Source organism: Perognathus longimembris, chromosome 7, assembly GCF_023159225.1.
Source record: "Perognathus longimembris pacificus isolate PPM17 chromosome 7, ASM2315922v1, whole genome shotgun sequence".
Lineage (NCBI taxonomy): Eukaryota > Metazoa > Chordata > Mammalia > Rodentia > Heteromyidae > Perognathus > Perognathus longimembris.
In genome coordinates this window covers 73,906,574-73,978,662 of record NC_063167.1, presented here as the reverse complement: position 1 = coordinate 73,978,662, position 72,089 = coordinate 73,906,574, and the positions used below count along the sequence as shown (strand labels likewise).

At 40.1% G+C, this 72,089-nt stretch overlaps 2 protein-coding genes and 1 non-coding gene across 4 annotated transcripts; 1 reads left to right on the top strand and 2 right to left on the bottom strand.

Moving 5' to 3' along the window:
* Positions 1-18,353: 18,353 nt before the first annotated feature.
* On the bottom strand, positions 18,354-44,611 carry LOC125355530 (DBIRD complex subunit ZNF326-like). 2 transcript variants are annotated; one of them, XM_048351943.1, is made up of 8 exons: positions 44,498-44,611; positions 39,284-39,482; positions 34,115-34,226; positions 30,233-30,380; positions 29,098-29,197; positions 26,091-26,221; positions 24,824-24,919; positions 18,354-19,519 (listed from the first exon to the last, which is right to left on the bottom strand). In XM_048351943.1, the coding sequence occupies exons 2-8, from the start codon at positions 39,477-39,479 to the stop codon at positions 19,172-19,174; spliced, it is 1,131 nt and encodes a 376-aa protein (XP_048207900.1). In that variant the 5' UTR covers positions 39,480-39,482; positions 44,498-44,611; the 3' UTR covers positions 18,354-19,171. The 2 variants fall into 2 exon arrangements, with proteins under 2 accessions (XP_048207900.1, XP_048207899.1); XM_048351942.1 differs by lacking the exon at positions 44,498-44,611 and adding an exon at positions 41,708-43,750.
* Positions 20,031-20,137, top strand: LOC125355858. Its single transcript, XR_007211779.1, has one exon. It is a non-coding gene; the product is annotated as a U6 spliceosomal RNA (small nuclear RNA).
* LOC125355531 (DBIRD complex subunit ZNF326-like) lies at positions 44,171-52,931 on the bottom strand. Its single transcript, XM_048351944.1, has 4 exons — positions 52,794-52,931; positions 49,290-49,334; positions 44,704-44,739; positions 44,171-44,609 (listed from the first exon to the last, which is right to left on the bottom strand). Exons 1-4 carry the CDS (start codon positions 52,807-52,809, stop codon positions 44,494-44,496), a joined length of 213 nt encoding a protein of 70 aa, XP_048207901.1. The 5' UTR covers positions 52,810-52,931; the 3' UTR covers positions 44,171-44,493.
* Between the last annotated feature and the right edge of the window lie 19,158 nt (positions 52,932-72,089).

Sequence of the window (72,089 nt, the reverse complement as noted above, 5' to 3'; positions counted from 1 at the left end):
GGTCCAGTGAGCTCACAACATCGAGTGAATGAATCCCCCATGCCACACCATGTCATATACCTCTTTCTTTTATCCCTGGAATATTACACTGTTGTCAACACACAAATTAAGAGCAGTATGTGTTTTATCTTGCTTATACATCGTTGTCTTTCAAAAATAAAACTCTTTTCCTATGTTTTTTCCCTTGTTTCTAAAGAAATTATTTTCTAAAGTTTTCAATATGGAACCGTGATCATTGTCCCCCTATACCCCAGGCAGAATTTATCACTTTCCCTCACACATGATCCACACCAAGAATTGGGCTACTCCAGAAATTAAATCGTCAGATAGATCCTTCCTGATATAGAATCATTATTTCATCCCAGGAATGATTTATTAGCCACTGTCCATGTGCCAAGGCGGTCTTGTAATGAGGCCCTGGGGTTAGAACAATGAACAAGGAGGGCACTGGTGGCTCACGCCTATCATCCTAGCTACTCAGGAGGCTGAGACCTGAAGATCACGGTTCAAAGCCAGCCAGGGCAGGAAAATCTGTGAGACTCTTTTCTCCAATCAACCATCAGAAAACCAGAAGTGGGGCTGTTGCTCAAAGTGGTAGAGTGTTAGCCTTAGATAAAAGAGCTCAGAGACAGTGCCTAGGCGCTGAGTAGCTAGGATTACAAGCATGAGCCACCAGTTTTTTTGAAGAAATAATATTTAATCTGAGACCCAAACCATGAATAAAAAATAAAATAGAGTGAGAGTCCAGGTAGGAAGTGAGAACAAATCATATGAAGCCAGCATGAGTTTACCCCAGCCTGGTCCTGCTAGCACTGTGACTGAAGTTTCACGTGGTAAAGAAATACCCATAAATATGGTCCATAATTGTTCATAGATGAAACATACAATAAACTACAGAAACTAAATAAATGGTGAAATAAAGAATCAGAGTCATAGAGTATGGCTCCTGCCTGTAATCCTAGCTATTTGAGATGTGGAGATGAGGGAATCAGGGTTCAAGACCAACCCCAAGCATACAAGCAGGCTCTCAACACTCCATCTCAACCCATGGCTGGGCACAGTGGCATGTGCCTGTCCATCTCAGGACACAGGAAAGCACAAGGAGAAGGATCACAGCCCAGGCTGGCCCAGGCATAAAGCAAGGTCCTACCGCACACACACAAAAAATCAGCACGAAAAGGGAGTGGGGGCATGGTTTAAGTGGTACAGTGAGTGCCTAGCAAGGTAAACACTCTAAGTACAGTCATTGAGACCACTAAAGAAGGAGGAGGAGGAGGAGGGAAGGAGGAAGAGGAGAAGGGGAAGGGAAGAAGAGGAGAATGAAGGAGGGGAAGAAGGGGAGAAGGGAGAGGGAATCAGAGATTGAGGAATTCACAATAAGCTTATCTATACAGGAACATGCAAACATATGGGTATGGGTGCTATATGTGTGATTATATGGGTGTGTGTATGTACTTGTGTGTGTACATGTGCATGTGTGTGTATGTGATTATGTAATTATGGAGAGCTGGTGATGTGGCTCATTGATAGAAACTTGCCTAGCAAGCTCAATGTCCTAGGTTCAGTCCCCAACACCATCCAAACTTCATAACTTCAAACTTCCTCAATCAGTAAGAACTATCATCCCCTATTTAACTGATGAGAAAACTGGGAATGGTAATATAATATTCCCCAAAGATGCACAGCAAGTCATCATGAGAAGAGCTTTAAAACCAGGACTATCTCAGTTTAAACCCCTCCTGCCAAGTTCATTGAGAATGAGGAGGATACTAAATTCAACTGGAATTTTCATCAGCCAAGTACATACACACCTTAAGCAAGTACAATCCACAAGCAAACTTAAGGCCCAATCAACACAAGCTGCAGTGGGGCCTTTTGGCATAGGCCTCAAAGAGGTGCAGCTTAAGTCTTCCAGTTTAATTTTAAAGTTTCTCTCTTGTATTTTTATGAGCCCTTCTGAATTTGTTTAAGGTTGGCTGGAAGCAACCTGGTTCTCAGAATATCAAATCTCTCTCACTCATCCTGAACACACTTGTTAGTGCAAATTAGAACTTGTTAAAGATTAATTCTTAAAGCATCCTCAAGCTACCCTCTTTCCAACAAAGGAAACATCAATTATAGACTCACATATAAACTTTGCCCCTCTCTGCCCTTTATAAACCTTAGATTTCTTCCCCTTGAGTATTTGTTCAAAGGAGAGATTTTATTGCCCCCAGGGGCTGTTAAACTGATTGCAATACTGCCTATTTAGAGCAGTTCAGTGGGAATTAAGCTGGTTCAATGCTGTCAGACCTAGAATATAGCTGTCAAATAGAATTACAAGTAAGACACTCTTGATAAGAAATAATGACCAAATGTCAATCTGTTTTTTCTCTATCCTTACAACAGAATTCTGCCCCACACAAAAAGCAGTGTTTTATACTTTAAAGCAATAGAACATTTCTGATATTTCTCTCAAATTTCTAAGTGTTTTTAGTGATTTTATATACACATACATATACACAAACAGCTTTGTTGAATAGCAAGTCATTTGTACAACTACTTAAAGATAATAAGAATGCATAAATTCTATATGTAACCTGAGCTAAAATAATTAATGGAAATATTTCTTCCTTTTAATGAAGTATTTGTCAATCCATTTCAAAACTAAGAAGCCTTATTACTACAAGTAAATTCAGGATTGTGTGAAAACCATTTTAAGTTGTATCACTCATTCATTCAAGAAAACTCTGCTGAACCGTCTAGGAGTTTGGCATTATGCTAGACATAGGGGGTCTAGATTGAATCTTCCAGGCAATGAGGAGTAAATGAATTTTTTTTTTTTTTTTTTTGGCCAGTCCTGGGGCTTGGACTCAGGGCCTGAGCACTGCCCCTGGCTTCTTTTTGCTCAAGGCTAGCATTCTGCCACTTGAGCCACAGCGCCACTTCTGGCCGTTTTCTATATATGTGGTGCTGGGGAATCGAACCCAGGGCTTCATATATACAAGGCAGGCTCTCTTGCCACTAGGCCATATTCCCAGCCCGAAAGATTTTTAAGCATGGTCAGATTTGATCTTTAGAAGGATGCATTTGGAGCCAATGATAGTAATAATTGCAACACTCAGGAGGATGTGTAGAAGGATCATAAGTTCAATGACAGGTTAGGCTACAGAGTAAGACTTCTTCTCAAATAATAATAGTAATAATAACTGGCTACCATGTGGCCTCCTATCCTCCTATCATTCTATCTGTTCTTTTTCTTCATAACAGGATTATAATCACAGTCATTTATAAATAGATTCCTGACAGCAGGAATCTGGTTTACTTTACCTTCATTGTGTACCCAGAATGAATTCAGTACAGTGTGTAATATGAAGCCATTGGGTAATTATTTGTGTGGCTATGTAAATAATTACTAAAAGGGGTTGAGATTCATGAGGAGTTTATAAAGTGTTCATGGTAACCTAAAAGCAGACAGTTAGATTGTGACAAAATAGGACTTGATTATTGGTGGCATGCACTGGAACTCAGGAGGCTAAGGCAGGGGGATCAAGAGTTCTAGACCAGGGGCTGGGGATATAGCCTAGTGGCAAGAGTGCCTGCCTCAGATACACGAGGCCCTAGGTTCCATTCCCCAGCACCACATATACAGAAAAAACGGCCAGAAGCGGCGCTGTGGCTCACGTGACAGAGTGCTAGCCTTGAGCGGGAAGAAGCCAGGGACAGTGCTCAGGCCCTGAGTCCAAGGCCCAGGACTGGCCAAAAAAAAAAAAAGAGTTCTAGACCAGCCTCTATATTGATACAAGATCAACTTACAAAAATTACCAATATCTCGGTATCAAATGGTGGAAACAGTATTATCCAGATCAGTAGAAAAGGCTAGAAACTAAACAGTTTGTCAATTGTCTTTTTAAACTATATCTTCTTGATTTATTATTCTTTTGACCAGTATACAATGTCCCTTTGTTATCTGAATGATATTTTTCACCTTAAATCCGTCTTTTCTGGTGGTGAACTCAGGATTTTGCACATGCTAGGCAAGTACTCTACCACTTGAACCACATCCTCATCTCTTTTTGCTTTTTCAGTTGTTGGGTTTTGTTGTTTTTTGTTTGTCTCAGATTTGTACCCAGGCTGGCCTAGACCACTTTACATACTTTATATGCTTTTCTTATAGCTGGGATGACAGACTTATGTCACAACAACTAGCTTTGAATGGTTAAGATGGGAGGTCTCAGAAACTTTTTATTTGGATTTGCTTCAAACTTTGATCCTCCTAATCTCTACCTCTTAAGAAGCTAAGATTACAGACGTAGCTGATGCTGGTGGCTCACTCCTGTAATCCTAACTACCCAGGAGGCTGAGATCTGAGGGTCACGGTTCAAAGCCAGCCAGGGTAGGAAAGTCCATGAGATCCTTAGCTCCAAATAACTACCAGAAAACCAGAAGTGGTGCCATAGCTCAAAGTGATAGAATGCTAGCCTTGTGCAAACGAGCTCAGGGAAGCACCCAGGCCCTGAGTTCAAGCCCCACGACTGACCAGAAAAGAAAAAAAAATGATTATAGGCATGAACCACTGTGCCTGGACCAATTTTTAAGGTGCTTTTGGGTTTGGGGGGTTTTTTTGCCAGTCCTGAGGCTTGAGACTCAGGGCCTGGGCACTGACCCTGAGCTTCTTTTTGCTCAAAGCTAGCAAGCACTCTACTAGGCTGGGAATATGGCCTAGTGGCAAGAATGCTTGCCTCGTATACATGCAGCCCTAGGTTCAATTCCTCAGCACCACATATATAGAAAAAAGCCAGAAGTGGAGCTGTGGCTCAAGTGGCAGAGTGCTAGCCTTGAGCAAAAAGAAGCCAGGAGAGTGTCAGGCCCTGAGTCCAAGCCCCAGGACTGGAAAAAAAAAAAAATCAAAGCTAGCACTCTACCTCATGAACCACAGCGCCACTTCCGGCTTTTTCTGTTTATGTGGTACTGAGAAATCGAACCCAGGCCTGATTCATGCATGGTAGGCAAGCACTCTACCACTAAGCCACATTCTCAGTCCCTTAGGGTGCTTTTATAAAGGTCTCTTTAATGCTCCAGTTTAGTGTATCCAGTCTCCTGCAAGGATGTTAAGATGGGGATATAGAAATTTCAATTGCCATCCTCCTCATCTCCTAACATGTCTTCTGTACTTCTCTGTCCTTCTTAATGCCTTCCTAAAGACTTCCAGTTCCTCATCTTAAACTTCACTAGCTTCTCTTTTATTCTGTTCGATGTATTATGTTCTTCTTTTTACAATTATAACTTTACACCCAGTATTTACACCAGGCTTCTCCAAGAGCCTCCCGGCTCCAATATACTACATCTATTTGAGGTTGGTTATTCTTTGTATTTTAACTTCTTATTCTGTTGACTTCATTCTTCTGCTCTGTCTGGTATACACTGTTTTCTTCCTCTTACAGTGTAATCCTTCTGATCTGTTATTTTCTTCTGGGAGCTCCTGTTCCCCTAGCTTGGTAGAACGAACGCCCTGCAGAACACTGGTCAGTTTTGTGTGCCTGAAAGGAAGGAACAAAAAAGCCCAGGCAGTCCCTAACTTTTTCCCCTTCTTGAGAGCTTGGAGACCATAAGAGGGAGCTATCACCCCCTAGTGGACAGTGTCCAGCATTAAAATCTAGATTTGGCCAATTTCTACTGCATTTCATGCTCAGAGGAAACCCCCACCCTGGCTTTTCTTGCTCCTTGGCCTTGTGGTATGGATAGCTGTGGACACTAAGAAGACTGCCCTCACCCCCATCCCTACCTTTCTCAGATACAACCTGGGCTGGTGCTACCCTTGTTCTTTTCTTTTTTCTGACAGTACTGGGACTCAAACTCAGGGCCTTGAGCTCTCACTTTTTTTTTTTTTTTTTTAACTCAGGCTGGCACTCCCCTTTCATCTTCTCGCTGGTTAATTGGAGATAAGAGTTTCTCAGATTTGTCTTCCCAGGCTGGCCTTGAACCAAGATCCTCAGATCTCAGCCTTCTGAGGCACTAGGATAATAGGCGTGAGGCATCAGCATCTGGATTACAGCATGTTGGGTTGTGTTTTTTTTTGTTTTGTTTTTTGATGGCACAGACAGTGCATATCAAGACCTATTGAGGACAATGGGAAGGAGGCAAAAAAGGCACAACTAAAGCTTCTGGCTTCAAATTCAGGGTTCTTTTCATTCCACCACTCCAGTGCTCATGAGGAAGCATTAGGACAACAGAAGAACTCATGACAATTCACAGCATGCAAAGTTTCTGAAGAGCTCAAGAGAGAGCCACCATTGTGGCAGTACATGAATGTATGGACAGTACATCAGAGAAACCATGCCATAGCTAACCAAAGAGATTTTCTGTGCAGAAGGCGAAGAGTGGCCAGTAGGAGGTAAGCTCTTGCTCCATCTTATAGCCTTGTTTGCTGCTTTGTATGGATGATTGGCTACTCTCCCAACATCCTATGAGCAATGCATCAAAACTCAGATGGAAGCAGAATAGAACTAAGGCAGTTCCATCCTTGGAGCAGGGACCTCAAAGTTGGCCTTTGAGCTTGGTGACACTGAAACTGTTATTGTCCTTTTCTGAGAGCGGACTGAACTGGCACACTGGAAACACAGAAGAAAGCTGAGATGTGGAAATGTAAGAAGAAAGTGAGGGGTAAAATCGATGTCAGAGAAATCAATAGACACCATCTTTTCAACGGTCATATAGCCATAGTAAAGAACTTGACATTTATCCTAAGTACAACAAGAATCCAATAAAGGGTTTTGACAGGAGAGTATGATTTATGTTTTTAAAAATATCACTCTGGCTGGGTGCTGGTGGCTCCTGCCTATAAGCTACTCAGGAGGCTGAGATCTAAGGATTCAAAGCCAGCCCAGGCAGGAAAGTTCATGAGACTCATATCTCAATAAACTACTCAGAAAAAGGCAGAAATGGTGCTGTGGCTCAAGTGGTAGAGCAAAAAAGCTCAGGGACAGCGCTCAGGCCCTGAGTTCAAGCCCCAGGACTAGCAAGAGAAAAAAGAAAGAAGGAAGAAAGAGAGAGAGAGAGAGAGAGAGAGAAGAAAGGAAGGAAGGAAGGAAGGAAGGAAGGAAGGAAGGAAGGAAGGAAGGAAGGAAGGAAGGAAGGAAGGAAGGAAGGAAGGAAGGAAGGAAGGAAGGAAGGAAGGAAATGATAAAGGGGTTCAGAAAGTTCCTATTTTGATTGCTAGCTTTTGCTTGATGAATGTTTAAAGGTGACTAATAATTTTAAAGGTTTCTTCACCCCCACCATCCAAATTAGAACTACTTCAGTGATCTACATTTACTCTGGCGAGACACGTCCTGCCTCTGTGGTCTCCTGTCTTCCCTCCCTGCACAAATGTTGGGAAAGATTTTAAATGACTCTAGACTGTGTCATTCTCCCGGATGACCCACATCCGCTCCAAGAAAACAGTCCTCAGTAATCTGGGAATGTCTCCTCGGCTTCTGCCATTAGAGCTCTGACCAGGCGGCCTCTTCCTCTTCGCCTTTTGCAATTGCCTCTCTCCTACCACTTCCACCTCTCCACCCCCTACTCACACCAGCTGCCAGGATCCCTGGCTTGACAGCAGTCTCCATGCGCCCCCTAGTGGGCACAGCCCACGTGGCCCACACAGCCCAGCATTCTAAATTCTCAGTTTCCACCCTTCTGTGAAGAATCCACAATGCGTGGACCCTTAAAATCCAGTGTGGTTGATTTTTGTTTTGTCTTTAAAGTCAAGAAACTCAAGAGAATCTCTGACTTTGGATGCTATCTCACTTTAAAATTTAATACTGATTGCAACACAGTGCCTCAGGCAAAACTTCTAATTTACTTGTATTATTATCACATTAGTTAAAATGTGAGGCCATTCTCATGTAAGAAACTAGTACCAGAATGCAAGTATAAACAAAGTGATATGCTAATATAGAAAAAAATTAATTGTATGTAGGACTGAGTGAAGTCAGACCCAGAAGACTTCACAGAGGAGGTGTCATTTGAGCTGAGCCTGCACGGAACCATTTGCTCATCTAAACATTTATGAAGCACCTATTGAAAGACTGACCTTTGCCTTATTTCCCCAGGTCAAGCAAAATAACAGGTGCACACAAACATGCTTGACCACAGGCAGGTCATTCCAACCTAGGCCTGGCTGGAAGTCCCTGTCACCCCAGGCGGGACATTCCATTGTGGACCTAACTGAAAATATCTGCCCCAGCCCCTGAGTCACTACAGCCTGATTTTTATTCCTTGACCCATACAAACCAGACCCCAAATCCATCTCCTCACATGACCTCCTTTCCCATGGGAAGGTTATGTCCCTCGTTGTTCTTCAATAAACAGCCCTCAACTGTGGAAGATCGAGTTGGCCTATTTCTTTTTTCCTTCCTCCTCCATTTTCCTAACACCTATTAGGTTCTAAGCCATGTGCTAGGGACTTGAGAGAGCTCAGTGAACAAAGCAAATGTCCCTTCTCACATGGGGTTTCATTCTGGGAGGAAGATGAAAGAAGAGACAACAAGCATAACAAATGGTAACTTCCTAGGAAGGGAGGGAGGAAGGGAGTTTAAGCTTTAGAGCCGTAAGTTGTGATCAAAGTCAGCCACTCAAGAAATCATTTTTTCCAACTTTAAAAACAGATAACAAAACAGTGTGCATGGGATTATTTCTTCTAAAGTGATAGGTGGGAGATGATGAAACAGGTGACTGAGATGCATGTCCACTTTAGAGGACATGTTAATTTGAAATTCCCTTGTATACATAGCTATGGTTAAAAATAAAAACAAAAATTGTCACCAGGCACCAGTGGCTCACACCTATAATCGTAGCTATTCAGAAAGCTGAGATCCGGGCTGGGGATATAGCCTAGTGGCAAGAGTGCCTGCCTCGGATACACGAGGCCCTAGGTTCGATTCCCCAGCACCACATATACAGAAAACGGCCAGAAGTGGCGCTGTGGCTCAAGTGGCAGAGTGCTAGCCTTGAGCGGGAAGAAGCCAGGGACAGTGCTCAGGCCCTGAGTCCAAGGCCCACGACTGGCCAAAAAAAAAACAAAAAAACAGAAAGCTGAGATCTAAGGATGGGGGGTTCAAAACCAGCCCAGGCAGAAAAATCCATGAGACTCTTATTGCCAGTTAACCAAGTCTCCACTCCCCTGCAGAAGAAGACAGAAGTAGCGCTGTGGCTCCAGTGATAGAGCCCTACCTTTGGGTGGAAAAAAAAGATCAGGAATAGAATCCAGGCCCTGAGTTTAAGCCCGTGGACCAGCACTTTTTTTTTTTTTAACAGAATTGTGGACTGGAGTCTCCTGTCCTTGGAAAATATATTTCTCTGCCCACTGCTGACCATTATAAAACTGCATAGGGAAAAACTGAAAATCACATACATAATTGCAAAAACAAATCTCTCCCTCTACTGTCTCTTTTATACACATACATATATGCATATACATACACTACTGATATTACTCAAGCTTAAGAATTCCAAAAATATCCTCTCCCATCTGAGCCCCTCTGTTGCCTGTGTCACCTAGACTCAGTGCTAAACACCACAGGCCAGCATGGCCTCGGCACCTTGAGGCCATGGATCTGTCTTTAGACTGCTCAAATTGTACTTTCCCTTCCAAACAGAAAATGTCACAAATGCAGGGTGAAACTTTGCATTCATATTTCATTCCATCTTCCCCTTAAACACGTCATCTCTATTGTGGGTTACTAATGAGTAATTAATGAATGTATTCAGTATAACTTCCTAGCTGAATTTCCATTACTCACTTCCCAAACTGAAATCACTGCTAAGCTTTTGAGGCATTAGCAAATTCTATGCACTCATTGCACAGCATTCTGGATCAAATTACTGGTCCTAAAGTCCATCAGTCCATTTTGGAATTAGAACTATGTCCCAGTACTGAGGACTGAACTGCAGTATGAGAGGTCTGCGGGAGTCACTTAGCCTCCCAGTCATGGCCTTACTGAGCCTAAAATGCCAGAACAAATGCAAGGCAACCAACAAAACTCCTGGTGTGTCACTATCACTGCCATTGCATATCAGTTCTACTCCCGAGCTTGCTGCTATGCAGTGCTATAACTGGGAGTCCAATGTAAGTCACTCACCACCTTCTTTTTGCCCATCTCTAATGTCACCGTGTCAGCCAGCTAGAGATGGCTGTGTGATGTTTTGGTACTACTGGGTGTGAACACACAGTCTCCCACTTGCTAGGCAGGAGCTCTACTACTTGCGTCATGCCTCTGGTCCCTTTTGCCATATATATATTTATTTATTTATTTATTTATTTATTTATATATATTTGGTCCTGGGCTTGAGTCCAGGGCTCTGGGCACTGTCCCTGAGCCTTTTTGCTCACAGTTAGTACTCTACCACTTTGAGCCACAGCTCTGCTTCCAGTTTTCTGATGGTTAATTGGAGACAAGTCTCATAAACTCCAATTATCTGCCCCAGCTTGCTTCAAACCATGATCCTCGAACCTCAGCCTCCTGAGTAGCTAGGATTACAGGTGTGAGCCACTGGCACTCGACTTGCCATGGTTACTTTTGAAGAAATCTCCATTTATGCTCAGGCCAGCCTGAGCCACAATCTTCCCACTTGTTTCCCTGTGTCGCCTAGCCAGTGAGTGAAATGGAGTCTTGCTATCTTTCATGCCCGGGCTGGCCTCAAACCCCACAATCCCTATCACCATCTCCCAAATAACTAGGATTACAGATTGGAGCCATTGGGCTTGGCATGATGCAATTCTGAACAGTGAAATAAAAGCAGAAGTCTGCTAGAGAATTCCCAGGAAAATACTTGTTTTTCCAATAGCAGAGGGAAAAAATGTCTCACTTGCCCCTGCCCCAACTTTAATGTAGATACATTAAATGGATAGGCAATGGCATCGTGAAATGGATGAGTGGAAAGGTCAAAGAACTGCAATGCTCACTCAGCTCAACAGCAGCAGAACAGCTACTTCTGACTAAGTAAGAAGTAGCCACCCTACCTCCAAGTCCCATCGGTGCTTATAATCAATATCCTATCAAAACCATACAAAGAACTACAAGCCTGAGGGGTTTGGACTACATTAAGAACCTGAGGAGACATTAGAAAGGTCCACTAAAAACAGTCCAGTCATGTACTTCTCATCCCAGATACAATGGGAAGCATAAACCAGAGTATCTCAGTCCACATCTTTGTACAACCTCTGATAAAGAAAGCAAGGATGAAGGATCAGGGAGTTGATGAACAGAAAGTGAAGGAAACACTACACTACCCACAGCACCTGAAACTGAGATTTGGTTTGCTAGCTTGCTTCTTTTGATGATGGGGTAAAGCCTAATATTATGAAAAGATTCAAAATTCAAATTTCACACCTGATTTATCTCATCTCCTAAGGAACATCTCTGAAGTCTGGAAATATTTGATATTCCTAATTGGCTATCTGCTACTGGACTTTATTACATAGAGGTCCAAGATGTGGCCAAACATCCTACAATGAACAAGAGACTCCAACAACAACAACAACAAAAACCACTCATCTAAAATAGCAATAGTGCCAATACTGAGAATCTGGTGAAGAATTTGGAAGCACCATACAACTAAAAACACAAATACATTAACTGCATCTAGTACAATTAATTTAAGCACTGAAATCACTTAATCAAGCTGTCTCAACAATACTGTATGTAACTGTAATCCCTCTGTACATCACCTGCACAATAAAATAAAAATTAAAAAGATGAATCATATACAAATAAAACCAAATTCTTGTGATGATTACCAATGAAGTTTCATGGTATTACTATATTAATATATTCATATACATTAATCAGTCATATTCCTAACATTACATGGCAAACTCAAGGTCTCAGGAAAACACTGTGTGGTTAAAATTCCAAATCGAAGAATAATTAATTCTAACTTGTAAGTTTTTTTTTTAATACCTTTCAGCTTAGTCCATTCCTTTTGAGCTATGTCATTACGTCGTCATATGTTCAGCATCCTTTAGCTGGATACAGTTGCTCCCTATAGGAAGTTTATAAGTTGTAAAAGGGGTTTATGCAGAATACAAATTGGGAGTATTACATGACTGCCTCTTGAGTATGCTGAGTTGTGCAAATAACATGGTTTTATCTGACGTAGTGGCTTTTGGTTGGCCTCTTTGGTCACTCTGGGGCTGTCTGGAATTATAGATGAGGGATATCACTGCCATGCCCCAGCTGCTACAGAAAGCTACTGAAAGAAAAGTAGATTTATGAGTATTTTGGTTATACTGAACCAAGGAATCAGGAGCTATTCAATAAGGAGCCTGGTGGCTCTAAATTATAGGCATTATGCAAAAAGAAAATGCAGAGTTGGGTGCCAAGGGAGTCCTCCACAAGCAATAGGATATCTTTGTAAATCTCTAAAGAATAAATTTAACAAGTTATTAAAGAACATCACCCTGTTGTTGCAGACGCCAAACTTTATATCATCAGAAAGGATGAGGGACTTTCTGGAAAACATCTGCCATTTAACAGTGATGGTGACCTCAGCACTGATAAGCAAATAAAATCCCAGGTGATTACCCTGTGGGAATGGTTGAGCTTTAACATTAGCAAGTTATTGATATTCTTGTTAGTTGAGGGCCTTTGATGTCAAAGGGAAAGAACATATCCTTAACTGTGATGAGCTCTATTGTGTGATACATTCATGGATGATTTTCTTTCAATTGCATCAAATCAAGTTTTAATTCCATTTTGATCAAGGTCTATGTAGATTTTCCTATGAAAGTAAAAAAGAAAAAAGCATCAGCCTCCACACAGTGTCAAGACTTTAAAGAATTCGCCTTTCACTCATTAGTACTTCAGACAATTGTGGTTTCCCTCAAACACACAGCAATGTACATAGGAGTGCTGGATTCAAGTTAGGCCATCTAAATTGTTCTCCAAATAAGATAACAACTATACAGTCACCTTAAAGAGGCTTTTCATCAGTACTAGTTCTTACAAAGTCCCAAATATTGTCATATATGAGACTGATAAACTGGAGCTACTGACTTTTATTTCCTATACAAATTTCTCACCTTATTACACACACGTGTTAACACAGGATGTGAAATGTAGCCTGGCTGCTAGCTTTGAACATACCTACCTCACCCTCCAGAGTGGTGGGATTACAAGTATGTACTACCATTCCTATCTTGTTTCTTGCACCTACTTTTTGTTTCACTAAAGGACACTTAATAACTTATTAAAATGCACAAAACATTCAATTCAGAAATGCTCTAAAATGGGCACCATGAAGTCAACACTTACTTCTCAGTGATTAGGGAAAGCCATCTTCAATGAAAATACAGAACCAAAACAATCAAGACAGTTAAAAAGTGTTTTAAGTAAACATTTTTCTCTGGGAAAAGAATATTTCAAGGGCTGGGAATATGGCCTAGTGGTAACGTGCTCGCCTCGTATACACGAAGCCCTGGGTTCGATTCCTCAGCACCACATAAACAGAAAAAGCTGGAAGTGGCACTGTGGCTCAAGTGGTAGAGTGCTAGCCTTGAGCAAAAAGAAGCCAGGGACAGTGCTCAGGCCCTGAGTTCAAGCCCCAGGACTGGCAAAAAACAAAACAAGAATATTTCAACTATCACTCAACGTTGGGTGGCACATTATTTAGTAGGCCCTTAAGACAATATGCAGTATGTTCCAACTAATGTATATTCGATTTGATGTTAACTTTTCTAAACAACTCAAAATAATGCCCTCACCATGGCCTTCTTAAAAAGTAGTCTTTTTTTCCCTTAATGTCCTAAGGTCTTAACCTCTTTCTTTAGAACTTTTATGGTTTATAAGAAGGCAATTCAAAACTTATAAGTGATTTTCCAATATTTTATCTTTTCAGTAAATAGTACTTTGATTCTTGTGGAAATTTTCCTTAGTTCACTTAAAATTAATTTTTGTGCAGTAAGATATAAGGATTTCATTGGTCTGTGTGTCATACCTGTGGGGCACTGGTTTACAGCGTTAAGAGGTGGTCCTAGCCGGCCCCGCCTCTTTTCCCAGCCCTGGGGCTGCATGGCTGGTAGCCACGCCCGCCCTCTCCGGCACGGAACCCGAAAGGCGGCTATAACCAGCCCCTTTATTCTTATAACTTGTTCCTATAGTTTTATTGTATTTCTTGTAAGAAGCCAAACTGTCTTGTTTTGGGTTTGTTTTTTGTTTTTGTTATTTTTTTTTGGGGGGGGGGGGACAGTCCTGGGATTTGAACTCAGGGCCTGGGCACTGTCCCTGGCTTCTTTTTGCTCAAGGATAGCATTCCACATCTTGAGCCACAATGCTACTTCTGGTTTTTTCTGTTTATGTGGTACCAAGGAATCGAACCCAGGGCTTCATGCATGCTAGGTGAGCACTCTATCACTTGGCCACAGTCCCAGCCCATTTTCTTTTTTCTTGGCTATTTACTTTGAACATTAATTCTGCTCAGTTTAAGTGGCATAATACTGGTAGTACTACATAATATCCAAACGCTCCTTTTCCCACAGCAGAACCCTTGCTCTGCTAGCTGGGAACAAAACCAAAGAACACACCATTCCTGGCCTGCCTGGAGCCAGATGTGCATTCATATGGCTGGCTGTTTTGAGCAACAGAGAAACTGTAGAGAAACTGGTCAACCAATTTCTGGGAACCATTCTTAAAATGAAGGTGTACTGGTCTTTTTCTCCTTCTACAGGATGCTTGCAGAGAAGGCTTTGAAGACAGCAAAGCAAGACAAGGAGCTCAAGTGCTCATCAGTCTTCCACACATCATCCACCTCAACTTTAGGTAAGACACTTTAAAATTCCCTAAGTCACAGTCAATCCAAACTCCAACTGAAGTTGTCATTTATTATCTGAAGATAAGACATGCAGACAGTATTTTTTAAGACAGAAATACAAAATGTTTATTCAGGTATTATATTCATTAAAATGTAGTTTTCCCTCATATGAATCTTGCATTTTCCCCAGTTTATTCTCACACTGTATACTAGTGCACATTCTTGTTGCAAATAGGATTTTTATATATTCAACTAGCCAATATTGAACTACAGAGAGCTATAGATTTTCATTTGGAACCATTACTATTATTACAGTAACCATTAGTATTATTTCTATTAACTTTTCAATTGATTCTCTTGGATGTTGTATCCAAAACCTTTTCCACTGAAGTAATGACTGCACTTCCCGCTAACGTTTTTAGGGCTAAATGATATTCCTTAGCCAAAAGGCATAGTTATATTGATCCTAAGGGTGAATGTTTACTGGTGTTTTTTCTGGTCACCACCATTAGCCACTGTTTGTTTTTTGTTTTTTAAGTTTTTTTTTCTATTCCTAGCCTGGAAAAAAAAACAAAATAAAATGAAAGTTACCTCCTAGGAAATATTTTTCACCTATCAAAATTACAATGTGCATTTCCTTACTTTTATTTTTAACTCCTGAAGTTACAGCAGTAGGTTTTCTAATGGATACATTGTTTATTTTGCAACCCTTGGGTTACACTCTATCACAAAGCAATCATTAGGATTTAGTGGTAGTTTTTCAATGATTAATATCTGACAGTAACCACCTATACAAGTAATAAAGATGGCCAAAATTATAAGACTAAACATACAAATAATTATTTAAACAAAGAGTTGATTCTTTGAAAAGCTAAGACAAGCCTAACAAATCCTTACCCAAACTAACCACAAAAAACACAGGGGGGGGGGGGGGGGGCTGGGGATATAGCCTAGTGGCAAGAGTGCCTGCCTCGGATACATGAGGCCCTAGGTTCGATTCCCCAGCACCACATATACAGAAAACGGCCAGAAGCGGCGCTGTGGCTCAAGTGGCAGAGTGCTAGCCTTGAGCGGGAAGAAGCCAGGGACAGTGCTCAGGCCCTGAGTCCAAGGCCCAGGACTGGCAAAAAAAAAACTTAAAAAAAAAAAAAAACACAGGGGGGAGGGGTGTTTAAGAACCAAACTAATACAATTAGAGATGGCAAAGGGAGTATCACTACAAATTCCAATGAAATTCATTGATATCATTAGGGAATACTTCACAAACTTATATTCTAATGCACACATACTTTAAACTTAACTACTAAGCAATGTAGTCCCCGTCCACATGCTGTGCTGTTTCACAGCCATATCATCAGGGAGACCATCTAATACCACCAGCACCACCTTACCCTGTCTCCTAGTAGATTTAATATAAATATTATAAACAGGTGGCTCTCACCTGTAATCCAAGCTACTTGGGAGGCTGAGATCTGAGATCACAGTTCAACGCCAATTGTGGCTTAGTTCCAATTACACACTAAAAAAGCAAGAAGTGGAACTGTGGTTGTAGGGTGCCAGCTGATAGTACCCAGATCACAAGGTCAGGCTCCAGTACCAGCATACACAAGAAAATATTCTATTCGTTTTGTCCTTACATAAGAAACACTCAGCTGGTGGCTTACGCCTGTAAACCTAGCTATTCGAGAAGCTGAGAGATGAGGATCATGGTTCAAAGACAACCCAGGCAAAAGAAAGTCCATGAGACTCTTATCTCCAAGAAACCACCAGAAAACCAGAAGTGGTGATGTGGTGGTTCCCAGTGATAGAGCCTTGAGCAAAAGAGGTCAGGGATTGCATCCAGGCCTAGAGTTCAAGCCCTAGGACCAGAAAAAAAGAAGGGAGAGGGAGGAGGAGAAAGAAGGAAGGGAGAAGGGAGAGAGAAGAGAGAGGGAGAGGAAGAGGGGAGGGAGAGAAATATACATATACATACATATATATATTTTTTTGGGGGGGAGGGGGTTAGTCCTGGGCCTTGGACTCAGGGCCTGAGCACTGTCCTTGGCTTCTTTTTGCTCAAGGCTAGCACTGTCACTTGAGCCACAGCGCCACTTCTGGCCATTTTCTACATATGTGGTGCTGGGGAATCGAGCCCAGGGCTTCATGTATATGAGGCAAGCACTCTTGCCAACATATGTGGTGCTGGGGAATCGAACCCAGGGCTTCATGTATATGAGGCAAGCACTCTTGCCACTAGGCCAGATTCCCAGCCCCAAAAAGTATTTTTAAAGGATGGATTTCACTAATCTCTTTTTTAAGTAAAATAGTAACTTGATGTTTTCTTGTCTTGACCATAGTATATCATCTGGCCAACTGAATTTCCTATATTTCTTAAGAAAAGGAAACAGATTTTTGGTTTCCTTCCTAGGTAGTGTCAGCAGCTCACTTTCAGCTCAGTAGCAGCTACTGAAGGGGCTGGGGATATGGCCTAGTGGATACAGAAAACGGCCAGAAGTAGCGCTGTGGCTCAAGTGGCAGAGTGCTAGCCTTGAGCAAAAAGAAGCCAGGGACAGTGCTCAGGCCCTGAGTTCAAGGCCCAGGACTGGCAAAAAATAATTAATTAATTAATTGATTAAAAAAAAAAGAAGCAGCTACTGAAGACAGACTGTCAACCATCCACAGATTACAAAGGACCAAAGTCTTTAAGGGGAAAATTCATTGGACAAAGAAACAGGGCAATTAAATAAAATTAATACTAAAAAGGCCAGACAGAATTAAAACAAGAAAGTGAAAACTAAAAAATTCCAAAAAACTTGGAGAATGGTAAGAGGAGTAACATTAAGATATGTTGTACTCATAAACTGACATGTTGAATTGAAATCCTTTTGTACAACTGCTTAAATAAAAACTATTTTTTAACCCAAAACTAGATAACCATACCTGTTACATGTTAAGTTACAAGAATAGGAAATCCTTTAAGATGTCCCCCCACAAAAACTCTTAAGTCACAGGGAATGGGAGGAAGGCATGGCTTGAGAAGACAAGTCCTAAAGTCACCTAACTGTCCCTGTCTAGACATGATTTACAATAGTAAACAGCACCCACTTTACCCACCCAGAACCACTATCTACGGACCAAAGAAGTTGCTACAGAGAAAGTGCCACTTTGAGTCTTTAACTCTCATTCCCCTGCTTAGGTAGCAGGGAATCTAATTTTAAAAGCTTTGTTTTATATAAAAAGAAGTGTCTGTGTAATTCTACAAATGCCCATATATTTATACAGTCAACTTACTGTTTTATTACTTAACTTCAGCCACACGTTTACCTATTTAATGCCTCAAATGTTGAGAAGATAAATGTCATCTGGATTCTTATTCATGAAAGACAAGATGATCTCAAGCACTTCTTGTCACTGACATAGACCAATGGTCATTTGAAGATTCATCACTTACAACATATCAGTGCCAGTCTCAGGTTCTCATTGAATACAAGTAAATAAACAAGTAAACTACCTCCCCCCCCCCCAAATTTTAAGGGATATTTGAAAGAAAATTCATTTTCTTCTTGGTTTTTCAGGCAAAATACTGGACAAATGAATTAACACAGTTGGGAAACTTATTTGTATTCAAATGTATTTTCAGGAAGATTTCAAGATTTGACACAAGCACAAAGAAAAGGAACAAACTGAAACAAGTATAAACAAGGTCAGTTCAGACTGGCCTTTGGTATGTGTTTAAAATATATTTTAGTCACACTTTTTAAAAATATGATTCAGGGGAAAAAATTAATTCAAGTCTTCTCAATCAGCTTGAAGTACTTGTGAGCTGAACTCATACATTAAGGCAAATATTGATTTTATATATTCATTTAATTGATTAACTGTTTCATTTAAATTGCTAATCCCAGAAGTTAAAAAAAAAATAAACATTTATTGCTACAAAGGGAACTGGGTACACAAAATGCCTATAAGCTATCTTAATGCAAAGTACTACGCACCATCCATGGCAGTAAAAAAAATACACAGAGCACAAAATACTTGCCCGATTTATCTCTCATAGGGTAAGGATTCCTTTTTAAATGTAATATACACTTAAAAACTCCCAAGAGCAGCATTTAATTTCAAATGATTAGGACAGATATACTAACAATACATATCCATTATCCTTAACACCTATAAGGTAATAAAAATTAAGCATAAAAATTATACAAACAATTTCCGGGATCTAAGTTTGGTAGCTATAAAAACTAAACTAAATAATCTAAGCTTCATTTTATTAGACAAGTGCCAAACATTTAGAAAGAATATAAAACAAATTTTAATATGTGGAATGCATGCAACATGAGTACGTTACGCTATTTAAATTCTTACCCTTTCCACATTAGGACAGAAATTTAAAGCTCTGTTTAAATCTAATTCCTTATATTTAATTTTCTTCTGGTTGATCAACAGGGAAATCAACAGGCTCCTTTGCTGCACCTTCGTCCACTTCTGGTTCCCCTGCTCCTTCCACTTCCCCAGCTACACCCTCTTCCCCCTCAGGCCCACCCTCTTCCCCCTCAGGCCCGCCCTCTTCCCCTCCTTCTGCCTCCCCCTCTCCTTCTGCTCCTTCGGCTTCTCCTGCTTCCTCTGCTTCTTCCACACCTTCTGCCTCTCCAGCTTCCTCCTCATCTTCCTCTTCTTCAATATGCTCATCAATCTTTTCTTCATCCTCTTCATCACCTTCTATTTGCTGATCCTGAGAATGATCTTGAATTTCAAAAGGATTTTCACCCTAAAACATGAGAAATGACTTTTACACATTTGTCTTTTTTTTATACACATTTGTCTTGACATTAGGGGAAATTTTACCTGCTAAGTCATTAAGGTGTTTTATCTTTTTTTTTTTCTTTCTTTCGTCAGTTCTGGGACTTGAATTCAGGGCCTAGGCACTGTCTCTGAGCTACTCTGTGCTCAAAGCTAGCGCTCTACCACTTGAGCTACAATGCTACTATACTATGGCATTTTCTAAGTAGTTTATTGGAGATAAGAGTCTCACAGACTTTTCTTGCCCAGGCTGGCTCCAGATCTCATCTGCCTGACTAGGATTAGATGTGAGCCACCACCCCTGGCTTGTTATTTTTAGCTTATGAAAAATCCATTTAATATTTGAGTACCTATACTGTATACTAATATGGGTATATGATTTATTGAAGCCATTACTTTATATTCTATAAACTGGAACATGTAAAAGCCTTGTTATTCTAGCTAAATTTCTAAAAAGTTTATTTAAAAAAACAAAGGCAGTGCTCGCTTCAGCAGCACATATACTAAAATTGGAACGATACAGAGAAGATTAGCATGGCCCCTGCGCAAGGATGACACGCAAATTCGTGAAGCGTTCCATATTTTTTTATAAAAAAAACAAAGGCAAATATGTGTTAATACAAATAAGAGATAAAAGATATGCATGCTATTGCATTCCATAACTATTCAGTGTACTACTCTGTATGATTTAAAACAAATGAAATGCAAGTCTCCTGTTTTAATATTAAATACAATGTTTTCTGCTATAAAACAGACAAGTCTCTAATTCAGTAAACATTATGACTCAATTTAATTTTAATAATTATGTATGTGGGCCAAATCTCATATATACCACACTATATCAAGAGACTATATTAATGTAATAAGAAATTAAGAGGTAGAGAAGAATTAAACAGCAGTAAAGAATTAAGACTAGGGGCTGGGAATGTGGCTTAGCAGTAGAGTGCTTGCCCATCATGCATGAAGCCCTGGGTTCAATTCCTCAGCACCGCACAGAAAAGGCCAGAAGTGGCACTGTGGTAAAGTGCTAGCCTTGAGCAAAAAGAAGCCAGGAACAATGCTCAGGCCCTGAGTCCAAGCCCCAGGACAGGCAAAAAAAAAAAAAAAGGGTAAGACTGAACTAGATAAGAATGATCAAGACTAAGTCAAGTAGTAACAGAAGAAATACTGGGGTGAGATCGTTCAGTGGTAGTTTGTGCTTAAGAGGTTCAACGTTCAATCCCCAGCAAAGAGAAGAGATGGAAAGCAGCTGGACACTAGTGGCTTATGTCTGTAATTGTGGCTAGTTGGGAGGCTGAGATGTAAGGATCATGGCTAGAAGTCACCCTAATAGAAAAGGTCATGAGGACTCTTATCTCTAATAAGCAACCAAAAAGCTCAAAGTAGAGCTGTGGCTTAAGTGGTAGAGTGCTAGCCTTGAGCGCAAAAGTTCAGAGACAACATCCAGGCCTTGACCCCTGGACCATCACAAAAAATAAAGGGGAAAGGAGGAGAGAGGAGGACCAAGACCAAAGAGGACTACTCTAACAGCTAAGAAAAGAGAGATGTGGCAAAAAAAAAAAAAAAATTAACAGAGCAGGTAAATTAGAATAAGGAGAGGGGGAAAAGTGAGTGCATGCAACAATTAGAATTTTCTCAAACTAAAATAAAAAAAAAGAGAGAAAATGACAAGCACAAGTGGCTCACGCCTATAATTCTAAGGTCCTTGGAGGATGAGATCTGAAGACAGTGGTTCAAAGCCAGCCCAGTCAGTAAAGTCTTGAGACTTTTTTTTTTTTGCTAGTCCTTGGGCTTGAACTCAGGGCCTAAGCACTGTCCCTGGCTTCCTTTTGCTCAAGGCTAAATTCTACCACTTGAGCCACAGCACCACTTCTGGCTTTATCTATATATGTGGTGCTGAGGAATCAAACACAGGGCTTCATGTATACCAAGCAAGCACTCTACCACTAGGCCATATTCCTAGCCCATGTCTGAGACTCTTATCTCCAATTATCCAGCAAAATCTTAAAGTAGAACTGTGGCTCAAGTAAAAACTTCAAGCCTTGAGTGAAAAATCCGAGGAGAGGAGAAGGTCTTAAGTTCAAACACCAGTTACTAGCACAAAAATTAAGAGAAAAATCGTTTTAAAAGATAGAGATTAAAGAATTCAAAGTAAAATATTTACATTTGTGTATTGCTTCTGAGAATAAAGTTATAATAAAGTCAAGATTCTAGCATGCATGAAGCCCTGGGTTCAATTCCTCACTACCACATAAACAGAAAAAGCCACAAGTGGTGCTGTGGCTCAAGTGGTAGAGTGCTAGCCTTGAGCAAAAGAAGTTCAGGGACAGCGCCCAGGCCCTAAGTTCAAGCCCCAGGACTGACGCAAAAAAAAAAAAAAGTAGGAAAAGGTAGGTTGTTTGGCAATACTGGGGTTTGAACTCCGGCTTCAAGCAGATGCTTTCTAGGCAGATGCTCTACTACATTTTGGCTTTAGATATTTTGCAAATAGGGTTTCACTTTTGCCCAGCTGGTCAAAATATCAATCCTATTTATGCTTCCCACACAGCTGAGGAGACAAACTGCATCATCGCACTCAACTTTGTACTGACTGACATGTGGTCCGCCCCATGAACTTTCTCTATGCTGGTCCTGAATTGTGATGTTACCTATCAATCTGAGCCTCCTAAGTAGCTAGGGTTATAAGCATGGTCACTGTACCTAGCTCAATAGCAGGGCTTCAATTCAAAGCTACATTCTTTTTCTTCTGTTGTACTGGAGTCTAATCACCAGGGCCTTTGCTGTTTACCAGGCAGGTGCTCTACCACTATGCCTTACACTTGGTAGCTCTACCACTCAGGGTCCAGCCACAATTCACTTTTTTTTTGCCAGTCCTGGGGCTTGAACTCAGGGCTTGAGCACTGTCTCTAGCTTCTTTCTGCTCAAGGCTAGCACTCTACCACTTGAGCCACAGTGCCACTTCTGGCTTTTTCTACATATGTGGTGCTGAGGAATCGAACCCAGGGCTTCGTGTATGCAAGGCAAGTGCTCTACCACTAGGCTATGTTCCCAGCATTCTCTATTCTCTTTTTTAAAAGTACTGTCAAAAACTTGGGCAACAGTAACAAATGTGATTAACGAATTAGAACACAGGTCCTAAGGACCAAGTCAAAAGACTGAGCTTATTTAGCTTAGAAGTAAGTCACTTGAGGGGATTAATTTGATTAACTTGCAGGTATGTATGTACCATATCAGCCTTCTTCATAGAGTAGTTGTTAATCACCACAAAAGCCAAAATAAAGTTCTTTTTTGAGGCAAGGTCCCACGAAACTGCCCTGGCTGGTATTTTGTGGGCTCAAGTTGTCCTTAGCTTTCTGAATATCTGGAACAAGTGACACGAGCCACAAGTCTAGGTTTAAACTAAACTTCTTTACTAAGAGTTAATTAACTAATGTAAAATATCAATCTTCAGGGCCGGGAATATGGCCTAGTGGCAAGAGCGCTTGCCTACTACACATGAAGCTCTCGGTTCGATTCCCCAGCACCACATATGTGGAAAACGGCCAGAAGGGGCGCTGTGGCTCAGGTGGCAGAGTGCTAGCCTAGAGCAAAAGGAAGCCAGGGACAGTGCTCAGGCCCTGAGTCCAAGGCCCAGGACTGGCAGAAAAAAAAAAAAAATCAATCTTCAATGTAACAGTGCCTTTCAGTGAAAAATTATTTTAAATTATATATTATAGCCTCTAAAACTAATCTTTAAAATTTATATTAAAATATTTTTCAAAACTAGTGAGCTCTTGTTTATACAGGTAGTGTTCACAGTAAGTTATGTAAACAAGTTTTTATGTAAAGGAAGGGCCAAGTGTAGTGGCTAATTCCTATAATCCTAACTACTCAGGAGACAGAAATCAGGAAGATAATAATCCGAGGTTGGCCCAGGCAAAAAGCACAAGATCTACCTGACAAACACAAAAAGGGTTGGGAACATAGTTCAAGTGGTAGAGCAGTGGACCTATTAAGAATGAGTCCCTGAGTTCCAACTCCAATATTGTCAAAAATTAAAAAATTAAAAATGAGTCAATAATATAAAGCAAAAATCCTGAGTAGCAAGTGGGCCAAATATACTCAATAGTTCACATGTGTTTACTTAACATTAAAGGAAACTTCCTTTCTCCTGGCCACCTTCTGATTTATAAGGGAGCTACTTTTCAAGAGAAATGTATCTGATCTACTTTAACTTTTATTCACGAAAAGAAGGCTTATCCAACCAGTAAGCTTGGAAGAATAAAACTGGGCATACAACTCAATCCCTTCTGGGCTGGGAATATGGGCTAGTGGTAAAGTGCTCGCCTATATACATGAAGCCCTGGGTTGATTCCTCAGCACCACATACATAGAAGAAGCCGGAAGTGGCTGGTAGAGTGCTAGCCTTGAGCAAAGAAAGCATCCAGGGACAGTGCTCAGGCCCTGAGTTCAAGCCCCAAGACTGGTGAAAAACAAAACAACAATTCAATCCCTTCTGGGTTTCCTAGCAATAGAAAGGAAATTTTGTTCTGTACTATGCCTTATAGTGAACCAGGGAGAGGCCTATTAGCTGCACCAATAATATAGACATGTGAAGATTAATCTATCTAATTTAGGAATGAAACAGTACAAATCCTTGAAACTATGTATCTGAAACATAGTCTCCAAGTCAACCTCTTAAAAAAATAAATTAAAAAAAAAGGCCGGGGCACCAGTGGCTCACACCTGTAATCCTAACTACTCAGGAGGCTGAGATCTGATGATCACAGTTCGAAGCCAATCCAGGCAGGAAAGCCTATGAGACACTTAGCTCCAATTAACCACCAGAAAACCAGAAGTGGTACTATGGTTTGAAGTGGTAGAGCGCTATCCTTGAGCAAAAGAGCTTAGGAACAGTGCCCAGTCCTGGGGTTCAAGCCTCACCACAGAAAGTTGGAAAGAGAAAGGGAAAGGAAAAAGGAAAGAAGTAACATTTCTGCTGCTCTTCTATCCAACTGTCTATTTCTCCAATAATTCAGAGCTGGGTAGTCCCTGAAAGTTAAAATCATTTTCTGCTTCTCCTCATCTCAACCTCAATCATTTTCTGCTTCTCCTCATCTCAACCTCAATCTTTTTTCTCAAGGAAAAAGATATGCTCCATGTATGCAAGACTTTAACTAAAATTTTCCAGCATGTTACATTATATTTAAATAAATATCACAAAAAATATGTCCCATGTAATTATTAAAGTACTACAGTATTTCCTTTCTTTAAAATTGTCCTAAAATCTTACCTTAACAAAACGTTCATATCGTGACTTCAATATTGGATTGTTTAAAATGCTTGTTGCAGTTAAGACACTTTCTCTTTTTATTTGTTCCTTATAGGCCTACAAAAAAACAAAACGCACTGAAGGTACTAGGAAAGCCATTCAATTAAAATGTTTTATTAAGACAAAATTTAAGGTTCAAATCCTTATGTTTAAGCAACATTTGTGGTAAATTAGCCACAGGTCTATTGCAACAGCAATTTACATCACCTACAGTTTAAAACATTGAACAATCATAAAACATTCAGTAAAACACAGCCATCAAACACTGTAACTCTGTCTACTACACAGTTGTTCCCTTCCTTTCTAATCTATACATATACCTCCCCAAAACCATACATTAAATTTCACGCTATCAAAAAAAATATTTCATACTGCAAAAATAGTGGTTTTTTAGGTTATAGTTATTGAAAGACTAATATTATACAAAGGAGGAAAGGAAATTTCTATTGCCACAAGGATGTCAAGATAATACAAGCTCCAAGTGTTCAAGAAGTTGAAATTAAATGAGATTCACTTCGATATAAAATATGAACTTAAGAGTCAGGTATTCTCAAAGCTTTAATATATGAATCATTAAATCTTCTTTTTAGATGAAATAATTTTCCACAATATAAAAAACTGTGTTATTTGAAGTAAACCTGACTAAATAAAATTAGCCAATATGAGCAGAAATATGCTAGTTAGTATACTTTGCAAGGAGCTCCTACACCAAGATGTAACAATAGTTACTGGTAATCTTAGTTTTAATTTTTTTCCCAACCAAAAGGAAAATTAATCAAATGTAAGCAAATCAAGTTACTTCATTTTTGTTCTAAAACACATACTCCTAAAACTGTTTTATATAACAATCTTAAATAGTAAAATCTTAAAACAGTAATAACAAAAGCAGTTCAACAATAGCTATGTTTTCCTAAATGTTTACTGTTACTAGGCTCTATTTTAAGTGGCCTTACATGTTAATCTAACGTATCTAAACACACAAGAATTACTGTCCATCTTTATCTTACAAATAAGGAAACAAAAAAATTAATTTACTTGCTTTGCATGTGCTATATACTAAACAAGAATTCAAACTCAGAAAGGTCTGCTCAAGGACCAATGATCTTAACACTATTTGTATGACTGCATATGAGTAAATACATGTGATTAAGAGGGCTATATGTAAGTAGGTATGAAATAGATAAAGGATAACAGATTAATGTAATTCTAGAATTTTATGAACATTTACCTGCTTCCCCTTGATATGATCGGGAGATTTGAGGTGCTGCTGAACTGAACTATGTAACGCAGGGATATACACGCTGCAGGCACTGCAGTGAACAGTCTCTACTTTCATCATGTGGTCATCTGCTGTAACGCCTATAAGAAAAACACAATTACTAAACAAATGATCTGTATGTCCTTTTTGTTGCTTTGCTTTGCAGTAATAAGAGACTTAACTCAAGACCTCATACTTCTTGTAGAGCTCAGGCTCTACCACCTGAGTCATATCCTAGTCCGTTTGGGGGATTTTTGGTAGTACTGGGGTTTGAACTCAAGACCTTGTGCTTGCTAGTCAGGTGCTCTACTGTATAAACTACATACCCCAGCTTTAGTGGGAGTAATTTGTTTTTTCAAATAGGGTCCCACTTTTTGCCTACCTAGCCTGAACTGTAATCCTACTTATAAGTCACACAGACTTGGGATGCATGTTCCACATAGGGGGCATGCCACCTGTCATCAACCAGGATTTGGTTTTTATTCAGGCTAGTCTCAAACTGTAGTCCTCTTGATTTACCTCCTGAGTTGCTAGGGTTACAGTGTGAGCCTCTGTACCCAGATTAGTTTTTTCTTTATAAAGTGTCTTAATCTAACTTTGCCCAGGCTGGCTTTGAACAACAATCCTCCTATCTCTACTTCAAAGTAGTTGGCATTAGAGATGAGCCACCATGCCCAAGTGAGAGCCACATATTCTTATTTCCACAAATCAAGTTCTACTGCTAGTTTTCATGATAATTGATGATGCTTCTCTAAAAAGTATCAGAGAAGCCAGGTGTCGGTGGCTCATACCTGCAAAATAGGTCAGGGACAGTGCCCAGGCTCTGTGGTGGCTCACGCCTGTAACCCTAGCTACTCAGGAGGCTGAGATCTGAGGATCGCGGTTCAAAGCCAGCCCAGGCAGGAAAAGTCCATGGGCCTCTTATCTCTAGCTAACCACCAGAAAACTAGAACTGGCATTATGGCTTAAAGTGGTAGAGTACTAGCCTTGAGCTGAAAAGCAGAGGGACAGCACTCAGGCCCAGAGTTCAAGCTCCACATTGACCAAAAAAAAAAAAAAAAAGTGTCAGAGAACATAGATTTATGTTGAGTTCTTCTACTATAACTCATAAATTGGCATACACAGGTTTTTAAGAAATGTATAGCTGGTTCAGATTGAAAGTAAAATTACACAGTTTTTCCTAATGTTATAGACTCAGACTCTTAGGCCCAAGACTAGCTACCAAAAAATGTAATATGAAGAAAAATGCTGATTTTGTAGTAAATTACGAGTTTTTATGATTATAAATTTCATAGGAAGAGGTGAAAAGATGTCAAAATTAGATTCACAAGGAGTAAACGTTATGCTGGAACTAGTAAACAATGATCAAGGTTTACTACAAACAGAAATATGAAAGACATAAAGTAGCATGCAAGGGAAGGATCTGAAAGAGAATACAGAATTTTCTGGAAATTAATTAACTCAATGTGGCTGGGGCATTAACTACAAAGGAGAAACAAGAGATGAGAACAAAAATAATGAGCCTAAGTCATTAAAAAATAGCGGATCTCTTCTTAATTTGTCTTATCATTTTTAGATGACTCTATTTTTTACCTCATAAGTGGTGAGAGAGGGCACAGAATCAATGGAAAGCAGGTGAAAAAGTACAGCAGAGGAGTCTATCAAATGCACTGGACATTGATGAAAGTGAACTAAGCAACTTAAGGGTGGTGATGGGAGGGAAGGAATGAGAGGAAGGAATAGCTGATACTAAGCAAAAGGAATGAAATGTACACACCACCTGATATATGTTAACATTAACCTTGCTGTACAGCACCTATAAAACAATTTCTTTAAATGCTTTGCATGTCATGACAAGGAATTTTGAACTCTATCCTGTGGAGGATAAAGAAGCCTCTGAAAACTCCTAATGTAATAGGATCATAGAGTAGGATTAGAAATAAGAAAGCCTAAAAGACTAGTTAGAAAATACTACAATTGTTAAAAGAACAGATAAGGATGTAAACAAATGCAATATAGAGAGGTCTGCTTAAATATTTAAAGTAGGCAGTAGGCAGCTGAATGAGACTTAAGAGTTCAGAACACAGATGTGTACCAGAGATACAGATCTATATATAACCCACAGAGGTGTTACTTTAAGCTCTGTTAAATAAATGAACTCATCAGAAAGAAATGTAAGGAGAAATAATAACAAGGCTAATGACAGAGAACTAGAAAACAGTAAATTCTAAAGGACTAAATCTAAGTAGTACAGAGCTTGCCTAGCAAGTGTGAGGCCCTAAATCCAATCACCAGCACCACTAAAACTGATTAATTAAAAAATAAATACAAGCTGGTGGCTCATGCCTGTAATCCTAACTACTCAGGAGGCTGAGATCTGAGGATCTCAGTTCAAAGCCAGCCTGGGCACAGAAGTCCATGAGACTCTTTTATCTCTAATGAACCCAGAAAACCGGAAAGCTGAGGGACAGTGCCTAGGCCCAGAGTTCAAGCCCCACATCAACATACATACATACATACATACATACATACATACATACATACATACATGCATGCATACAAGCAAACAAAAGATTACTGGTAAGGAAGGAAAAGCACATTCCTGGATGCCAGTGGCAGATGGCTATAGTCCTAGCTACTCAGGAGGCTGAGATCTGAGGATCATTTTTCAAAGCCAGCCTAGGCAGGAAAAGTCTGAGAGATTCTGATCTCTAATTAACCACAAAAAGCCAAGTGGAGTTGTAGCTCAAGTGTTGAGTGCTAGCAAAAGAGCTCAGGAACAGCATCCAAACCCCAAGTTCAAGCCCTAGTACACAGCACAAAAAAACAAACAAGCAAACAAACAAGCACAAAATATTACAAAAGTACAAAAGGGATTAAGACAACTAGGCTGATGACAAACATAAGGTTATGATATATACACATATACATGTGTATATATGCATATATAAATTTGTAAAACAATCTGACTACTCACCTTCCATGACATCTTTTTCTATTATTTTAACAACTTCTGTTTGATTATTTGTCTGTTGCTTACGAATAGATGTTTTCTTGAATTTATTCACCATACATTCCTAGAACACAAAATATAAAGAATGAAATTGTTTCCAATGAACACTCAAATATATATTCACCACCATTCACCCTAAGGAAGGTATTACCATACCTTCCTCTGCTCTACAAGAACTAATGTCTGTTCACAAGGCGCTTATAATTTAATTGAAAAAACTATCAAAACATACTAGGAAACTAAAAAGTACTGACATTCCAAAATGTATTTTAGTCAGAGAAATATCAAAGAGCTGAACAGTCAAGCCAACAGGTATTTAAGTCACAATTGACAACCATATGAGCCCAGTAAGGAAAGAAATTATAAGAAGCAATTTTCATCAAAACATAATTCTACAACTATATAAAGGTCTAAAAGATCATTGTACTTTTCTAACCTAATAGTTTTCTCTCCTTTGCCCAAATTAGTTTTACGTACAATTAGCAGACTAGCTGAAGCCTCTTCTGTTAGCATTCCCAGTCCCAATTATCTTCCCCTTGTCCAAGATTCTATTCTGGAGTATTTCTGTATTCTCGGCATCTTTATCTAAATGTACCATCTGTTTATCTGTGTTTATGTTCTATTTCCCATTACTGTGGGGTTACTAAAAGTAGTGCCTGTTGTCTTCAAGAAAATCTACTTAATTGATAATATGAAAGACACTAAACAAACCCAAGTCTTTCTGGTTCTATATTCACACTGCCACTTACTAACAAGTTCTTTGGCTGCTCTGAGAATGATCCTTTAGTAACAATAAAAATGAGTTGCTACAGACAGCTGTAAGAAAATCAAATACTAAGTACAATCCAAGACATATGGGTTCTCAATGGATGCACATCAAGTTGTTACAGGAACTCTTTTTGACACTTCTCGGAAACTTTATTTTTCAAAAATAACAAATTCAAATTCCATAAGAATTCAGATCTAATTCTGTGCTAATTTTAAATTTTTCTTTAAATGAGAAGCTGATTGTTAAATTTTCTGAAAGAGTACAAAAGATAGGAAATTGTGAAAAATGAAATAAATTCAGATGTTTCTTACTTGAAAAACAGCCACTTACATGCAAAAAGTCCATAACTATTTTATCAAATTTGGTTTGTTTCTGAATATGATCTAATGTTTCCTTGTGTGAAGAACTTTCCAGATGCAGCTCAATATCTTTTTCTTCAAAGGTTCGAAATTTACAAAATGAACATGTAAATGCCATTCTACAAGAAAAAAGTTCTTCATTAAGTATCACCTTATTCACTTAAGAGCTAATAAGACTATACAACTGAATCTAATCTAATTTTACCAGAATAATTATTTCTTCCGTCCTTTTCTGGATTAAGTTTAATTTAACTCAGAAAAAAAATACATATTTTATATATATTATAAATAAAATGTTATATATAAATAAGTACATATTTGGATGGCAGTCATTGTACCACTTTGTATTGCTGGCCCACCTTCAAGGTTTGGGATATAAAAAGCACAATACCAATTAAAGAGAGTAAATATCAAGAAATACCTGGCCCCAAAGTTCTACAACTTACTTTATACTCTCCTCAAGTTTACCATAACATCATCAACAAAGTCAGGTAGGTCAACAGAAATCATGGACAACTCCCATGGAATTTTGGGGTAATTAAAGGCAGCTAAGATCTGAGGATCAGAGTTTGAAGCCAGCTCAGGCAAGAAAGTCCCTGAGTCTCTTATCTCCAATAAACTACTCAGAAAAAGCCAAAAGTGGCACTGTGGCTGAAGTGATAGAACACTAGCCTAGAACATAAAGTCTCAGGGACAGTGCCCAAGCCCTGAGTTCAAGCCCTAGGTCAGGCAAGAATAAGCTCCACCACTAATAACTTCAGGGTAGCTAATAAATGAATAATAACTGGACAAATGTACATATTTAGAAACTCAAAGCCAAAACAGAATGAATTCACCTGTTTCTAGTTTCTTTTTCCTTGAATTATGAGTCTTCTATCTGGTTCCTGATTTCATTCTCTTTATTTTTCCAAGTAACTCCTTGCAATGTTATTAGGTTTGTTTTCCTTGTTGAGAGTATGAGTTCTTACTTGGTTTATATCCCAGCTCTCTTTTGTGACCTAGAACAAGTCACTTTACCTCTCTGGCCTCAATTTTCTCTTATTATTACTCCAAAAAGAATCTTCAGAGAGGGCTGGGAATATGGCCTAGTGGTAGAGTGCTTGCCTCACACACATGAAGCACTGGGCTTGATTTCTCAGTACCACATATATAGAAAAGGCCAGAAGGGGTGCTGTGGCTCAAGTGGTAGAGTGCTAGCCTTGAGCAAAAAGAAACCAGGGACAGTGCTCAGACCCTGAGTCCCAAGCCCCAGCACTGGCCAAAAAAAAAAAAGAATCCTCAGAGATGTCTTAAGCATTTAAGTATGAACATACAAACGTGCTTAAAACAACTCCTAACACAGAGTAAATATTATTATTGCTACTAGTATAGTATTGTTCATCTGTTTCACTGACACCTAAAGGCTCAAAACACAAAGTCAAAATTATTTTGGCACCTTGTGCTGGTGGCGTACACTTTGTAATTAGCTACTCAAGAGGCTAGGATCTGGATGATGGTGTTTCAAAGTCAACTCAGGCAAAAATGTACAAGACATTTATTTCATCTCTAATTAACTAGCAAAAATCTAGGGTGGAGGTATGGTTCAAGTAGAAGAGAGCCAGCCTTGAGGGAGTAAGCCAAGCTAGTGTGAAGCCACTGAGTCCAATACTTGATACAAGAAAAACAAAAGATTTCAGCAACCATCTAGGAACTGCCTTAATTGCCACTGTTTTGGGTTTTGTTTTTTACCTTTAACAGTATCTTGCCTGTGGTATGTCTTCCTTAAATGTTTGACAGTATACTTTTAAACCCACTACAGTCACTTTAATCTACATAGCTTCTCATTTTCATCAGTAAAATATGTGTATCTCTCTGCCTTAACCTCAAGCCATGCAATCTACCTGGGCTGCCACTTATAACTCCTCCTACAATCCTCCAATTTCTAAATAGGCTAAGCACTAATTCCACTAATAAGACTTCTCACATTCACCTGCACTTAGAAGTTTCTACTCATGATTGATTGGAATATATTGGAAGCATGTGTGGAAATGTAACAATGAAGTCTTTCCCATTTCCCACTCCCATGTAACTAATGTAAGCTAATTTTTTTTTTAAAGGATGTACTTTTGTACTATTTTTGTCAGTGTTTCCCATGTACTGCTGTTTGTGTACACCGCTAACACATCCATCCTTTCCTGCTCAGGCTTCCTTAAGTTTATATACATAGTCACATTTTCATTCTCTTAGTTATGTTGAAAGCACTAAAATATTAGAGGATATATCACAATAGTTATTTACCATCTCTAGTCCTCCCAACATAAAACTGCTCTGGTAAACTAAAATAATTACAGGCAGGGTTGGGATGTAACTTAGTGATAGAGCACTTGCCTAGTATGCTCAAGGTCCTGAGTTCAAAACCCAGCATCAGAGAAGAAAATGTCTAAAATAATTATAGTATATTTCAAAGAATTCTTATCCTAAAATGACAATGTTTAACTAAATTGACATTCTGTCCAGTAGGTAAGGTTTATAACCGAAGTCATGAAGACAACAGCTCACAGAAATTTTCATTTTTCCCAAATTGCAACATTTATTTTATCAACATGCTTAAATCATACTGACACCTATAGTTTTAATGAAAAAAGTAATCTTACAAAGCAAAATCATCTTCAGCCTTCTACACACTGAATGAAACATGTTTAGTAACTATGCTCATTACCTCTGACAAAAGAAGGAATTACGGGAAATGAGGGAGGTATAAATAGAACTCAAAACAGGAGACCTCCCTAAAATCAGAACTTCTCTTTATAGATTAATCCCTAGGGTGGTTAGTTCTATTGACTCTCAAATCCCAGAAAATTAGGCATAACAAACCAGAAAGCTTAATGCAACAATTACACATGGATACCTAAGAGACTAAAATCAAAGACCAAACAAAGAAATCTAGGAATTGAGATACAATTTTGTTACTACATTTAATGTGAACAAATCTAATTTATATTTCAAGACTGAGTAATAACAAACTTTCCTGTTTAAACAAATAAACCCAACACTTAAAAAGATCACCATGAAGACTTTCAGTTCTATATTCTATCTTTTAAAGATAAAGCTTTGCTTACCTAGAAGAAATATTTCACTTTTTCTGCTACACAAACTGAATTTAAAAGAAAAATACATTCACTGTTTAATATATGTATAGTGTTTTTCTTAGTTGTGTGACCAAACGGTTTTATATGTATCATTATTAGTTACATTCTTAACATAATGAGCACTGTGTTTATAGGCAAAAAATGTCAGATTTAATCTATCACTCGTTTTCCTTAGTGCAATATGCTCTACCACTGAACCCCATTACAATCTTTCAATGGTTTTAATGTCTGAAAAAGCCAGTTCTACACACTTTACTCATCTTCAGAATTCTTCTTGGAACCTGGGTTGGAAAAAACTTATGCATAATACCCAAGACTTTTCAGATCTCAAGATTACGGTTTTCTTCAAGTTTTCATTTTTAACAATTACTATTTCTGTGCATTTTATATTCTTGGAGTTGTAGTAGTAATAGAATTTTTTTCCAAGTTGTAATTACATATAATAAAACTTAGATTAGTACATTTCTTACATATCCTTATTCAAAAAACCAGTTTAATTTATCTTACAAGATATTCAAATTCTAATCATGTTTCATTTATTTGCCTTTTCTATGAAACTTTTTTTGAGATAGGATCTTAATATGTATATAGCCCAGTCTAGCCTTGAAATATCAATCCTCTGGCCTGAGCCTGAGTGCTGGAATTATAGGAACATGTCACTCTAACTGGCTTAGAAAACTATTTTTTCATCAGAGCCCAGTTTTTTGACTCTACTAAATACAAACCTGTAACCATCACCGTATTTCTCACTGTTTTTTTCTCTCCTACGCCTTTGTTTCTCTCTTCGGGCCTCAATTCGTCGCTTTTCTTCTTCTTCATTTTTAGGATCAGTTTTTGCTAAAATAGAAGAAAAAAGTCAAAACTAAAAGGAATTTTTCTACTCTCCCTTTCCAAGTACCAGTTTATAAAGCACAGATACACAGGGTATAAGTGGTAATAATGTAACCTGAACTTCACTTCAATGTGAAGCTACCCAGTATTTCCTGAACTACGTAGTATTTGTGAAACATCCTAATGCATTGTGAATTTTGCCATATTTGCTTTTCAAGCTACATATTTTTCTCTAAATCCTCTCATTTTGTTATCCTTACTCTAAGTAATATCTTTAACTACCTGAAGCCATCAAACATACCACACACACTATAGCAAACACTGAAATAATCTTGACTAAACATGAAAATAGAAAAGTACAATAAACCCGTAAAAGCTAAGAATTCACATTTATATTGTAAAAGCTCTCTCAAATGTTTTTAATTACATAAACTACAAAATAAAATCAAGTTCCTTTTTTATTGTGATAAAACACAGAAAACACAAAATTTACCATTTTACCAATGTTAAAGTATACAGTTCAGTAGCTTTAAGTACATCCAAAAGTAATGCAAACATCACCACTATCTGGTTCCAGAACTTTCTCATCACTGCAAGTAAATGCAGTACTTACCCTTTTCACCCCTGCTCTAAGGTTCTGGGAACTACTAATCTGCTTTCTGTATTCTGATTATTTTGATTAAATGAAATCCTATACTCTTTTGCTTTTAGTCTTTTTTTAATCTCTTGTTTATTATATACGATGTTTTCCAAGTTTATCCATGTTATACATGTATAGGTAATTCACTTCATTAATATTTTTATTGCATGAATATATGCTCTTATCCATTTATTTCCTGATGAGTACTTATATGCACCTCTGTGCTACTGTAAATAACAAGGACACACAAAAACTCTTGAGTTTTAGCCCTAGTACTGCTTCCTAACTAAAGAAAACCAAAGCAGAATGCAATGGTTTGGGGGCTATTCAGACATGTGCAAACATAATCACAATCAATTGTCAAACATTTTTACTTCAGAAAGAAAGTAGGTAGCCTTTACGAGGTGGCTACTCTTTTATTAACGAGACATGGACTGTGTCTCAACAGAAACTAAGTGAACATTTCAGAATAAATTATTGCTGTAACTGAAAAAAAAAGAAGTTAGGTAGCCTTTATGTATTATTTCTCATGCTTCCAATATTACCTTACATCCACCAAAAAAAACCTAATCCATGTTCTAATCTGTATGTTTCCATAAAAATAGAACAATTGGCTTCTTTCACTTAGTATAATTTTTGCTTGTAGGTTCATTCAAATAACAGCATGTACCAGGAATTCATTCTATTTTATAATTGAATTTTATATAATACTACATATATAAATAGTCCACATTTTGTTTATCCACTCATCTCCTGATGGATATCCAGGACTTTTCTGTTTGGGGCCACTATGAACAAAGAATACTACTACTATAAAAACATTCATATAGGGGCTGGGGATATAGCCTAGTGGCAAGAGTGCCTGCCTCGGATACACGTGGCCCTAGGTTCGATTCCCCAGCACCACATATACAGAAAACGGCCAGAAGCGGCGCTGTGGCTCAAGTGGCAGAGTGCTAGCCTTGAGCGGGAAGAAGCCAGGGACGGTGCTCGGGCCCTGAGTCCAAGGCCCAGGACTGGCCAAAAAAAAAAAAAAAAAGAACTAAAAAAACAAACAAAAAAAAAACATTCATATACAGACATACATTCCTTAACAATGGGGATATGTCCTAAGAAAAGCATTATTAGGGGACTAAAAATGTGGCTTAGCGGTAGAGTGCTTGCCTTGCATGCATAAAGCCCTGGGTTCAATTCCTCAGTGCCATATACACAGAAAAGGCTAGAAGTGGCACTGTGGCTCAAGTGGTAGAGTGTTAGCCTTGAGCAAAAAAAAAAAAGAAGCCAGGAAGAGTACTCAGGCCCTGAGTCCAAGCCCCAGGACTGGCAAAAAAAAAAAGGGCATTATTAGGCTACTTTGCTACACAAACATCATAGTATACAAACCTAGATAATACAGTCTGCCATACACATAGGATATATGGCACATACTGTTCTATATGCAGTCTGCCATTGGCCAAAACATTGTTCTACTGCACACTTCTGTTACTTGTTTTGTATGTACTCTATTTTTATCTATCTTAGGTATATATACCTGGGGGTGGAATTGCTATTATAATTGTTTAGTCATTTGAAGCATGTCAGACTGTTTTCCAAAGTTACTGTCCCATTCTGTATTTCCCTAAGCTGCATAGCAGGGTTCCAATTTCTACAGCCTTGCTAAGGCTTATTATCTAACTTTTTTATTCTAATCATCCAAATGGATATAGGTAGTATCTGATTATGGTCTCAGTTTACCTAACAAAGTTGGGCTCTTGGTCACAGGTTTATGGGCCATTTATGTATCTTTTTTTGCGTGTTTTTTTCCTTTAAGAAATATGTTATATTTCTTGCCTATTTTTAACTGAGTTATCAGTTTGCTATTGAGTTGTATTCTGGATACAAGTCCTTCATTGACTATCTATCCTATTCTATTGTTTGGAAACAGGGTCTCACTACATAATCCAAGCTAGTCTCAAACTCTGGATGGATTCTTACTTCATTCTCCAACTGCAGGGATTACAAAGTATGCATCACCAAACCTAGCAATGTCTTTTCATTTATTATTTATAGTGAAGCACAAAAAATTAATTTTAATAGGCAAGTACACCTATGACTCACACTTGTAACCCTACCTACTCAGGAGGCTGAGATCTAAGACTTGAGATTCAAAGTCCAGGCAGGAAAGTCTAAGAAATTCTTGACCAATTAACCAGCAAAAAGCAAAAAGTCAAGCTGTGCCTCAAGTGGTGGAGAGTTAGCATTCAGTGAAAAAGCTAAAGGACAGTGTGCAAGTAAAATATAAGCCCCAACATGGCGCATACACACACAAAATAACTTTAACAAAATACAATTTACCTTTGTTGCTTATGCTTTTAGTGAACTACATAAAAAGTCCTTGCCAGCCAGACATTAGGGGCTCAGCCTGTAATTCTAGCTACTCAGGAGGCTGAGATCTATGGGCTGAGGTTTGAAGCCAGCCCAGGCAGGAAAAGTCCTCCAGACTCTTATCTCCAATTAGTCACCATAAAAGCAAGAAGTGGAGCTGAGCCTCGAGTGGTAGAGTGCTAGCTTTGAGCAAAAAAGCTCAGGAAAAGTGCACAGGCCAAGTTCAAGCCCTGGGATCAGCACAAAAAAATAAATAAAAATTCCTTGTCAAGGGCTGGGGATATAGCCTAGTGGCAAAGAGTACCTGCCTTGGATACACGAGGCCCTAGGTTCGATTCCCCAGCACCACATATACAGAAAACGGCCAGAAGCGGCGCTGTGGCTCAAGTGGCGGAGTGCTAGCCTTGAGCGGGAAGAAGCCAGGGACAGTGCTCAGGCCCTGAGTCCAAGGCCCAGGACTGGCCAAAAAAAAAAAAATTCCTTGTCAAATACAAAATCATGAAGATTACCAAGAGTCTTCTGCCAAGAGTATTTTGCTCATGCAATCTTCCAGTTTACTTGTATGTGGCTAGCCAACTCTCCTAGAACCATGTCAAAAAGACTTCTCTCTATAGTTGAATATTATTGACACTTATTTTGCCCAGTTGAGCATGGATGTAGTTTAATTCGGCTCTCAACTCTATTCCAATTATATAAAGGCATATGTATAAGGACATACACCCACCCTGTGTCAGAATTAAATCTTGATTAAATGTGAAATCATGAAGTGAGTCCTTAGCTAGAATTTTTTTTAATTGTTATTATAAAAGTGATATATAGACGGGTTACACTTTCCTAAGTCAGGTAATGAGTACATTTCTTTTTGGATAATATTTGTTTGGTTTGTTTTGTTTTTGTTGCCAGTCCTGGGACTTGAACTCAGGGCCTGAGCAGTGTCCCTGGCTTCTTTTTGCTCAAGGCTAGCAATCTGCCACTTGAGCCACAGTGCCACTTGCGGCTTTTTCTATATATGTGGTGCTGAGGAATAGAACCCAGGGCTTCATGTATACAAGATGAACACTTTACCACTAGGCCATATTCCCAGCCCCCTTCCTTCATATTATCTAGTGAGTGCTAATTTGTTCACCCTTTGTCCCTCCAACTTAGCTAGAATTTTGATAGGAATTGTAGCTCATCTCTAGATTAGATTAGGAAAAATCTATCTTGACATGTTGTCTTCCAGTCTAATTCAGTTTTTATTATTTATTTTGAACTTTGATTTCTTTGGGGGGGAGGGTCAGTCATGGGGCTTAGACTCAGGGCCTGGGCACTATACCTAAGCTTTTCAGCTTAAGGTTCTACCACTTTGAGCCACAGCTCCATTTCCAGTTTTCTGGTCGTTAATTGGGGATAAATGACTGGTGGACTTTCCTGCCTGGGCTGGCTTTGCACTGAGATCCTTGCATAGATCTCAGACTCCTGAGTAGCTAGGATTACAGGCCCAGCCACCAGTGCCTGGCTAAAAACTTCAATTTCATTCAATAAATAAACTTTACTTTCTTTCTTTTTGTAGTTATGGAGTATATGATAAATTTTTACTACTTTTTTCTCAAATATTTTGTTCTTCTTGATGTTAACATGAGTGAAAATTTCTTAATTCCATGTTTGGTTTGGCAGAAAACTTTGTCAATATAAAATATGTATGGTTATCTCAAAAGATAAGGCAAATTAATTTTCTAGAAAAAACATAGCTCTACCTAGTACTGAAGACCAGGAACATTTTATTTCCTTTGTCTTCATAAAGAAGATTCTACACTACCCCATGACACTTAGCCCAAGAAAGGGGTTTGAATCAGAATCTCATAGAAAGCCTCTATAAACCCACTGAGGTTCTGACCCCACCACATATAACTCAGAGTAAAGGAATAGACAAGGGTATGTTAATTTTAAAAAACCTACTTAACTACAAAAAATCTGATGGCTAATTCTCCCATATAAACACTAAAATAATTATCTTAAACCAATAAATATCATAAGAAAAAAAAATTCTAAACCACAGCAACTGTGGCTTCTTACTCACTAGGTGATTTGCTGAGGCTCATCTTCTCCATAGGTTTTGCTAGCTTAGGTTTCTTGATAAAGGCTCCACCAGGCTTATTAAATGGTTGTACCATTTTCCTCTTTATTCCTCTTGCAGTAGCAACTGTCACATTTGTGGGCTTGTTTTGATAGTCAACAACAATGCCAGGTCTATGAATGCTTCCAAAGTCACCCATATGCTGCAAATTTGGTGAAATCAAGAAATATTAGCATATTGTCCAAAAACAAAATATGATGTCATACAATATTTTCTTATCACCTATTAACTAGTTTTCACCTGGAAATTCCCTGGAATGTAAACTAAATTTTACATGTCCACTCGGAAAAAGCACACTTTAAAATTTTGTAAATCATTACATGAAATCAAATCCGGTGAATTAATATTTTTATCTGCAAAGCAAATGTAAATGTTTCCTACTTATTTGATTTCTTTTACCATCAAAATTACTTGAGATGATAAACACCAGATGTGTCTGTCAGAAGATTACCACTTGTACAACTCTTTGATAACTCCTCATCAGAGTTCCTAAATTATGTTATGCCATGAAAACACCTTAAAAGAAACCTTTGTTTTACTAAATACCTGGCTTAAGGCTAAAATACACAAAGAAGAACATATTCCAGAAATCATTTAGGATTTCTCCCTGTTGGAAAACGGAATGAGAAGGCGAGATGGAACATTAGTATGAAATAGGAGAGTTAAAGCATAACCATGCATCAACTTCCAAGATACACTTCAGATAAAGAACTGCATCTGACGTTCCATTCACATTCTTACCTAGAGAAACATATTCTGACCCAGAAGCCCAAGAACAAATAGTTTACAGATGAAGAGTCATGCCATCAAACGACTCTTTGTATTCCTTCCTCTTATCCTGTCATTAACAAAACCAACTACAAACCCACTATATCAAGAGGCCCATGTCCATACAAACTCATTCCACTATTCTGACTTTTAGAAGGTAGACTGAGGAGTAATCTGAAGAGAAGGACCCAATGGGAATTGTACAAGTGAAGATTAAAATTGAAAACCCTATTTATACATCTACTTTGTTAGCAAAAGAAATGAAACAACATTCCATTCAGACTAGAAGGGTAAATACAAAGTACAGGAATACTTGTATTGTTATCATGAAAACAAAACTGTTATCTGAAGCCTAAAAACCCTTTGCTAATATATAGCATGGAAAATGTTAATTGTATTCTAAAATTTCAAACTGCAATGGATTTTCAATTTTGAACCCCAACATCTAATAGCACAGTCATTTTTAATTGACCTACAATCATCAGATATGGTGGAACAGCACCACAGCTGCTTATACTTGTATGCTATACTTAGGAATGCCTAATTTATGTAGCACATCAAAAAAAAAACTTCATTAATTAAAGGTGCAATGCATATTATGTAGAATAACATAAAATGAAAATTTTCTACACAAGCATGACAAACTGACATATGAAAAGCTAAATGAACAGTCAAAACCATGTGCCTGATGACATTTTAATCAAAAATACTTCCTCTGCAATAAGAATACTAAACAAAGCTGACTTTCAAAAAGAATCTTACATTATAGCAAAAGAACACAATAGTCTTTACATGATCAAACTATATAATCCCACAATCTACATTTCCTTACCAAGTAAAATCTCACAACAATCAAATTATTTAAGAACATAAAGCATAATCTTTATATACCCTAAAATTAAAACATCTAGGGGCTAGATTTATTCATTAAAGCAATAATTTACAAAATATTACTTTCTAGGAAGAAGCTGCCATCATAGCTATACACAGGTAGGATATTATTTCTGGACAGTAAAGCTAGTGACATGAGAAGAAATAAAACAATCACCAATACCCTAAGAGAATAAATTAACAAAATTATATGGACCACAAGTCATTCTACAATCTATGGTTCACACCAACTTCTTCACCACATAGAGATGGATACACTATCCTGATCTAAAACACAGAGCTTTGAAGAAATTCTACTTGCTAGTGTTTAGTAGCAAACATTTTATCATACATTGCACCTTTAACCTACTCAAAAAGGGTTCAGTTAACCTTTTACAGTGATCCAACAACTGTCCCACCAGCTAGCTGCTAGTGTTTACAAGGAAAATTGTAACTCCTTTTAACCCCTTTTAGACCAAACCTAACATCCTCACCTTTTCAATAAAGGGAGATTTGGCATAGCTTCATGAGCAATCATCTCAATCTGCCACTATTTTCTCAAGTGCTAGAAAATCTTTTACAGTAAACCTAAAACTTATATTTAAGACTCAGCTTTTGCTTAAAATACACTGGGATGAACAGTGTTTATTCTAGTTGAAAACCATGGTCTTGAAAGGGTTTAAAAGAGTGACTAGTGAAAAGAATCTGAAAAGATTCTGTTGTACTTACTCCTCGGCCTCGGCCTCTGCCTGTTGATGGTCCTCCAAAAGCATCATAGTTTCTGCTTCCAAACGTACTTTCAGGATAAGCAGGGGTTCCTCTCCCCCGAGAGCCTACAGGTGCAGGCTTCATATGGGGTGAAGAAAAACTGCTGTAGGAAGAGTAATTCTCTCTTCCTCTGTCCTCCATAAACCCAGGCCTCAATTTTGAACGGGAGTAAGGTGCTTCCCAGCTAGACCCGCCCTGGTTTCTACCTCCGAAAGAGTCAAGGCTATTCCGGTAGGAGCTCTCAAATCGACCACCATAACTACCTCCGAAGCGGCTTTGTTCGGGTTCATTAAAACCATAGCCAGATCTGTACAGATCTCGCCCACCCAGAGAAGACCTGGAGTCGTAAGACTCATAAGGTCCAAACCTGGAAAAGTTGCACAGTGAGGGAAAAAACAAAAGTAAGCTTACTAATGTTAGACAATTCAAAAACAAATTATCAGATGACATTTATCAACTAAAATTCATTTATACCATACTGGCTTGTACAGTTCTACTTTTGTACACACTTGATTAGGGCTGGGCAAGTTCAATATGAGAACAGAACACTAACTCAGATAGTTTCTAATTAATTGACTTCAGTAAAACTTAGCTTAGAAATCTGCTTTTTAGCAGCTTTTCTGTTTTATCCAGAGATTTGTTGTCATTATTTAAGCCCAGCCCTAGTCTTGGAAAAGGTCAATTGCTAAAGTTCACAAGCTATTCAAAGTTTGACTCCATCCCTATTATTGAAAATTACAAAGCATTTGAAACATTTTGGCTTTCCTTGAGGACTCAAATTGAAGACTAAATAGATGAAGGCCAATAATGATGGCACAGAGCAATCCTTCTGTACCCCAATAATCTATATCACTAGACTCCCTCGTTGTTTCTAGAATAATCAAAATCTGAGAAAATATCTCAGGTTATAAAATTTGACAATCTGCCAAACTTCAGCCAAGGACAAGAACCAACCATAAGTACTTTGTACTTGTCGACTAGTAAACCTAACAAATCTAGAAGGGTAAACAGAACATAGAGGTCACCAACATATATACCCTCTGTGTATGAATTTTCAAGGCAGATGAGAAACTATTTTATAATACCCACAATTATTTTTTAAATGATTTCCTAGCAGGAAATTATCACATAAAGCTACCCTAAAAGGGGAGCATACAGTCTCCTCTAAGTTTTAAGTCAACAGAAAAACAAATCATCTCACAAATCCAAACCATGGATTACAAAAAGTTGCTTGTTATCTTACAACAGTTTTATAAAAGCCCACAAATACACAAGAAATGAACAATAACATCTACAGAAATAGTTTATGTACATTACATTTACAATGTAGCTGACATATTAAAACATCTAAATGTTACATTCCTTCAATTATTTACTGATCTCTAAATCGAAAGCACTATTTACTTCTGAATCCTAATAGGCATATAAAAATTATTCCTCTTTCCAACTACTTATTTCAAAACTAACATATAAGCAAAGTTGTTAACTGTTTCCTTGATTTTTCTCAACTATAAATCATAGTGGCATACTTGAAGCAGAAAGAAAAAAAGTAAGCATAATTTAAGTTTATCTTTAGGAATCCAGATCCTTCAATCTAAGAAGGACAATAGTTTCAGATATCTCCTAGTTTCAGTTATAGTCATCAGGAACCTTTGTGCCTCAAAAGAAGATCCCCTTTGAATGTTCCTGAACATGGTCAACCCTAAAGCATGTAGTCCTATTTTTAACTAGGGTTCAGCCTCACACAATATCAGTGAAGTACAAATAGAATCTAGATGATAGTGAAAAATATAGTATTCATGGCTTTAATACAATTCTCCTAATCTTGAGCACAAATGTTTTTGGTCTAAGTAGTAGCTGTCAGTAAATAACCTGGATATTACTTTTAAAAAAAACTTTTTTAATTATAATATGCTTTGTCATTTACTTTAAAAGTAAAAAATTTTAAATCTATCCTAGCTGGACTCTAATAATCCTAGATACTCAGTAGACTGAGATCTGAGGATCAAGGTCCAAAGCCAGCCCAAGCAGTCTGTGAGATTCTGATCTCCAACTAACCATTGGAAAACCAAAAGTGGCACTGTGGCTCAGATGGTATAACACTAGGCCTGAGCAAAAGAGTTCAGGGACAGCACCCAGGCCCTGAGTTCAATCAAGCCCCACAACCAACCAAAAAAATTAAATCTATCTTAAGTATGTCTTAGAAATTAAATGTTGCTAGACTGGTTTGCTTAAACCCCTTCTAGTATGACTGTTTTGCTGTTTTATTTACATATACCTTAAAAAACTTTCTTCTTAATCAGTAAGAAAAAGCTAGAGCTAAAGGCATGGCTCAAGTGGTAAAAGCACCTGCCTAGCAAGCACAAGGCCCCTAATTCAAACCTCAATAGAAAAAGAAAAATAAAAGTTTCACAATATTTCCAGTAACTTCTTATAACATTTTTCAAGATATTTTAGCTGAAAGGAGTTAAAAAGAAAAGTAGTAAAAAATATAAATTTCACTAGTAAAGACACAGTACTTAATTATTTTATAATGAAGTAATGTTATCTGGGGTTTCCCTAAAATGTCTTTGTCAGTCATCTGGAGATAATCTTTATATCCATTAACTAAAACAACTAAACATTTAAGGTGACAATCAATACCAAACAGCAAAATTCAAGTATCATAATAAAGCTAAGGAATACTTTAAAAAATAATATATCCAGACTCATAGTTGTGTAATTATTTGGCCAAGTGATTAAGTTATTTACCTGCTACCCCCACCACCACCACTGTGATTGTCCATGCCATATGACTGGTTTAGGTAGGAATCCATGGATCTCTGACCCCCATACGATCCATGGCCATAGTCACGGTCCATCCCTATAAGAGTTTAAAAAGAAAATAATTACATGACGCTCACCTTTACTGGCATTCAAAAGAAGAATTTTTAGATAAATATTCTTGAATGTCAGACCTCCGTACGATCCAGGACCATAATCACGATCCATTCCTAGAAGAGTCAATAGGAAATTATCAGTAAAACATATTGTTCTCCTAAAACAAACTGCATTAAACACAAAATTTTCACAGCAATCATCTGAATTAATCATCATGGGCTGGGAATATAGCCTAGTGGCAAGAGCGCTTGCCTCGTATACATGAAGCACTAGGTTTGATTCCCCAGCACCACATATATAGAAAATGGCCAGAAGTGGTGCTGTGGCTCAAGTGGCAGAGTGCTAGCCTTGAGCAAAAAGAAGCCAGGGACAGCGCTCAGGCCAAGTTCAAGGCCCAGGACTGGCAAAAAAAAAAACAAAAACAGAAATGTACTCCGTACCTTACTTATGTAACTGTAACCTCCCCCCACCCCGCCATTCATCACCTTTAAAATAAATTTAAAACATTTCAAAAAGAGTAAGTCATTAACATATTTTTGTAACACTGTACATTAATAAGGAAATAAACTTCTGACCTACAATACTTTACATTTCAAGTCCTATCTTTAGAATTCAAATACAATTCTCCAGTAGACCCTTGTATCATACCAACACACACATTCTCTCTCTGGTAAAAACACAAATCTAAGTAAATCTACTTTAAAATCTTGAATTTGTTTTTCAGTCAACTGTCTCCATATTCTATCCCCACTGTTAACCAGCCTGTAAGTTCTGTTAATTTTCCCTGGAAAGCATATGATTTTTTTAATACACGCAACAGGGCTTGAATTCAGGAACTCACACTCACTTGGCTTGCTTGCTCTGCTTGCTCACAAGCTCTGCCACTTGGGCTATATCTCTAAGTTGACATTTTGCTAGTTATTTTCAAGCAGTCTTTTGGACTTTTCTGCCTACTTTCATGGCTTCAAACCATGAGCCACTCAATCTCAGCCTCCTGAGTAGCTAGGATTACACATGTGAGCTACCAGCACTCAGTGAATCTGAATATTTTTAAACTAGTATTTTAAATAGTATTTTTAAATAGTTTAGTCCAAGCCCCAAAATCATAAAAATCTGTTTATGAAATGGCTTTCTAGCTAATTCTCCAATTTTCAATCTCACCTATATAGGTGCAAATTCCTTGGTAATTTTACTATGTCACTGTCCTCAAAAATATACTCTCTTCTACATATTGTACACTGACTAATTCCTACATGGTAAGTCCTAACAGCCTCTATATAATCAAATGTTTGAACATCTAGCCAGAGGAGGTGGTAAATTCCTGAAAATAGCAAATCAAATCCTTTTTCAATTATTGGACCATACAGAAATAGCTCATGCCTGAAATGTAGGAATTAATGTGATCTTCTCAAGTGTGAGAAGGGATGTTTCCTTAATACCAAGACTGGGTGTGTATGAGTGAGATACCAATTTAGGAGGAATATATACCTATAAGCAATTTGATCTGACTAATAAACCAGATTGATGTCAATGACAAAAACTGAAGGGCTGGGGATATGGCCTAGTGGCAAGACTGCTTGCCTTGTATACATGAAGCCCTGGGTTCAATTCCTCAGCACCACATATATAGAAAACAGCCAGAAGTGGCACTGTGGCTCAAGTGGCAGAGTGCTAGCCTTGAGCAAAAAGAAGCCAGGGACAGTGCTCAGGCCCTGAGACCAAGCCCAGGACTGGCCAAAAAAAAAAAAAAAAAAAAAAAAAAAAAAAATCTGTGAAAACAACAACCAAAATAACAGATGGGGCACAGTTAAGACATCTTATTAAAAAAAAAAAAAAAAAAGTCCCACATGGCTTTGGCTTAAAATATTTTTACACTATTTTGTTTTAAAAGACTTGAAAGTCGGGGCTGGGAATATGGCCTAGTAGTAGAGTTCTTGCCTAGTATACATGAAGCCCTGGGTTCAATTCCTCAGCACCACCTATATAGGAAAAAAAAAAAGCCAGAAGGGGTGCTGTGGCTGAAGTGGTAGAGTGCTAACCTTGAGCAAAGAGAAGCCAGGGACAGTGTTCAGGCCCTGAGACCAAGCCCAAGGACTGGCCAAAAAAAAAAGACTTGAAAGTATCTGAAACACGTGCAAAATTGTTTGAAATCCCTGCATGGCAAATTCAGACAGTTTGTATCATTCAGGTGTTTTCCAAAGAAAGTGAAGAAGCCTCTCCCCACAAGATTACATTTGGTGGAGAGGGCCTCCAAATTCTATCTTATACCAGGTGGCACCCCAGAGGTCTGTGCAGCAGTTTGTCACAAGCAAGGCATTATTATCTGGAAGGGAAGGGACTGTGGAGCTTCCATTGGTTGAGGAACAGCCAAGCTTTAGTTTTTCCAGGTAGTCGGCATGTGCAGGTTAATGACAATGGAGAACTTTGATTAACTATGGAGTTGCTATGTTTTAGGGAATTTTTTTTTTTTTTTAGCAAAATGCATGTAGTAAGTACACCCTATCATGAAAACTTAATCATGGAATCCATTTAGCATGCTCAGTTAATTGCCAGTTCTTTATAATTCCTTACTTATGCAGTATGTTTCCCTCAATTTAATTGTTCTTAAAATGAATTTTCAGTTTTCTAGTTTAGTGACACCTTCAGTTAATGACTGCATCACAGTGAATAAAACGGCCTTCCAGACGTTCAGCTGTTTCAGGCTGAAGATTAAGGGTTTCTTTTCTGGGTTGTCACTAAGTACCGTCTGTCACAGAACTTTTGGGGCAGTGGAACATACCCAAATTAAAAATTACTTCTTCTTATACTTGACTTATACTCCCTTAAATCAGGCATCCCATTTAAAATACCTACGTCCCTGATATGAATCTCATGCTCTTCCCCAATGGGATCAAAAACAAGGGGGGAAGAGGCCTTTGACTAAGATAAGGATGAGGGAGAGTGAAAGGTCATTTTTATGTAGACATTGTTAGCCTTTAGTAATATTGTAACTGGCAAGTCTAAAATAGAAAAGGTATAGCTAAAGCATTTGCTCTGTAAATGTTAACCTTTATAAGTATATAATTGCTGCTAAAAAGTCCTTACACTTAAGAAAAATTGGTGCCATTTTGAAATTGAGATCTTGTGCCATAAATGCAACTGAACTAAATATAAACATTAGTTCACAAATTAGTGCTGTCAACAAAATGAATAAAGTAGAAAAACCTTTTAAAAAATCTAATGTTTCTCTTCATCCTTAGAGGTAAGTAAAAATTAATTCTATCATAATTATTTCCATAAAGATGACCATCCTCTTTAACAGTACATTTACTTCAGTTTTATTTCATCATGCTCTGTAAAACAGCTGAGTTGTGCATTTCTCTGACAATCAGGATAATTAATGCCACTCCCTCAAGTCTTTGATATAATGTTTTCTTAACTTTATGAAATTGTTCTGTGTTCTTTTTTGTATTATCTTGTCTGGCAAGGATTTAACTCTAATAACTATTTAAATAACATGAAATTGTATTCTGCACATCTCTCATGATTTTATCTAGCTCGGTAGACATGTGCTCACCTAAGAAGCTCTTTGTTTATCAACACATTTGAACATGTGAGAAAAACAATCTCAAAAACAAGGTCCAAATGCATTGTAACAGCCCAGCACCTAGGGTGCCCACATGTAATCCTAACTACTCTGAGATCTGAGGATCATGTTTCAAAATCAGCCAGGGCAGGAAGTGAGACTCCAATTAACCACCAGAAAAGCTGTTAAGTGGAGCTGTGGCTCAGGTGGTAGAGCACTAGACTTGAGCAAAAAACCTCAAGGAGCAGGGTACTAGTGGCTCACACCTGTAATCCTAGCTACTCATGTGGCTGTGATCTGAGGATCATGGTTTGAGGCTAAACTGGACAAAAAAGCCCATGATTCTCTTATCCCCAAGTAACCACCAAAAAACTGAACGTGGGGCTGTGGCTCAAAGTGATACAGTGCTAACCTTTAGCAAAAGACCTCAGGGCCAGTACCCAGGCCTGCAATCAAGCCCCACAAATGACAAAAAAAAAAAAAAAGGACAAAGAAAGCATATAGGCCTTGAGTTCACGACCCAGAGCCTGTGCATGTGTGTGAGCACACATGAATGCACACACACACACAAGCACTGTAGCAGAATTTGTATAGTACCAAGCCAATAATCAACTTCATCTACAATACTGAACACCAAAGTCTCTGATTCAGCAAAAAGAATTCAACCACTGTTTTCTAGTTAATCACTCAATGAGGTCAGGTCCTTTGGAATAAATTAAAAGAATTATTAGCTAAAATAAATCAAACAAAACATCATACCAATCAGAATAATCCTAACTTTTCTAATCCAAATGCCCAATTAAAATATCAGCTAAAGGGATAAGGATGTAGCTCAGAGGTGGTTAGGGATGTAGCTCAGAGGTAGAGTGCTTGTGCAGCATACCTAAGGTCCCTGGTAGGTCCCAGCAATGCAAACAACAAATGCTACATGGAGTGTAACAACATTAATATTGAAGTGATAAATGAAGAGCCAAAGCAATGTCTGAAATAAGATGGGGCTGGTTTCTTACATTAATAATTTATGTTTATGTATATGAAGAGAAAAGCTAGAATGCATTCCTCCCACAAATATGAGCAAGTGAAAAAAAAATTACTCACCATTAAAGCCCTGATAAGTATTCCTGCAAGCAGAGTGTGTGTAATCTATGAAGACACATTTAACAGAATTAGTACAATATTAGCAAGCAATAAAAATTATATGCTCATCTATTAAAAAGTAAACACAATTTTTAAAATGTCATACTCAATTATCTACAAAAGTGAGGTACAAATAATAATGGGTACCAATACCCATTGGCATCCAACTGAGAAAACATACATGCTTTCTTCACTAACTCCCAAATGGCAAGTTCATTATCCAAATGACAGCAATGTAAAAACCAGTTTTTAAGTGGGTGACTAGTGGCTCATGCCTGTAATCCTAGCTACTAAGAAGGCTCAAACCTAAGGATCACAGTTCAAAGCCAGCCCAGGCAGAAAAGTTAGTGAGATTCTTATCTCTAATTAAGAAAAAAAAAAAAGCCAGAAATGGAGCTTTGGCTCAAGTGGTAGAGCTCTAGCCTTGAGCCAAAGAGCTCAGGGACAGTGCCCAGGCAGTGAGTTCAAACCCCAGGATCAGCACATACACACACAAAAAAAAAAACAATTAGCCAGGAGCTGGTGGCACATGCTTCTAATCCTAGCTACTCAAGAGGCTGAGATCTTAAGATCAAGGTTTAAAGCCAGCCCAAGCAGAAAAGTCCCATTTTACCCTTATCTCCAATAAGCTACTCAGAAAAAGGCAGAAGTAGTGCTGTGGCTCAGGTCATAGGGCACTAGCTTTGAGCAAAAGAAGCTTAGGGACAACACACAGGCCTGGAAGTCCAAGATCCAGGGCTAGCGCGCGCACACACATGCACACACACACAAAGTGTTTTTAACACTTGTTAATAGCACCCAAAAGAGGGGCTGGGGATGTGGCTTGGTGGCAGAGTGCTTGCCAAGCATGCATGAAGCCCTGGGTTCTATTTCTCAGTCAGTACCACATACTCAGAAAAGGCCAGAAGTGGCACTGAGACTCAAGTGGTAGTGTGCTAGCCTTGAGCAAAACAAGCTCAAAGATAGTGCCCAGACCCCGAGTTCAAGTCCCAGGACTGGCACAAAAAAAATAATAATAATGAAAAGAGAGAACCTAGCACTAGTTTCTACTGAATAACAAAGAGGAAGGCAACTGATTCTATGCAATACAAATTTGTCAAATCTAGTATACTTTTAACAATTCTACTCTATAAAGATTTCAAGATCTTATCTGAGAAATACATATGTACCTATGTACAATGAATATATGCTATCATCTACCCACGATTTGGCATCAGTGAAAGCCATATGTCCAATTTCCTGTGAAGATTAACAATGCCAAGTGCTTTAATTTTACAAATACTGGATCACCTTTATAATAACAATTTTTTAAAGCTGAGAAAAAAATCTTTTTACAAATACTGGAAGATCACAATATAACTGTGACCACTTGGATACAAAGATAGCAATGCTGCAACACTAAACAGAATTAGCCTTGGATACACTGTTAGTCAAATTGCATTTCCCAAAGGCACCAGTAGTGGCTAAGCATGGAAAAATAGAATGTTTTATCAGTAACAATGTTTCTAATTGGAGATAATAAAAGCAAACATACTTTCATCATTATTCTCAATTCGCTACAAATTATTTAAAAAAAAGTCTTGCTCCCATTTCCCCCAACCAATGCCTCCCTCATCACAATGGTAGCTTCTGCTGTACCTTGTTTTGTTGGTACTCTATTCAAACCCAGCACATTTTTACTTTCCATCTCTACTCTGGCCAGTTCATATTCAGTTTTAAAGTATCTACATCAAAATGAAACAAAGTCAAACTAAAACAAAAACACCACAGTATTTTACAAGAGGCGACTTTCCATCACTGGGGCGTGGCTTTTAGAGTGCCAGCCAGCCTAGCCAGCAAGAAGACCTAGAGTTCAATCCTAAAAACTCTACCCTTTCGCCAATAAATCTTAACTACCTGCCCCGAAAAAAGAAATCTGAAGTTCCCATTTCAAAGCAACTGTAAAGTACATACAAAGGTTATTAGTTTCTTTTTTCTATACTTAGATTCTGCAGCTTTAACCCTGTAACATGAAGTTAAATCTAAAACAAAACAAACAACAAAAAAACTTTCAGTAGTGCTTAGAAACTAAGATTACGCATTCAATATTAAATACTTTTTTCTTTTTTAAGCAGGGTTGGAGGCTTACAAGTTCTTAGTGAACAGGTTTATTTAGAAATGTCAGATTACTAAAGAATAAATCTAGTTTAATCATACAAGCTCTTTCTCATATCTCCTTAGTGTTGTAACTATATTATAATCATTTTATCTTGACATTAACTCCAGCAGCTGGGCATGATTCTGGATTCTGCAAATTAACTCTTAGTGACCTTGTGCAAGTGGTTTAAAGAACTGGTGTCAGAGACCACCGAAAGGAATTGTTTTGTTTTAAAATGCCTGCTGGTTTACCAAGTAACCGCGGGGTCTGAATTGGGAAAGGCTTTCTTTGCAGGGCTGGAATTCTAACAAATTCAATCCACACACAAGCCAAAAAAGTGCTTTGGCTCAGGTAAACTGTTTCCAATTAGGTACTTGCAAACAGATAACTTAAAATAAAAATCTCGATGCATAAATAAATATATCCCAGTATGGTGACCAAGATCTACCGCATTCTCCGTTTCTATCAACAGTGGCTATATATATGGTGGCCGTATATATTACTGGTGTCCTCGAGACTCATACTCCACTAAGGAGGCCGGGGGCCATCAGCACAAGCCTCTAGAATTTCTACTTCACAAGAAGTCACGCGGATGGAGGGTTAGGTCCTCGCGTGGTCGGCGGGCCGCCAGGCCCAAGGCGGGGCCGGCGGAGGGTGGGGGAGCCTCCTTTCCTCCCTCCCTCCCTCCCCTGCAATCCCGTTTCCCTCCTCTCCCTCCCTCGCAACTTCTCTCCCCTCCCTCCTCCGCAATCCTTCTCTCTCCCCCCCCCCCACCTCCCCAGCAACTCCTTTCCCCCTCCCTCCTCTGCAATCCCTCTTCCCTTCCCTTCCCTCCCCTTCCTCCACAGCAACTCCTCTCTCCCCCTCCCTCCACTGCAATCCCTCTTCTCTCCCCTGCAATCCCTCTCTCCCCTCCTCCTTCCTCTGTGCGCCCCCTCCACTCCCCTCCCTCCCTTGTTTCCCCCTCCCCTGCGCCCCCTCCCCACGGATCCCACCACTCTTCCCTCGGTCGGAACCCCGGGCCGGGACGGAAGGCAGACGTGGGACACCACAGAAGGCCGGGCAGGTCCGAGGCCCTCGCGGCCTCGGCGAGTTGGGTTCGGCTGCGAGGCCGGCTCCGACCCCACAGAACGCCGCCAGCAGCGGACCCCGGACAGCGGCTCGGAGGCCGCGTCGCCGCGCAGGGCCCGCGGCGGGCGGGCCCGCGGACGGCCGCCCGGCCCGGCAGAACAAAGCCCACACGGCCATCTTGTGACGGTAAACAGACCCCCGGCGCGGGCCACCCCGCCTCCCGCCCTCCGCGGAGACCGGCCGCAGGCGGCGCTTACCGTCCTCGAAGTCCATGGTGGAGGCTGAGGGGCGGACAGCCGCGGCGACACGGGGCTGAACGATGGCCGGCGGCGAGAGCCCGCGACCCACCGTCCCAAGCTCGCAGTCAGCACAACCGAGAGCGGCGCTACGGGCCCGAGGCCACAGCGAGGCTAGGGGCGGGGCCTGCGGCGCTGCCAGACTACACAGCGCGACCCGCGATTGGCTGGTATCTGGCGGGTGGGCGGGCCCCGGGCGGGGGCGGGAAACCGGCCTGCTGTCAGGTTAGTGGGCGCTGACGGGCCGGCCGTGAGGGGGTTGGGATTTGCCGGGGAGCGCCAGGACGCGGCCGGCGGACGGGAGGCCACGCACGCCATGTTTGGAAGGTCCTAGAATGCCTTTTTTCTGCCCCAACTCATATCGTCGTTTGTCGACCTTTGGCTTTTCATTGACTAGAGACCGCTGAGGAGAAAAAGTTTGCGGAGTTCTGGAAGGACGTGCAAGGGGAAATGATGGCCGTAGAGAAAACAAATGAGAATGACTCAAGACAGACCATTTAGCTAGCTCTGAAATTTTTTTTGGCTTTTTCTTTTCTTATGTATTAAGCTGTTTTACAAAGGGGTTTTAATTCCACAAGTTAGGCTATGGATACAGTGTGTCTTGGTCAATTGCACCCATCCCTACTGTCGGGTTAACTTAGTTCGGTTTTTACATAATCTTAACGGAATATAGCAAGTTCTAAATTTTAAGGTGCAAGTAAAAGTCCTGTAAAAGTTCACAAATGGTGAAGATTTGTAGCAGAGTCATCCCAAATTTGAAGGATGGCACACACACACAGCTGTTGTACTAGTGCCATTTTGGAAATAGTTATTTGTCCAGGGGCAACAATGCAATGGCTGTTTTGGTCATTCTGGCACCTTGAACCCCAAGTTTAAAAAAAGAATCACTGAGCAAAAGCGCTTACCATACAGGACACCAGGAATCAAAAGGTGTTCTCTTTTCTTCAGGGTTGGACCAGTTACTGAAACCAAGTTCTCTGGAAACAGAACTGGAAGAAAAACAGATGTACTTACTCTGTGTGTATCCCTGTAATCCCAGATCTGAGCAAGGCATGTTTCCCTGTCATCATTTTCCTTCTCCACCCTCACTGAGTCACTCTTCCCCACCCTTTCCTTGTTTCCTTCTCTTTTTTATTCACCTGAGTTGAACCTGTCAAAAACTGAGCTAGTAATTTCCCTTCTCATACTGGCTCCTCCTCCTGTTTCCTTTGCTGTCTGTTAGTGGCACCATGATCACCCACACACTTTGACCGGTGTGTGTCATCAGGTCAAGACGAAGACTCTTCTGCCAGCCTCCACCTCCAATCCTTACTCAAGTCTTTCATGGGCTGATTAAGTCTTCAGATTTCATAAACATGGTCCCTCCTTCCCATTCCCATTCCCACTATCTGAGTTAAGACTCACATCCCAAACACGGCACCCGTGGCCCAGGCCTATAATCCTAGCTAACTAAGAAAGTCTGTGAGACTCTTATCTCCAATTAATCACCACAAGAGCTAGAAATGGAGCTGTGCCACAACTGGTAGAGCCATTAGCCTTGAGTGAAAAAGCTAAGGGGCAGCACCCGGGCCCTAAGTTCAAGCTCTAGGACTCCCTTACCCCACCCCCCACCCCACCCACACACACACAAATCCATCTCTGCAAAACAATTGTCTTAGCTTCCTAATGATTTCTCTGCTCTTCATTCTCTTCTCCCTCCAGCTCCATCCGCACACAAGCCAAAAGCAATGCTTGCAAATCGCAATGAGTCTTCATTTGCCTCTAGCATGGATTCAATCTAATCAAAGCTACCTATCCTAGCTACTCAGGTGCTTGAGATCTGGAGGACAGAGGTTTGAGAAGTTCCGTATTATCTCCAAGATAACCAGCAAAAAGCAGAGTTGGAGGCATGACTCAAGTGGTAGAGCACCAGCCTAACAAATAATGAGGCTCTGGTTTTAAACTCCAGTACAGACAGGAGAGAGAGAAAGAGAGTTCTCAAATCCTGAGCCTATGCATCAGGATCTAGACAGTGCCTGACCTCTGCTATTTCCCTCTCCTCCTCTATCTCTGTCTTGATTAGTAATTTCAGGCTAGTGAGTGTTTCTTAAGGTGGCGATGGTGGAACCACACTTGGTGTCCCAAGGCCTTGGCCTGTTACAGCACTGTCTCCCATGCATTCAGTACTCTGGCCATAAATCTCCAACATTCAAAACTCTCTAGGAGTTGAGTAAAGTCCTCTTTGTGTTCTTAGTGCCAGGTACATATGTTTACCATGTAAAACTGAGTTGTCTTTCAAGATTTTTATTTTTATTTCTTATCATCACTTTTCTCCCAATTTACATTCTGGTAAAGCAATGATGTTGTAACCTATAGGCTTGGCCATAACTTAAAGAGAACGCACATGCACACACACAGCTTTCTCCTTTAAAAGAGAAAACTGCCTGCCAGACAAGGAAGTCCTAACTCCAGAAAAATCTGGCCCCAGCATAAATGAATAGATGTAAAATGCACACATCCCTTCTCGCCTTTCGTCCTTTTTCTCAAACAAGAAACCCTCAGCTGAGCACCAATGCCTCTAATCCTTGCTACTCAGGAGGCTGAGATCTGAGGATCATAGTTCAAAGCCTGCCCAGGCAGAAAAGTCCACTCCTATCTCCAATTAGCCACCAGAAAACTGGAAGTGGTGCTGTGGCTCAAAGGGCAGAGCACTAGCTTGCTTTTCAGTTCAAGGACAGTGCCCGGGCCGTGAGTTCAAGCCCCATGAAAGAAAGAGAGAGAGGGGAAGGGAGCTCTTATATAACAAGTGGACTGCCACAGTCAAGTGTCCCCCTGCAATGCATGAGGCCATCAAGCTGATTCTTACATTCCTTTCCTCAAGACATTGATTAAGCACCAACTACATGCCAAGCACCATTTTTTTCCCTGAATTGTCAGCCCCCACCCATCCAGAGTTAAGTCCTAACTTCTACCCTAAGGACCCAATCCTTTGTACAAGGTGCCATTTCACCTTCTGTGTATTTTAGAGCAGGTGGTAAGTTAATAAGTTCTAGACCCAGGGCTGGGGATATGGCCTAGTGGCAAGAGTGCTTGACTCCTATACATGAGGCCCTGGGTTAAATTCCCCAGCACCACATATACAGAAAATGTCCAGAAGTGGCGCTGTGGCTCAAGTGGCAGAGTGCTAGCCTTGAGCAAAGAGAAGCCAGGGATGGTGCTCAGGCCCTGAGTCCAAGCCCCAGGACTGGCCAAAAAAATTAAAAATAAAAAAAAAATAAGTTCTAGACCCATAGAGTCTACTGGAATTTTTGTAAATAGTTTTGTGGGGGGTTTTAACGTGCAGAACAACAAAGTAGGGGGTGGGCACTAAGATTAAGAGCAAGGACAAGGACATAATATAAAGTTAGCCCAGCTCTGGTAGCTCACATCTGTATTCCTAGGTACTCAACAGGCTGAGATCTGAGGATTGTGGTTCAAAGCCAGCCCTAGAAGGAAAGTCTGTGAAACTAACTAGCAAAAGGTCAAAAGTAAGGAGTGACATTGTCCAAAAAGAAATATACTGCTGGGAATATGGCCTAGTGGCAAGAGTGCTTGCCTCATTTACATGAACCCTAGGTTCGATTCCTTCCGCACCACATATATAGAAAAGGCCAGAAGTGGCACTGTGGCTCAAGTTAGCAGAGTAAAAAGAAGCCAGGGATAGTGCTCAGGCCCTGAGTTCAGCCCCAGAACTGGCCAAAAAATAAAAAGAAATATACTCTTTATGAGTATACTCTTTATGAGTTATACAACAGTAACCTCTCTATAAATCACTTCCATAATAGCAATTTTTTAAAAAGCTTACATGTATGGATGAAAAATGACAATGGAATCTCTATAATTAACATGGACTAATAAAGATATTGTATTTAAAATAAGGTCATAAGTGAGGAGCTGTGGTTCAAGTGGTAGAGCACCACCAGCCTTGAGAAGAAATGGCTAAAAGATAGCTTCTGAGTTCAAACTCCATTACCAGCACGGACATGCGCCGTGTGCATACACACACACACACACACACACACACACACACACACGGTTCTACCTAGGATCTGTTCTTGAGGAAGTTATGAGAGAAGTCCAGCCCTTGAGCCTGGGAAGAGCTAGGACTCCCAGACCTTTGCTCCTCAGCTCCTACCCGCTCCTCCTACCTACCTTCTGCCCCAAGTACAGGACCATACTGCTGGCCCCGGAATGCGCTGCATGTTTTCTCCACGCCTTTGCTGGTGTTTTATTCTGCTTCTGTTCTCTTTCCTCCCTCCCTTCACTGTTGGGCAGGTTCAAATAAATGTTGCCTCTTTTTTAAGCCTCTCCCTAAGATTCTTAGAATCTCCTTGGTAAGGGTTTCACAGTTGGATTCTTTTGGTGGTGATGTTGATACTAAGGTTTTGAGCCCAGGGTCTAGTACTTGCCAGGCAAGCACTTCTACCACTTGAGCCACACCTCAGCCATTTTTGCTTTTAGTTATTTTGTCAGATAATGCCTAGAGCATTTTGTTGCTGGGGAGAGTGGTAGTGTTTTGTTGCCCAGGCAAGCCTCAGACTTTGTTCCTACTATCTCTGCTTCCCAGGTAGCTGGGATTACAGGCACGAGTTATTTCCTTGTCTAAGTACTTACTCATATACCTTTGGGTGAAAACCTATCTTTGTGCCCCTTCGATGACCCTAACAGAGCACATCATTACTATACATGTTCAGAGGAAGGACCATTAGCCAAAGCACGATTGAATAAAAAAGACTTAAGCTGAAATTAGTTGCCCAAAAAGTCATCTGCCCCAAACCACTGTCTCACAGGATTATTTGGGAGAGTCAATGGCAGCAAATTGAGTCCTGATTCACCATGCTTCCCTAGTTTCCCTTCCAAATCAGGATATCCTCAGTCTCTGTCTCTGTCTCTGTCTCTGTCTCTGTCTCTGTCTCTCTCTCTCTCTCTCTCTCTCTCTCTCTTTCTCTCTCTCTTTCTCTCTCTCCACATGCTTAGGGAATCCAGAAACAAAAAGGGAAGTCAAGAACTAAGAATAACTACCTCAGAGTGAGGGCTATGAAGACTTATTACAGGTCACATTTAGTTGCTGAGGTCCAGAGGAATGCTGAAAACAGCTAGAAGGACAGCACTAAGTGAAATGTGTTTATGCATAACATGGTGTCTCCCCAGGTTTTAATAAAGTACTTCAAAGATGGAGGAATCTCTGGAAACCAAAGAGAAGAACAATACAATAATAACTAAACTTTATTAAGCTCTCTACTTCTATTTACCAGTGAGAAAACTGAAACCAGGAGTGGCAAGGAGGCTTTCCCAAGGATATGCAGCTAATAAAGAACAGAGTCAAGATTCAAATTTAGTCAGCCTGGCCCCATGGCCTAAGCTGTGTTTCTATCATTCCTAAGTGCCTGTGGTGCTGCCAGTGTGTATCAGAAATTGTTTGGTTTGTGGTTTGCTTTCTACGTCAGTAGTGTGGCTTGAATGCAGGGCTTCAAGCTCTAACTTGGCTTTCTTGATCATGGTTGGTGCTCTACCAGTCGAGCCATGCCTCCAGTCCAGCATTTTGCTGGCTAATTGGAAACAGAGTCTCGGAGACTTTTGGTTTTCTTTTACCCTGGCTTCCTTCGAGCTGAGATCCTATTTATATCAGGAACTTTAATGGACACTTTCCATGCCTTTTTCTGATATTTATAATAAGGTAGTTTGTACACTTTCCAAATGTAGAAGATCAAAGAGACATTGATTTATTCAGCCAAGACCATGCAACTAACAGTTGCTAGTTCCACATTTATGGTAAATATTGTACAAGCTTGCCTAGGTCTACTGCTACGTGGAGGCGACCTATCTTCCAATAGAAAATGATCCATTTGGAAGTGCTCAGATTTAAAAAAGAAAACGACTTTGCTGATCTATAGACAATTTCACATAAACTGTGCATGATGTGATCAAAGAACATTGTATATCAATAGAAGTGATCACAAATGCTTTATCCTGTGCTCCAGGCTTTTTGTTGTTGTTGTTGTTGTTGTTCCCTGACCAGGAATTGAACCAGGCTTTCTTCAGGTTAGAAAAATGCTTGAACTTCCATCCCAAGAGAGGAGGGTAAAGTCACAAATTCAAAGGGGCTTTCAAAAGCCAGTGATGCCAGATTCCCATGGCTCATGCCTGGAATCCTAATACTCAGGAGGCTGAGATCTGGGGATCACAGTTGGAAGCCAGTCTAAGCAAGAAAGTCCATGAGTTGCTTATCTCTAACTACAAAAAAGACAGAAGTAGAGCTGTGGCTCAAGTGGCAGAGCCCCAGCCTTAAGCAAAAAGTTAAGGAGCAGTTTCTAGGCCCTAAATTCAAGCCCCAGTTCTGGCACCAATTAATAGTAATAATAATAATAACAAGGAAAGAAACAATATGGTGAGCATCCTTCTTTGGCTACATATTATATAAAGTATACTTATGTGTACATGAAGTTTATTTCATCATAGGGGTTCAGTTAAAACTACATTAAAGCCAAGCACCAGTGACTCATGCCTGTAATCCTAGCTATGCAGGAGGCTGAGATCTGAAGATCACAGTTTGAAGCCAGACAGGGCAGTAAAGTCCGTGAGACTATTTCTGATTAACCACCAGAAAACTGGAAGGGGCACTGTGGTTCAAAATGACAGAGTGCTAGCCTTGAGTGAAAAAGCCCAGGAACACCTATTCAAGCCCCACAACAGACAAAAAAAAAACTCTACATATTGCCCTTCATGTTATCTTCCTAATATGTGATAATCTCTCATAAATTTTAATTTACCAAGTAAGTTAAGAGCAAGCTGGCAGTTTAGTCTGGCAACACCACTGATTGCTATAACTGACAAGGGTCCACAAGGAGTCAGGTTCTGTTGGAATATCCATGTTGTTGAGTATATTAGCCCCAGCTCTGCCTTCCTCACTAGATAATGGGCCTATTAGAAATAGAAGTTTCATCTTTGGGTCTCTAAAATGTTTATATGATGAGTAGAAAAGAAAAAGACCCACATCCAACTCCTGTACTCATGTAACTTTCATTATACATTAAGGCAACACCTAGAAATAAAAATAAAAATACAGATATATTTAAAGGTGCACATGTCCAAACCCTGGTCTTTTTCCACAATCTAGTTTTGTTGTTATTGTTTTGTTTTGTTGCCAGTCCAGGGGCTTGTACTCAAGGCCTGAGCACTGTCCCTGGCTTCTTTTTGCTCAAGGCTAGCTCTCTGCCACTTGAGCCATAGCGCCACTCCTAGCCATTTTCTGTTATGTGGTGCTGGGGAATTGAACCCAGGGCTTCATGTATAGGAGGCAATCACTCTTGCCACTAGGCCATATTCCCAGCCCCACAATCTAGTTTTTAAAAGGGCACTTTGCTAGGATAGCCAGTAGAGGGCACCATAAACCAAAGGTAGCCAAGGTTTGACTATGGGATTTAAGCCCAAACTGTAGATCCTGAAGGTTCCAAAATGGACACAGCTAGCTAGAGAATGGCCTGAGGGTCTGTATTCTGCCAGGACCTGTAGTTCTATTTTAGTGTAATAGTTTAATGTATCACAGTGATAATCTATTTGCCTCCATTTATTTCATTTTTTAGCACTGATCTTGAAAGTGGGAAACAAATACTGCTTATTATTAGGATAGAAAAATTGAGGAATCTAGACACAAAATTGCATACCAATCTGACAACTGCTGTTAATGAAATTTTTAAAAGATAAAGCATAGAATAAAATGGAAAAATCCCAAAGCATGACTAATGATTCTTTTCATAATAACTTTTTATATACACATGTGTACTGTCTTCTACCTGCTCCAAATCTCTTGAGTACTTTCATAATAGAAAATCCCTATTGGACACAGAATTGGATGTAGTGTGCATTAGGGACTAGTGTTTAGAAACAGTTCTCATCAATCAAATACTGTATTTCGTGTTCTGTTGGCTATTTGAGTCATGACTCCTAATCCTGATGCTAGAATCATCCAGAATAATTTTAGTAAGTACCAACACTCAAGAGTCAATCAGGGATTCTGATATGAAGAGAAGCCCAATCTGTCACCAGTGTTTACCAGATTCCACAATATTTACAAGAGATATTATTTTGTGTTTCAGAAATTTGCACTTGAAGAAATGGCATGGGGGGGGAGGAAATGGTCATTAACTAAGTACACATTAGCTGATTGGCTTATATTGGGAAACAGTGAAACAATACCAAGTCAGGGTAGTACCGACACATGTATATTTTATAGTTCTAAAGGCTGGCATGGGTCCAGTATTCCCTTAACTAGCCATCGGCCCATGGGAGACAATTAGCTAATGACAGTTAAGGGATCTTAGACTTAGGTGTTGTATAAATGCTAAACACTGTAAACACAGAGAATTTCCACTGGTTGGCAATATTTTTCAACCAGAGACACCTGGATGCATCTTTTGGCTAATTTCTCTTTGCAACTAAAACCTAGCCTTTAATCTGACTATTCTTAATGACTTTCCTACAAATCAAAGGCCAAAGAAGATTACTTCTTTTTTTTTTTCTTTTTTTTTCCTGAAGCTTGAACTTAGGGCCTGGGCATTGTCCCTGAGCTTTTTCACTCAAAGCTAGCACTCTACCACGTTGAACCACAGCACCACTTCCAATTTTCTAGTGGTTAATTGGAGAGAAGAGTCTCACAGACTTTCCTGCCTGGGCTGGCTTTGAACCTAGATCCTCAGAACTCAGCTTCCTGAATAGCTAGGACTACAGGTGTGAGCCACCAGTGCCCAGCTATATTACCTCTTTTGATGTCTCAGAAGTAAAGTTCCTGTTTCACAAAACACCACCCAGTGTTGTGGTTTGTGTGGATAAAGTGAAGGCAGTTGGCTGGCTGGCTTGGATAACTGAGGACAGGTACTGTACAAACGTGGGTCACGCCGGGTCATCCAGTAGGAATCTTGGTACAGCCTCCCATCATTGCCTTTTCTACTTTGGTACTGTTCTTCTGTGTTTTGTTGCCTTCCCAAGTTGACCAGGCTGGTCTCCATCCTGGCTCACATGAGTAGCTGGGACTACCACACCTGCCTCATCTTTTGTTCTAAAGCAAAATATTTGTGCAAATGGTAGTAGTAAGTCACATTGTAGACAAGAACCTCTGGTGAAAAGCAGAGTCTCCCTTCCACCCTTTTCCATAAGGCTCTTCGTGGTTTACTGACCTAACCATCATCAATTGATTCCACAATTTATGTGGAAATGACACATACCACACATTATCTTCCAATTCCTCTCCCAATGTTTAACAGTAGCAGTAGTGGGGTGTGGGGGGGGGTGCGTGGTACCAGTCCTCGAGTTTGATCTCGGGGCCTGAGCACTTTTTGCTTTTTGCTCAATGCTAGCACTCTACCACTCCAATTCCAGTTTTTCTGCTGGTTGATTGGAGATGTGAGTCCCACAGACTTTCCTGCCTAGGCCAACTTTGAATTGTGATCCTCAGATCTTGGCTTCCTGAGTAGCTAGGATTATTCATAAAAACCCAGCATTAGAAATAATCAACATATCCATACAAGTGAATGGATAAGTAAATTGTGGCACATGCATACAATGAAATACTGCTAAGCAATAAAAAGAAATATACTAGTGTACTAGTATTAGTGATAAATATAAATGCATGGATAAATCTTTAAAATATGCCAAGTAAAAGAAACAACACTAAAAAAAAAGTGTATGCTATGTAATCCCCCATGTATGAGATCTACAAAAAGTAAAGCACCCTATACTTAACAGAAGAAAGCAGAACAATGGTTATCCCAGGGTGTGCAAAAAAGATAAGAGGATTTTTTCTTGCCAGTCCTGGGATTTGAATTCAGGGCCTGGGCACTGACGCTAGGGAAGCTGCTTTTGCTCAAGCCTAGCACTCCACCACTTGAGCCACAGCACCACTTCCAGCCTTTTCTGTTTATATGGTACTGAGAAATTGAAGCCAGGGCTTCATGTATGCTAGGCAAGCATTCTACTAAGCCACATTCCCAGCCCGAGGATGATTTTTTTTTTTTTTAAGGACGGAGTCTTACTATGTAGCCCGATCCCCCTACCTCAGCATCTCAAATGCTAAGATTATGAGCATATGCCACTCTACCAAGAATGAGGGAACTTTCTGAAGTAATGGAAACTTTCTATAGCTTGATTGTGGTAGAGGTTACTTTTGTCAAAAATCCTCATTTAAGACAGGTGCCAATGGCTTATGCCTATAATCCTAGCTATTCAAGAGGCTGAGATCTGGAGAAGCAATGTTCTAAATCAGTCTGGCAAAGAAAAAGTGCATGAGACCTCATCTCCAAGATAACTGGAAAAAAAATCAGGCTGGAAGCATGGCTCAAATGGTAAAGTACCATCCATGACCATGCATGAGACCCTGAGTTCAAACTCTAGTACTTGCAAAACTAAGAGACAAAAATAATGTGTAATTTTTAAAGTTTTACCTTATATCACATAAACTATATTTTAATAATGTTATTCAAAAATACAATTTATCTTAAAAAATTTAAAAACAGAACTAGTAAGATATCACCAGAGAGCTGAATGTAATAGTGAAAACAGGAAAGAACCTAATATTAACATGTTATATAGAACCAATATTAAGAATGTATCCTACATAACACTGTATAATCATTTAAAGACTGAGTAAGGAGGGTGCTGGAGGCTCATGCCTTGTAATCCTAGATATTCTGGAGGTTGAGATCTGAGGATTGCGGTTCAAAGCCAGCCCAAACAGGAAAGTCCATGGGACTCTTCAATAAACTTAAAAAAAAAAAAAAGTTGGAAGTAGAGCTTTGGCTCATGTTGGAGAGTGCTAATCTTGATCAAGAAAGATCAGGAATAGTGCCAAAGCCCTGAGTTCAAGCCCCAGGACTTGTACCTACACAAAAAGCTGAGGCTGGGTGCTGTCTGCTCACACCTGTAGTCCTAGCTACTCAGGAAGATGAGATCTGAGGATCAGGGTTCAAAGCCAACCCAGGAAGTTGATGACACTCTTATCTTCAGTTAACCACGAGAAAACTAGAAGTGGAACTGAGGAGCAAAGTGGTAGAATGCTAGCCTTGTGCAGAAAAGCTCAGAGACAGCACCCAGGCCCAGAGTCCAAGCCTTATGACCAACAAAAAATAAAGACTTCATCTGCAGAAACAATAGTGATGCTTCCATTTGGAAAAAGTAAAAGGTAATCGCTATGAATATCTGTCTTTTGTCTTCTCCAAGTGGAGGAATGCTGATCCCTAGGGATCTGTTTGGCTCCACCCTGGAGGTGAGGATTCCTCTGTCTATTGGACAGGAAGCCATTCTGCTCAGTTCTCCCCTTAAGCAGCTAGAAAACCACATAACTGAATTGAGGAAGAGGAAATAGGATGACCAAACAGGGCAAGGTAGGAGATTGTCACAACTCATCATTTCCCCACTTCTCTAAACAACTCAGTCAATAATATATAGTCTGTACATGAAATCTAGCAGCTGTCCATACCATGCTTCACAAGGAAGACCAGAGCCAAAAAAAATGAAGCTTTCTTGGAAGTTTTTTTTTTGCTTTGTTCTTCCTGTACTGGGGATTGAACCTAGGGCCTTTAATATGAGCTTTACCACTGGCAGGAATGAGGATTTTGAGCTAGCTGCCCTTGGCTCACACCTATAATCCTAGCTACTCTAGAGGCAAAGACCTGAAAATTACTATTCAAAGCTAGTTCAGACAGGAAAGTTTGGACATAGTCTTATCTCCAATTAATTACAAAAAGCCGAAAGTAGAGCTGTGGCTCAAATGGTAGAGCACTAGCCTTGAGCACAAAAGCTCAGGGATAGCACCCAGGCCCAAAGTTCAAGCCCCAGGACTGCCCAGAGAGACAGTGTAAGCCTGATAGCCCCCTCTCCCGCCCATAGCTTAGCATGCTCCTTTCCTAAGCAACACTAGGCCCATCTAGGAAGGGCAGTAAATAATTATCCCTCACCTCCTCTTCCTTGAGATGGCATTCCTTTAGGGCAATTATGACCATATAAAGCAACAAGCTCCCCTTAGAGTGACCTCCAGGCCTAGGCAGTTGCAGGACCCTTTATCTACCATTTGACAGCAGCCATCAATCATAGCCCGACATGGTGAAGCCTCTGGTCCACACGTCCGCACCAAGCTCTCCCCCCGACCCCCAGACCTCCTACATTATATATGTCACCCCAGACAATAGACTACACTTCTTACTTCTCCCTAGTGAGAGGGGTCTTGTCAGTCCCTTTGCTGCCAATAAACTTTACCTTTGTTCTTCAGAACCTGGATGTCTGCATGGTTTCTGGCAATGTCTAATATATTCTAACCAAGACAGACAGAATTTTGATAAGACTAAGTGCTCAGACAAATACCCAAAAATACCCCAAGACTCCCTTTGACATAACAGTATGGAGACAATCCTGAAGAACACAGTTCAATATGGCATTATTCTCAGGCAAGACTTAACAACCTGCTGCCTTCATTTGTCTCCTCAGCTCAGCAATTAAACATTCTCTTACAGACTTCTGTAGTTTCCCAAGTCTAGACACTATAATTATCATGACAATTCTTCCAGCACCCTAATTAACAAACCCTAGTTGAGGAAAGCCTGGACCCCCAGCAGTCATATCTGCCAATAGCCAAATATAGAGGAGAATGATTCATCTACTTCTTCCCTTCCCTATCGCCCCTGGTACAGCCTTCCAGCATCCTCCTCAAAGGGCCTTATCAAAAGTTTGCTTCTGCTCATCTTTCCTCCTATTAATCTCCCCCCACACCCTCCTCCTGCACAAGAGCCCACCCTGGTTATCAGTATTTACTAGAACTTACTGAGTTCAACTAAGACATTCCTTGCCTCAAGCTTTTGAGAACTTTTTGTTTGCAGATAAATTATGGACTTCTGCAATTTGTTTGTTTTGGTGTTGATACTGAGGAATGAACTCAGGACCCTGGTACTGTCTCCACTTTCTTACTCAAAGCTGGTGCGCCAAAGCCCTTGAGCAACAGCTCCACTTCCTGTTTTTTCCTTAGGGAATTAGAGATGAAAGTCTCAAGGACTTTCCTTCTGTGGGCTGGCTTCAAATTTGAATCCTCAGATCTCAGTGTCCTGAGTAGGTAGGATGACAGGTGAGCCAGTGGTGCCAGCCTAGTTGGTTCAATTCAAATAGGAGCAACTTGAGCCTATTTACACAGGATACTAGTTTGAGATGTTAGACAGTGGTGGGGGTGGGGGACAACCTTTGAAGCATCCATCCATTCTTCCCTCCCCAAGAACTAAATGGCAAAGCATTAGTGCTCTGACCAGGGCCCGCCCTCAAGGCCTACCTCAGCAATGAGTCAGCGGTCTAGAGGAGCCCAAGATCACAACTACTTTTCATACAAAGGCCTTGATATTTACTAGCAGCTGCAGGATGTTTAGTTAGAAGCCAAAATTCCCAGCAGTGGAGTTTTGTGCACTGAACTGCCCCGCCCTTCTGGGAACTCACACCCAATATCTTCCTTACTTAGGGCCTATTCCCTGTCACTTCACCCTTTTCAACTCTCACTTCCTTACTTCCTGTGTGCTGTTTCTCTTTATTTCAATTTTTGGAGGGAGTTTAGGAGTGGAGTAGGGAAATGGTAGGAGGGGAAGAAAAGAGAAGATGGCTCCTCCATTCTTTGTCACTAATCTCATGCTTGTGAACACACACATACACACATCAAGTATTCAGAGCTTATAAGAGCCTCAGGGGGCTGGGGATATGGCCTAGTGGCAAGAGCGCTTGCCTCGTGTACCTGAGGCCCTGGGTTCAATTCCCCAGCACCACATATACAGAAAATGGCCAGAAGTGGTGCTGTGGCTCAAGCGGCAGAGTGCCACAACCTTGAGCAAAAAGAAGTCAGGGACAGTGAGGACTGGCCAAAAAAAAAAAAAAAGAGCCTCAGGGTCAGGACTCCTGGCTGGCTTTATCGGGTAGATAACAGGAGCTTCCTGACCCCAACACCCCACCATCCCTGTTCCCTTTCTAGATAGCCTTTCTGCAAAGCCAAGTGGGTCAAAATGACTCATTAGGTTAAACCTTCTTGATGACAATATCACTCATATAATGTTTAACAGTTTACAAAGCACTTCACATGCACATATGTCCTACAAAATCTCACAGCAATCCTGTAAAATAAGTTTGGTTACAGACCTGTGTAAGAAAATCTGGGCTGGGGATATAGCCTAGTGGCAAGAGTGCCTGCCTCGGATACACGAGGCCCTAGGTTCGATTCCCCAGCACCACATATATGGAAAACGGCCAGAAGCGGCGCTGTGGCTCAAGTGGCGGAGTGCTAGCCTTGAGCGGGAAGAAGCCAGGGACAGTGCTCAGGCCCTGAGTCCAAGGCCCAGGACTGGCCAAAAAAAAAAAAAAAAAAAAAATCTGAGGGCTGGCTAGCCAAACAAATTCAGAGTGCTTAGACTCCAGGCCCAAACTTCAGATGACAGGTCTGCCCACTTGCCAGGATATACCAATTAAAGAGATAGGATAAAGGAGGATGGGGAAAGATTATTATGTTATATGAGCATGCCAAGAAAGAGCACTTCAATCCATCTTCAGCCATCTTTGGGATATAGACATGAGACTAAAGAATGAGGAGCAGGAAGACAGAGGTATTCATATTTATTAAATAACCTTGATCCAAGTTTAGCCTGGTTGATCATTATTTTAGCCCTTATTTTGAAAGGGTTTCTAAAGATTTTGCAATTGTTGCCATCCTGGTTAGATAAAGGGCTGATATTTGTGTGTATACGTGTATGTCTATGTGTGTGTGTGTGTGTGTGTGTGTGTACTCATGTGCATATGTATGCATACAGACACACCAGACCAGAGGCTTAGATTCTTAGCCTGGGCTGTTTCCCTGAGCTTTTGTATTCTACTTCTTGAGCCACAGCTCCATTTCCAGCTTTTTGTGGTTAACTGGAAATAAGAATCTCATAGACACTCCTGCCCCAGCTGATTTTGAACCAAGATCCTCAGATCTCAGCTTCCTGACTAGCTAGGATTACAGTTATGAGCCCCTTTCTTTCTCTCTCTCTCTCTCTTTCTTTCTTTCTTTCTTCCTTCCTTCCTTCCTTCCTTCCTTCCTTCCTTCCTTCCTTCCTTCCTTCCTTTCTTCCTTCCTTTCCTTCCTTTATCAGTTGTGGGGCTTGAACTCTGGGCCTGGGTGCTGTCCCTGAGCTCTTCAGCTCAAGGCTAGTGCTCTGACACTTTAGCCACAGCACTACTGCCAGTTTTCTAGTGGTTAAGTGAAGATAAGAGTCTCATGGACTTTCTTGCCTGGGCTGGCTTCAAACCTCGATCCACAGATCTCAACCTCCTGAGTAACTAGGCTTATAGGCACGAGCCACCAGTGCCTGGCAGGGCTGGCATTTTCAAGAAGAGAATTTCTTCCAAAATTATACTGTGGCTAAGGCTAAACTCTATCAAGAAAGAGAGGGATATATGGAAGAATTTTCCATTTCAAGGAAAGGTTTTTCTGGTTTTTGATTTTTTTTCCCAGGAGGAGTTATTTCCCACTACCTAGATCTAACACAACAAAATATAATCTGACATATCATCTGAAACCAGCTTCTGTAGGCTTTTTTCCCTCTTCACCTTGGCCTTTTCCATTATCCCTTTAGCTATAGAAATTTTAAGTTAATCTATCATTTTTTATTGTGCCCAGACCTTGGGAGGAGTCATTTCCTGACTACTTTTTACCTGTTTTAACAAGAAGCATCACCTGGGAAACCCCAGGTATTTAACTCAAAACACTCCAAAGAGCACCTGGCTTTTCCATCCTGAAGACAATTATATGCAAATAAGATTCAACTAGGATTTGTGCAAATGCTTCAAGGTTTCCCAACAGGACTATCCTGACACAGAACAGAATTTAGAAAGTATCTGAATTCAGTTTCAAAGCTAAGACACATGGTTACAATCCCCTGGTTTTTGTTACTAAGGAGGTGGGGCTATACACAATACATAGCATTGAGTGTTGGGTTGGGTTGCAGATTTTAACAATGGGAGGAATCTACTTAAAGGGTGAGAGATTTAGTAACTTCTCACAACACTGAAGTAGGTATTTTGGTGGATTGGCATCTTGGCAGTGGGAAATAGAGCTTTGCTTAGCTAACTCCCAGTGTTTGCTGCAGGCAGAAGCAGGGAAGGGAAGCACCCAACCACCATCCACTGAGGTGGGAAGCTCCCGGGCTCCCTTAGGGCAAAAGCAAAGTCTCCTAGAAGCCAGTGCTGAAATGTCTCTGCTTAGTGAGCTGTGTGCCATTGTCAGTAACCTGTGGATGGTCAGACAGAGAGAAAGTGCCAGAAAGGAAGGCCCCAGAGGAAAAGCCAGTATTTGAACTGGAGGTGACCTGACAGACAAGGCCTCCCACCTCTCTGCCTGGCTTTTTTTTTTTTTTTTTTTTTTTGCCAGTCCTGGAGCTTGAACTCAGGGCCTGGCCAGCACTGCCCAGAGCACTGAGCTTCTTTTGCTCAAGGCTAGCACTCTACCACTTGAGCCACAGCACCACTTCGGCTTTTTCTGCTTATGTGATACTAAGGAATTAAACCCAGGGCTTCGTGCATGCTAGGCGAGCACTCTACCACTAAGCCACATTCCCAGCCCTCTGCCTGGCTTTTTTGCCTGATTCTTTGAGGCTCAGTACACTGAGAGATCCTTCCAGAGCTCTACCTTGACCTCTGATGCTAAATGATATGCCTTTCCTTAGTGCTCAAACAAAAATCCTGCAGTTTCTTCTGTCATGTCTCTTTTTCATTTGTAAGTTTGTTTGATGTCTATTTTTCCTATTAGATATGGATTCTGTATCTGTCATGTTCATTTCTTAAGCACATTGCACAATTTTCTGGCATGTAACAGGTTCTCAGTAAATTGTTCTTGAATGGCACTAAACTGATTTGGCTCTCCTACTAAATATGTCATACCACATGATGATTACATGTATTTATTATAATCATATTACTCACAATTATTTGTTTAACATTTGTTTTCCCTATTGAACTATTACCTCCATGAAAGGACTAAATCAGTTTGGGTCACTCTTCAGCTATATAAAGTACAAGTACAGATGTGGGTTTGTTGGTTGTTTTTTTTTTCTGTTTGTTTTATGCCACTAGTGAGACTTGAACTCAGGGCCTCCAGGTCTTGCTTAGCTTTTTCCCCTCAAGGCTGGCACTCGACTGCCCAAACCCCATCATTGTTAGCTTGTCCATGGTTAATTGGATATAAGAGTTTCTCAGATTTTTCTGCCCTGACTGACTTAAACCTTGATCCTTAGATCTCAGCCTTTTGAGTAGCTAGGATACAGTCATGAGCCACAGTTCATGAGTACAGATGTTTAATGCACACTTGTTGAGTGACTGATTACTTTAGTTAAGACCTGACTCTGAATTTCCTAATCTGTAATGATAACCAATCATGAGTAAATAGCATGCATATGTAAATGTTCAATAAATATTCATCCCTTTCCTCCCCCTTATGAATCCATAGGCTGAAGTTCTGGGTTTTTCCATAAAGATAACAGAAAACTCAACTTAACAGAAATTCCATCCCACAAACCTACATCTACAAAAAGTCCCTGATAAGAGCAAGGGGTTTGTATTTATTTCTAGAGCTGCCTCAACAAAGGAAAATAGGCTGAGTGGCTAAAACAACCCTCAGAATCCTAGATCAAGTTGTTACAGCATTGGGTCTTTTTTTCTCTTGTGTCAGTCCTGGGGCTTGAACTCAAGGCCTGAGCATTCTTCCTGGCTTCTTTTTGCTCAAAGCTGGCACTCTACCACTTACGCCACAGCACCACTTCAGGCTTTTTCTATATATGTGGTGCTGAGGAATTGAACCCAGGGCTTCATGTATGCGAGGCAAGCACTCTAACACTAGGCCAAATTCCCAGCCCAAAGAATCTCATGGACTTTCCTACCTGGGCTGCCCTTGAACTTTGATCCTGAGATCTCAGCCACCTGAGTAGCTAGGATTACAGGCATGAGCCACCAATACCTCGCTATTCCACATTTTTATCTCCTAATCTCTTATTATAAGCTAGACATTAGGGTCCCGTCAATGGTCACTTTTTAGATTTCATGGTTATTTTAGATACTCTATCTTTTTTTTCTTTTTTAAAAAACAATTACTTATTTATTGTCAAAGTGATGTACAGAGGGGTTACAGTTTCATACATAAGGCGGTGGGTACATTTCTTGTACAATTTGTTACCTCTTCCCTCCTTTCCCCCTGCCCCTCCCCCTTTCCCTCTCCCCCCCATAAGTTGTTCACTTCGTTTACACCAAACGGTTTTGTTTGTTTGTTTTTGTTTTTGCCAGTCCTGGGGCTTGGACTCAGGACCTGAGCACTGTCCCTGGCTTCCTTTTGCTCAAGGCTAGCACTCGACCACTTGAGCCATAGTGCCACCTCTGGCTGTTTTCTACATATGTGGTACTGAGGAATCAAACCTAGGGCTTCATGTATATGAGGCAAGCACTTTGCCACTAGGCCACATTCCCAGCCACCAAATGGTTTTGCAAGATACCCTATCTTCAAGCACATTCTGAAGCACTGGGAGTTGGAACTTCATCATACAAATGTTAGTGGACACTAAAAAATTAAAAATTATGGGGGCAGGAGATATGGCCTAGTGGCAAGAGTGCGTGCCTCCTATACATGAAGCCCTGGGTTCAATTCCTCAGCACCACATATACAGAAAATGACCAGAAGTGGCACTGTGGCTCAAGTGGCAGAGTGCTAGCCCTGAGCAAAAAGAAGCCAGAGACAGTGCTCAGGCCCTGAGTCCAAGCTCCAGGACTGGGGGGAAAAAAAAAAAAAAGAAAGAAAGAAAGAAAAAGAAAATTATGCTATCACTCTCCCATTAATTTAAAAAACAAAAACAAGAATATGCATAATCTGGTAGAGGTTAACAAATTTCAAAATGTAAACAGACTTCTAAGAAGCTGATCACTGGGCTGGGGATATAGCCTAGTGGCAAGAGTGCCTGCCTCAGATACATGAGGCCCTAGGTTCGATTCCCCAGCACCACATATACAGAAAACGGCCAGAAGCGGCGCTGTGGCTCAAGTGGCAGAGTGCTAGCCTTGAGCGGGAAGAAGCCAGGGACAGTGCTCAGGCCCTGAGTCCAAGGCCCAGGACTGGCCAAAAAAAAAAAAAAAAGAAGCGGATCACTCCTCACTGTGAACCTGCTTCATAGAACAGAATGCTTTCCTACCAACAATGGGGAAACAGTGGCT

Excerpts from the sequence above, each read along its gene's own strand:
- LOC125355530 (XM_048351942.1), bottom strand. The coding sequence starts at position 42,196 with ATGTCATCTGATAATTTGTTTTTGAATTGTCTAACATTAGTAAGCTTA. Across the intron at positions 30,381-34,114 it reads AAATACGGTGATGGTTACAG|AATGGCATTTACATGTTCAT; the intron begins GTTTGTATTTAG and ends TTTTTCTTGTAG. Across the intron at positions 19,520-24,823 it reads GATATGAACGTTTTGTTAAG|GGTGAAAATCCTTTTGAAAT; the intron begins GTAAGATTTTAG and ends CTCATGTTTTAG.
- LOC125355531 (XM_048351944.1), bottom strand. Across the intron at positions 44,740-49,289 it reads TACTTATCAGGGCTTTAATG|GAATGGATCGTGATTATGGT; the intron begins GTGAGTAATTTT and ends TGACTCTTCTAG. Across the intron at positions 44,610-44,703 it reads TGGTCCTGGATCGTACGGAG|GGATGGACCGTGACTATGGC; the intron begins GTCTGACATTCA and ends AAACTCTTATAG.